The 72089-nt window shown below is 42.7% G+C and overlaps 4 protein-coding genes across 8 annotated transcripts in view; 3 read left to right on the top strand and 1 right to left on the bottom strand.

Annotated features, from left to right (window-relative positions):
- The window catches only part of itga1 (integrin, alpha 1), a 73317-nt gene extending 71363 nt beyond the window's left edge, over positions 1-1954 (bottom strand). For both annotated transcript variants that reach the window (XM_036977634.1, XM_036977635.1), the window contains exon 1: positions 1598-1954. In XM_036977634.1, the coding sequence (XP_036833529.1) occupies positions 1598-1640 (43 nt within the window). In that variant the 5' untranslated portion in view covers positions 1641-1954. The remainder of the gene's footprint in view (positions 1-1597) is intronic.
- Positions 1955-22778: 20824 nt separating this feature from the next.
- LOC110523917 (Golgi phosphoprotein 3) lies at positions 22779-36078 on the top strand. 2 transcript variants are annotated; one of them, XM_021603067.2, is made up of 5 exons: positions 22779-22912; positions 23058-23264; positions 23803-23934; positions 33650-33764; positions 34008-36078. In XM_021603067.2, the coding sequence occupies exons 2-5, from the start codon at positions 23061-23063 to the stop codon at positions 34430-34432; spliced, it is 876 nt and encodes a 291-aa protein (XP_021458742.1). In that variant the 5' UTR covers positions 22779-22912; positions 23058-23060; the 3' UTR covers positions 34433-36078. The 2 variants fall into 2 exon arrangements, 1 of the variants encoding a protein (XP_021458742.1); XR_005051744.1 differs by having other exon boundaries at positions 22848-23264; positions 34008-34674; positions 34783-36078.
- A 3532-nt stretch (positions 36079-39610) lies between these two features.
- tcp4 (Activated RNA polymerase II transcriptional coactivator p15) lies at positions 39611-55462 on the top strand. Of its 2 annotated transcripts, none has more exon segments than NM_001165234.2 (5): positions 39611-39805; positions 41710-41791; positions 43659-43787; positions 54583-54691; positions 55073-55459. In NM_001165234.2, coding segments are annotated over 4 exon segments (399 nt in total). In that variant the 5' UTR covers positions 39611-39805; position 41710; the 3' UTR covers positions 55153-55459.
- Positions 55463-56032: 570 nt separating this feature from the next.
- Positions 56033-71762, top strand: LOC110523916 (proline-serine-threonine phosphatase-interacting protein 2). Of its 2 annotated transcripts, none has more exons than XM_021603064.2 (15): positions 56033-56200; positions 57110-57210; positions 63080-63154; positions 64011-64045; positions 64184-64290; positions 64562-64624; positions 67730-67828; positions 69045-69090; positions 69222-69301; positions 70179-70277; positions 70463-70559; positions 70810-70894; positions 71066-71097; positions 71263-71331; positions 71437-71762. In XM_021603064.2, the coding sequence occupies exons 1-14, from the start codon at positions 56168-56170 to the stop codon at positions 71322-71324; spliced, it is 1014 nt and encodes a 337-aa protein (XP_021458739.2). In that variant the 5' UTR covers positions 56033-56167; the 3' UTR covers positions 71325-71331; positions 71437-71762. The 2 variants fall into 2 exon arrangements, with proteins under 2 accessions (XP_021458739.2, XP_021458740.2); XM_021603065.2 differs by having other exon boundaries at positions 56103-56200; positions 57115-57210.
- The last annotated feature ends 327 nt before the right edge of the window (positions 71763-72089 follow it).

The raw sequence follows: 72089 nt of genomic DNA, 5'->3' as shown, positions 1-72089 counted from the left end.
CAAACATGGTGGTGGCAGCATCATGGTTTGGGCCTGCTTTTCTTCAGCAGTGACAGGGAAGATGGTTAAAATTGATGGGAAGATGGATGGAGCCAAATACAGGACCATTCTGGAAGAAAACCTGATGGAGTCTGCAAAAGACCTGAGACAGGGACGGAGATTTGTCTTCCAACAAGACAATGATCCAAAACATAAAGCAACATCTACAATGGAATGGTTCAAAAATAAACATATCCAGGTGTTAGAATGGCCAAGTTAAAGTCCAGACCTGAATCCAATCGAGAATCTGTGGAAAGAACTGAAAACTGCTGTTCACAAATGCTCTCCATCCAACCTCACTGAGCTCGAGCTGTTTTGCAAGGAGGAATGGGAAAAAATGTCAGTCTCTCGATGTGCAAAACTGATAGAGACATACCCCAAGCGACTTACAGCTGTAATCGCAGCAAAAGGTGGCGCTACAAAGTATTAACTTAAGGGGGCTGAATAATTTTGCACGCCCAATTTTTCAGTTTTTGATTTGTTAAAAAAGTTTGAAATATCCAATAAATGTCGTTCCACTTCATGATTGTGTCCCACTTGTTGTTGATTCTTCACAAAAAATACAGTTTTATATCTTTATGTTTGAAGCCTGAAATGTGGCAAAAGGTCGCAAAGTTCAAGGGGGCCGAATACTTTCGCAAGGCACTGTATTGATGTAAAATATTACTAGGTCTTTAAGAGGTTATTCGGAAGATGACAGCTCCATAAATATTATTTCGTGGTGCCCCGACTCTCTAGTTAAATACATTTACATGATTAGCTCAATCAGGTAATATTAATTACGGATAAATTATTTTATAGCATAGCATGTCATATCACTTAATCCGGCATAGCCAAAGACACGACAACATATTACCTCAATTACCTAGACTAACCGGTGCCCCTTCACTTTACTGCTGCTCTTTAATATTTTATTACTTTTATTTCAGATTTTTTGTGGCAATTTTTTCTTAAAACTGCATTGTTGGTTAATGGCTTGTATGGAAGCATTTCGCTGTAAGGTCTACACCAGATGTATTCGGCGCATGTGACAAATACAATTTGATTTGACTTGATCTGATCTAATCATCACTCATGATGACTTAACTTCTGTGTCCAGATTTACTGGTGGCGTTGTTCTCTCTTAAAATGTCCCAACCAGAGCTGAAAGAATTAGGGTCTAATTGCAGTGGATTTCCATAGTTAGACATGGGAAGGAATAGCATATGGGTACATGTCCCACTATCCCATTCACCAGAGAAACATTTATACCGGCTGAAAAGGACAATTTCAAAACCGTTAGATTCTGAGGTCTATTCTAATAAACCATGGCAGTGCACGTGATGAACTTGCTTAACCTTCAGGTTAAAAAGGGGTCAATCCAATCCAAAAGTCACTTACACCTAATGGATGCTTTAATGGGTCACGATTACTCATAAATAATATAGAACACCCCTGATGATTTGTGCCCGTTGGATGCGCATAATATAACCTAGACCCAGTAAGGTAAACCATGCGCGCACGGCACGATGGACTGTTCGCTTGTAATAACATGCGTATTCGAGTAAAGCTCACTTACCGAGTGCTGTCGTTAATTTAATATACTGCATTCGCCCGAGCATCTTGGTATCATCGGTCTCCAGGGCGGCAGGAGCGGTATTCTTCGACCCTTCCCGTCTGACGCGCAATATTCAACTAAAGACAGATCTCTCTAGAGGCGTGAGGGGTGACTGAACTACTCTGAGAATTCGCCTGGCATTTCCTGTATTCTAGCATCTGCGTTTGAAGTACAAGAGGAACCCTGTAAGTGCCACTAAACTTAAACTTATTCCGTTTAAAAAAAATAGGTGTTATTCTTCTGTTCAGTGGCACGTCACCGCTCCATATCCTCTGCTGCTGCGTAGGCTACTGCGTGGAGTGGACCGGGCAGGGAGAACAAGTTTGTGGGAGTTGGCTTGCCAAGCCAACCCATGGGCAAATCTTATCCTGCAAAAAAAACAATGACAGCGAGGTCTGACTCTGTATATACGAGTAGTTACTTTGGAATGGGGAATCACCACCAATCCAAATCACCACCATTAGTGATATCTATAGCCAATATATAATTCAAAAGACATTTCCTTGCCAGGTCTTGTAAAGTGATGAGAAAAATAGCAGGTGATTTCAACCTTTCTATAAACTTTCCCTGAAATGTCATGTTTAAATATACAGCATTACTAAAATGATAATGTCAAAGAAAACGAATTGACAGTAAGAAAAGAAATGGAGCTCACTCAAAATATTTTGCCAGCTATAATCATCCTTCAGTCATGCTTTGCTTTGGTTTTGAGGAAATAGCTCTATCATTGTTGTCTAAAGAACATCACATTTACCACCACCTCATCGATAAACACAATCTGGACGAATAACCATTTCTGTACTTTCTGAGCTGCAATTACAGGATAACATTAGCTTTAGATTCAGGTGTTGGGGCGTGCTCCTGCCTTATGGAGTTATGACTAGCATGTACACAGTATGGTTGACTTTCACAACCCTACTGACAGTTAATTCACTACACCTGTTCTGGAGAAGAGAGTTTTTTTAAATAATATAATAATATATGCCATTTAGCAGACGCTTTTGTCCAAAGCAATTTACAGTCATGCGTGCACATATTTTACATGATAGACAGGGAACAACATCCATAAAGTAGTTGTATGAGGGGTTTGGGATTAGCCTGGAACCCAAACTGATATGTTCTGTTTTGGAGTATATCAGTTTGGATTCAAGGCGAGATTGTGATTACCTCCTGTTGTTAAAATCTCATAAGTAAGAGAACATGCAGCCACAGAAACAGTAGAAGTGGCAACCTTCAACTCACCACCGACCCATCGCCATTGTTGACATTCTTCTTGTTAGCCCTCTTTTTCCTGAAGGTTTCCATTTCAAATTGAGACAGATTGAGACTGTGTTTGGATACAGGTTACATGAGATGTGTTCCTATTTACCTTGACCCGTCATTTTCCATTTGGGAGGTAATGCCTTAGCAGATAGCTACCCGTCTCTGTTTCTACAATCACTCAGTGGCATGAACACTATGTGTCCATTTCAGTACCGTGTAATAAATATTTCTAGATGTTTCGTACACACAGGATGTCATTCGCTGGGGGTTCACTGCATCTGTTAGTTAACACGTTACAGATGACTGCTATTTACTGTTCATGGATTCTGTGACTCAAACACATGCACTCAAGCATACACACACACACACACACACAAAACACACACATGCATACACGTACAAGCAAGCACATGTGCTTGCACAACACACACACACACACACACACACACACACACAGACAAAAGTATTTCCTGTGTCTTCAGCCCGCCAGATATCTTCCATGACTACATTTTAAGAAAGACACTGATTAGTGTTCATGTTGTCCCCTTCCCTTCCCACTGTCACTGCCTGTTGATGACAGAATGGAGAATGTGGATCATGGTATAGGAGGTGTACATGCTACAGGCGGCTTATCGACGATGCATATCCTGAGCAAATCCTTTGAAATGAATTGAATTATTTTGGATTGTGTGACATAACAATATTGGTCATCGAATTAGCCAAAAGCCACAGAAACAATATGCTTAATATCTCTGAACAACTAGGACTCGGTTACATACAAGGAATCTGTCAAATACATAAGAATCTGGAATAAGTATGTCCTGTACATTATATACACTACATGACCAAAAGTATGTGGACACCTGCTCGTCAAACATCTCAATCCAAAAGTCACGGGCGTTAATATAGAGTTGGTCCCGCCTTTGCTGCTATGACAATCTCCACTCTTCAGGTTTTCCTCAAAGAATTTTGGACCACTGTTGCGGGGAATTGCTTCCATTTCAGCCGCAAGAGCGTTAGTGAGGTCGGGCATTGGTGTTGGGCGATTAGGCCTGGCTCGCAGTCGGCGTTCCAATTCATCCCAAAGGTGCACAGAGCAGGCCAGTCAAGTTGTTGTACACCGATCTCGATAAACCATTTCTGTATGGACCTCGCTTTATGCACAGGGGCATTGCCATACTAAAACAGGAAAGGGCCTTCCCCAAACTGTTGCCACAAAGTTGGTAGCACAGAATTGTCTAGAATGTCATTGTATGCTGTAGCGTTAAGATTTCCCTTCCCTGGAACTAAGGGGCCTGGCCCGAACCATGAAAAACAGAGGGTACCAGTACCGAGTCAATGTGCCGGGGTACAGGTTAGTTGAGGTTACGCCATCCAGCCGACACTTGGCATTGCACATGGTGATCTTAGGTAGTGTGCGCCTGCTTGGCCATGGAAACCCATTTCATGAAGCTTCCGACAAACAGTGTAGTTATTCCACTGCCAGTTTGGAACTCAGTAGTGAGTGTAGAAACCGAGGACAGACTGTTTTTTACGTTCTACGTGCTTCAGCTCTCGGCGGTCCCATTCTGTGATCTTGTGTGGCTTTACCACTTCGCGGCTGAGCCGTTGTTGCTCACCATTTAACTCACCACTTAACACTAAACTCGGTGGTGTTTTCATATTCTCAAAATATTCATTTTGGAACCAAGAACCAAATCTCATGGATATTTGGATAGAATACCAAATACACACACCTTAGCTGTATTATCTAAGTGATACAATTGGAATGTAAACTATATGAAATCATTTTCTTCATAATTGATGGTGGTATCTTTTTCTAAACTACTTTGACTTACCGACTTGCTCCAATGCTCCTCGTTGATTATTGTTTTGGAGCTATTTATGGTTATATGTTTACAATGTTCTCTTGACATATTCACCCCCCAAATTACAAATGTTCCCATCCATTCCCATGTTAGACTGTTAGAAACCAATGATCTGATTTTCAAAGAAAAGCTTTTAAGCTGCCATTTGGTGGTGAGTTAATAGCTGATTATACTAGCCTGTTACGGAAGAAGTCAATCAGAAGCTCACTCATAAAACAATAAACTCATAGTTAATGTGAATAACTAAAGACGGAAGATAGAGCAGAGGAAGTTCCCTTCTCTGAATCAAATGATCTAATTAGTCATGAGAAGAAAGAAGAAAAGACAGTAAGAAGTCTGCTTTCTCAGAGTCTATTCATTCATTTTAAAAAAAATGATTTACTGCTTTCATGTCTCTCTCTCTGACCGTTGTTGAAAACCCTCCATCCACTCCCTGTTACAGGCGAATAGCACAGCTAGCGAAACCCTGTTCAGCTCAAGGTGGATGTTGAGTCACTGACCTTTTTACTACACCAGGGGACATGGATGGTAAAGACTTCAAACTACGTTCTGACAACTCAGTATGAAATAAAGCAGAGAGATTCCTACTGAATGTGAGAGTATTTCCAGATCAGATTTGTTTTCACCTTTCTACTTCTCCCTTTGTCCTTTTAGGAACGGTATTTAGATAGTTTGTTTGAAACACACTTTTCAAACAAAAACAAACAGGAAACATCTTTTAGGGAATGAATCGCCAACATCACTCTACGAGACAAGCAATACCTACAGTATGGGAGAATACTGATAATCGACTACAGCTCAGTGTTCAAGACCAGAGTGCCCTCCAAGCTCGTCACCAAGCTCGGGACCCTGGGACTGGTCGTCTCCCTCTGCAACTGGATCTTGAAGGGCTGACCCCAGGTGGTGAGAGTAGGCAACCACACCTCCGCCAACGCTGACCCTCAACAAGGGACCCCTCCTGGGTTGTGTGCTTAGCCCCCTCCTGTACTCCCTGTTTACACATGACTGTGTTGCCATGCACGACTCCAACTACATCATCAAATTTGCTGGTGACACTACGGTGGTAGGCCTGATCACAAACGGCGACAAGACAGCCCACAGGGAGGAGGTCAGAGACCTGGCAGTGTGGTGCTAGAACAACAACCTCTCCCTCACCATCAGTAAGCCCAAGGAGCTGATCTTGGACTACAGGAAACGGAGGTGCACACCTCCATCCACATCAACGGGGCCGCAGTGGAGAGGGTCAATAGCTTCAGGTTCCTCAGTATCCACATCACTGAGGGCTTAACATGGTCCTCTCACACCAGCACATTCCTGAAGAAGACACAGCAGAGACTCTTCTCAGGAGGCTGAAAAGTTTTGATAAGTACCCTCAGTACCTCACGAACTGCTGCACCATCGAGAGAATCTTGACTAGTTGTATCACTGTCTGGTATGAGAACTCCACCGCCCTTTACCGGAAGGCCCTACAGAGGGAGGTGCGGACTGCCCAGCACATCCCGGGGGGCAACATCCAAGCCATCCAGGACATACATGTCAGGCGGTGTCAGAGAAGGCTCCAAAACATTGCCAAAGGCTCCACCCTACATGCTTATGTATAAACCTACACAAGGTGCTATCTAGAACCTAAAAGGGTTATTTGGCTGTCCCCGTAGGAGGACCCTTTGAATAACCCTTTTGGTTCAAGGTAAAAACATTTTGGTTTCAGGTAGAACCCTTTTTTTTACCTGGAACTAAAAAGGGTTCTCCTATGAGGACAGCCGAATAACCCTTTTGGAACCCTTTTTTCTAAGAGTGTACATCAACCACTCCAGTACCACTGCACATTGAATAAGGTACTGGCACTGACCTGTATATACAAAAACATTTTCATGTTTCTTTAACCTATATTGTACTTCCAGAGTTTTTTTCTATTATTATTGTTATTTTTTTATTCTATTTCCTATTATTATTATTATCACTGCATTGTTGGGAAAGAGCTGTTTTACACCTGTTGTATCCTGTGCACGTGGCAAATAAACTTTGAAACTTGAATCTTTTCTGGGTTTGATGAGACACAACCTTATCCTGGCCACTTAGGGCCATGTAACTCTGGTTCCCCCATGTACCTTCCTGAGGCCCCTGGATGCCCTATCTTCCCCTCTGTCCTAAATGGCCATGCTTAGGCCATCAGGGTGCCCTGGCCTTTTGGCTCTGTCAACAATGGCTCAAAGCTGGAGGTTACAGCAAGGTCATAACCTCTCTCCCATGGTCCAGTTACTTTTGGTGTTGTGAAACATATTTTCTCTGTGATCCGTTTACCGTTGACATATTTGATGGGGCAAAAACTGTATTGTTGGGAAGGGAGAGTTCAAAAGTTAGAAGCCATTATGTAATTCATGGTGAACTAAGATCTGAAAAGAAACACTGAAAAGCAGAGTCAAAAGTGAACTCTATGTTTTTATGAAAGCTACTTCTACCGGCGCCAGTAAATAAAAAATAAATAATAATAATCAGCTCCTGCAATAATTTGTTGTTCCCTCAGTAAGTGGCGTGAACCATTACAATTGTAATAAATGCCAAGCTACACCGCAGGGCTTTTCCCAGGTTACAGCATGCCAGCAGTGGTCCTGTGAGAATATCGTCTGAGGAACTCAGAGACTGTTTCTCTTTTCTTTTTACGACTCCCAGTCGACCACATGTGACATCCCATTCCGCACATTTCCGTCGCTCAGTGTGATTGGAGGATATCGGATTCTGCCCCTCTGCAGTTCTGAACAGGAGAAGTCCCAAGTGTGACATATGGCATGCCAGAGTGCTGCAGCGAAGTGGTCCGGGGATCAGACTTGCAAGGTCAATTCCAACAAATGTCAGGCTTCTAGGATCTACACCCCCTTCGGCGAGGCATTTCAATTATTAATGTGGACATGGGGCGGCCCTTTGTAAAGCACAGCGATAACAACAGAGCCGACAGCATCAACAACAACTAAAGGACCAATGATGCTGCTTGCTTTCATTTTGTGACACGTTTGATTGTCCAACAACATCTCTCATGCGGGACCAGTATGGCAGTCTGAACTGTACTTTCATCGTTTAGTTACTTCTAGTTTGACAGATTTCATTTGGCCCTGGTGAGTTCAATCTACCCAGGGCTATGTGACATTACAATTGAGACACTTCAGGGGAGTCAAATCTCCTCAAGTGTATGCAATGTTGCTCTCCGGTGATGGGGAGTTGACCCATGTTGTAGAGGCTGAGTTGACCCATGCTAAATTGCCTGTAATCAGCCTGCTATGCTCTCTTGTGGTGCTCACACTGAGATGACTTCAAACCCTCAAACACTTTCATTTCGGATTGAAACACAAGTTAGCCTTTGACGCTTGACAGACAGCCTATAGGCTGGAGGGCAGGTTCGCCGTGGATAAAAGGTTTTCACTGTTTTTTTTCTCTCTCCACTGGTTTTCATTCACTGTCTTTTTGGTTTAGCAAGCAGGTCTAGGTTGAGTGTAAGTTAGGTTCTTTATCTTCATCTCCTGTGGGATTGGGTGGGCGGATCGCATCCAACTCAAAGGTGTATACAGCGCCACCTACTGTACTAAAGTGTGAGGCCAGTCACAGCTGACCTACATTAAATCCTCTTCATTATTCCTCTTCCTGAAAGGGAAAAATTGCACCACCAACTAACCCTAAACCTATATACCACTATTTCATAAAAAAAAAAAAAAAAATGACCACCCCATTAACTCTTCTGCAGTAAAATCTTGTACACCCAGGTGCTTCTCTGCAGCTGCCACACCTACACTCATTAAAATCCACTACCGCATTCCACTACTTGGACCCTATCTGCTCCTGCACCATGCCAACGGCCTGGGAGGATGAGACACCACCCCTCAACACACCCTGTAACTCTTCTGACGTCAAATCTCTTATACCCAAATACTTGTCTGCAGCTGCCACCACAACATCTATTTACGTTCCATTTCTGCTGTACAGTTGATCACCATTGCCATGAATGCTAAGAAGCCAACCTTACTGAAGCATAACTCACTCGTTGCCCTATCGCTCTGTGCTGACACAAATCTACTACTCACTTGGATCCTCTCAGGAACCCTCACCCTTGACCCATCCTCCTCCACTTTCTTCACTGGACTCAGCATACGACACCTTCTGCACTACTCTGACTCTGGCCACATCAACCTGCCTCTCTCGCACACGATACTTCCATTTCCCCAACAACATGAGCACCCCTACAGTTGATACACATCCACCGAAGCGACACAATCTTCTGTCTCACGTCCTCCTGCACACTTACCCACAACTTGGAATCTCCCTCCTGCACACTGCTGCAACATGACTATAAACATTGCACCTAAAACAGCACAGTGGATTCTGCGCAAAAGCTTAAACAGGATAACTGATATATCCTAATGACTTTGTCTGGGAGAGACTCAAAACTAAAAAAGGACTGACAGTGACTCTGTTTTGTGAATTAGGGTGCGTTCCAGATTTTCTAGCCTTCTCCTGAAGTGTGCTCCCTCTCATGATTTCCCAGTGGTGGAAACTCCAGCCAATAATTACACCAATCCAATGGTGTTTACTGTAAATTAATGACAGGGAATCAGTTATACTTCAGCAGAACTGAGGAGAATGAGGAAGCAAACTTGCTGAAAGAAACAGCATAGACCAGCATAAATGTCAAGCCAGTCCATAATGGTCTATGATGTTCCATGCTTGTCAATGCTGGTTGGATGCTGGTCAAGATGATCTGACCAGCATGGTCTAGCTGGTCAAGTTAGTCTGACCAGCATGGTGTAGCTGGTTCTGCTGGCCAACTAGCATGGTCTATAGCTGGTTATGCTAGCAGAACAGCCTTCATTGTGTTTTTGCTAGTGACCAGCCTTCACTGTATTTTTAACACCGGTGACCAGCATTCACTGTATTTTTAACACCAGTGACCAGCATGCACTGTATTTTTAACACCGGTGACCAGCATGCACTGTATTTTTAACACCAGTGACCAGCATGCACTGTATTTTTAACACTGGTGACCAGCATAAGCAAAACCAGCACCATGTCACATTATGCTGGCTTGAAAAGTGACATGTAAATCCTAATGGAATCCAGCCAGAGTGGAGTAACACAATCTGCATTCAGAATGACTGCCAGGGTTTGAAATGTAAATTAACGAGACTATCTAAACCTTCTAAACTGGAACAACTATTTCAGTAATGGGTGCAATAAATCCAACTAACAGATTGGATTAGTGTAGAAAATGTTACGTAATTTATATTTGTGTAGATAAATGAATTGATGAATTCATCAATCGGTGAACATGCAAAAACACAGCTATTGAAACAAACAATTCTAAAGATCTAACTGCAATAGAGCATGCTGGGAGAAATGACAACAATGGGAGTGGTTTGCAGATCCCCCATTCCATTTGTTTTGTACACTGCTGCTACTCACTGTTTATTATCGGTGCATAGTCACTACGCAATCTCTGTCATGCCCACAGACATGTTGGCGTAAGAGGAATTTCCGGTTATTTCAGAAGTGAGTTCAGAATCTCAAGTGAGGCATGTTTCCAAGTAACCAGCATTCAGCAGCATGCTGTCCTTTTACAGCGATAACACCTTAATTTACCATACTTTCACTGCAACCACTAGCCTGTAGTGTCTCGCAAATTTACAGGAACTTGTTTGACAGTGTAGCATTTAATCGATAAAAGGAAAACATGGTGGAGAGAGAAAGAACAGGATGATTCTTCACAAGCATCACAGCAGTAAAGAACCCTTCCTGATACACATGCTGTATTGCCTTCACTCCTGACAACGAACCCCTTAAAAACTTTTTTTGTCTATACTGGTCCAGCATGACCTAGCTAGCCGGTCAAACTGATCTGCAAAACCACGCTCATCCTTATCATATTCCCAGCATGCTCTATTGCAGTTTATAAAGGGACTGAGTGCTAGCCTTCGCTCCCTCTGTGTTTGAGACACATTTGCACACTCACTGTCATGGATGTAGCATTGATGGAAACTCCCACCTCCCTCCAGCCGATGCTTACACTAAAATCTGGGAGAAGGATAGAAAGTCGGGAAGCAACCTAGGTAATAGAGAATGGAACACGTGACTTCCTATGAAGTGACTGGATGCTGGCCAGTCAGGGGCCTGTAATGTAGGTTTCTCTCCCTCTCTGTGTTTCTTCAAAGCGGAGTGGGAGGGGCTTCAGAAGGGTTTGGAGGCAGTGGGGTTCTATTGTTAAGTGTTTCCTGAGCAGATCCCCCTAGGGGGTGGAGGAAAGGGAGGATCATGTAGTTCACTGTTCAGTGTTTGGCAGCAAGCTGCAAGCCGCACAGTAGCCTACTTACGCGGAACAAAAAGACCAGATATTCTGGAGAAATTCCAAGGTGTAGCGTACATTTTCTTTTGCCTTGAGAATTTGTTCCAGTCTTGAGAATTTTTAAGAACTACATACCATTAAAGGCTTGAACGCTATGGAGAAAACCATGGTTGGGGTCAATTCCATTTAAAACTCCATTCAATTCAGGAAGTACACTGAAATTGAAATACCAATTCTCTTCAATGATTTTCAATGTGAAAAATGTGGAAATGAGATAAAGGAATTTGCTTTTGAAATGGAATTGACCCCAACCCTGGAGAAAATCATGCTCTAGCTAAGCATGGGAGAAGACGGAAATCATATTTTTGGGCAATCAGTATCGCCTTAATGAATGTAACACTTAACACCGATATGAAAAGTCACAATGACATAACATTCCAACAAACGTGACTTCCTCTTACTGAATGGCCATGAGTAGGGATTGCATCAGTGTTATTGTTGTCTCTCCCTCCCAATTCCCCATAATGTCATTGTTATGGTACAGTACACTCTACCGATGGGAAGTAACAGAACACCACTTCCTACCATTGTCAAGGCAAAGAGCAGATGTTGAAACGTGCCATCGCTTTCTTTTGTTCCTCGTTCTTCTCCTCTCTCTCTCTCTCTCTCTCTCTCTCTCTACATCTTTCTCATTCTCTCAATTCAAGTCAATCTACTCTCCCCCACCTCCCCATCTCTCTCATTCTCCGAGTTTTCTCCTTTGTCTAGCGTTTTTAGTGCCACGGTAGTGAAGCGATGGCAGGGCCTTATTACAGTAAGTCCATCCGGGAACGTGGACTCAGCAAAAGAACAATAATGCGTCCTCGACTCTTACATAATAGGACCACGACTGAGCCACAGCAGCAGAAAGCCATCAGGCTTCTGTTTCACTGTGCGCGTCAAGTTCACACCAGCAGACCAACGTTCTGCAAGATCAGCCAAGTAACGGAATCGTGTGGAGAGAAACTAACTCCTGCATATGGATAGATTGAGCACTAAATTCTCTCATCTCCGATCTCAGCTGTTTCCTCGCACCTTTACTAGAGAATAGCCCACATTTCTATTACTGTAACAGGGAGCAAGAAACCTATTTGAGAAGTCATTGGAGAGTTCCACAGACCATAAGACCATTGCCTCACTGGGCTTTTAAAATTGAGCAATGTATTTACCTGTTAAAGATGATGGCCTTTTTCTAACACCTATTAATTATATGTAAGACATATCCTGTGACCTCGGTGATCTGTGTGAACTATTCAGATATTTCCTTTCTGCAGTTGGGTTCTGCTCTTCTGTTCTGGAAAATGACTCCCCTGTTTCTCAGTGTGGGGGTGTTGACTTAAAAGAGGGGTGCACTGCGTGCCCTGAGCCCTGGGCTCAGGGTGTTGGGTCTGGGGGTCCAGGTCACCCCCTCTTGCCTACTCAAGAGACAGGAAATGGCTCAAATATGAGTGTGGCTCTCTTAAAACCCCAGGGAGTGATTTAAGGCTCTTGTCAGGCTATGGAACTCTGGTTCAGCAAGCAAAAATGTGCAGTGAAAAATTGTGCTTCGCTTTTATTGAGTCATACGTACAAGCCAAACAATCGTTTCGGAGAAGAACACCTATGACCTTGTTATTATCTAATTCAAAAATAGATTGTAAACGATCATATATATTTTCGGAGATAGTTTGTTTTGGGGAAGAGATCTCAAACTGAAAATATTGTAAATATTTGAAGGGAAGTCATTCATTAGGATTAGTTTAAGGGGAAATGTTGTGTCACAAACTATCCAATGTCATATCCATGTATCATTTTACGCTGCTGTCCTCCTATTACGTTAAGGTAATAGGAGGACAGGTTCATTGTATAGGAGGACAGGTTCATTGTATAGGAAGGCAGGTCCCATTGTATAGGAGGACAGGTTCATTGTATACGAGGACAGGTTCATTGTATAGGAGGACAGGTTCATTGTATAGGAGGGCAGGTCCATTGTATAGGAGGACAGGTTCATTGTATAGGAGGACAGGTTCATTGTATAGGAGGACAGGTTCATTGTATAGGAGGACAGGTTCATTGTATAGGAGGACAGGTTCATTGTATAGGAGGACAGGTTCATTGTATAGGAGGACAGGTTCATTGTATAGGAGGACAGGTTCATTGTATATGTGTTTGAAACAGTTCCATTAATTCCATTCAAGCCATTACAATGAGCCTGTCCTCCTACAGCTGCTCCCATCAGCCTCCTCTGATTAATACCAGCTGCAAATATAGAAAACTGTCAACAATTTCAGTTTACAACAGTTGGCTTTTTTTGTGTGTGAAGATAAAGCTAGGAGTCAGATTCGGTGTCTGTCTCAAATGTCACCCTATTCCCTATATAGTGCACTTCTTTTGAAAATAACCCTATGGGCCTTGGTCAAAATATAGGGAATAGCCTGCCCTTTGGGACATAGACAGCTACTCTTATTCTCTCCAGAGAGCATTGCTTGTGTATCTTGTCATCTTGGATAGTGTGCAAATATGTTACTTACATGGTCAGAGAGACGAGCTGCATTTCCTTGGCTGAGACTGTCTACAGGATGAGTTTTGTCTAAACTGGACATAGTTCAATACCTTTTGGGGATAATTTCTTTGAGAGCTTCTGAGGCTTCCCGCTGTACAACACAGCTGAGCTCTGCTTCAGCTTTGACTCTGACTGCAGACATGGGTGAAACAGTCTAGGAACTAAACTAAGGCGTGATGATAGGATTGTAGAAGTGGTTCCTAATGAGATTTTTTAATTAACAGAGAGGTACATCTCTGCTCCCGAGTGGCACAGCAGTCTAAGGCACTGCGTCTCAGTGCAAGAGGTGTCATTACAGCCCCTGGTTCAAATCCAGGCTCCATCACATCTGGCTGTGATTGGGAGTCCCATAGGGTGGTGCACAATTGGCCCAGTGTTGTCTGGGTTTGGCTGGGGTAGGCTGTCATTGTAAATAAGAATTTGTTCTTAACTGACTTGCCTAGTTAAAATAAACATCTGAATGTTTTAGCCAACTCTTTCTCACACAGCAAATTCCTCACGTTTAAATGAACACTGAAAATGTGGACCCGTATATACACTGAAGTGTTGAATTAAGACTCTGCTTAGTGTAAAGCTTTATTTGCATATTTCCCAGAGTGTGTTACCTTTCAAGTGAAATGTAGAGTTACCACCCATGACTGAATTTGTTAGTGACAGAGACATGGCTATTGCATTCATCCATTTTCAGTTCTTCTTTTACACTAAAAAATACTGGGTTGTTTGGATGACCCAAGGTCCCGGCGGCCACGGCCTGGCAGCGCTGGGGCGCCTAGGGCGATGCACTTAGGGGAGGGACCTCCTCTGGCACCTGAAGGACAGGACGGTTATTGATTCGGAAGAGCAGGAGGAGGCGAGTTTGATAAGGACTCACCCCGTTCCTGTACAAAGGACTGAAGACATCTTTTTAACAAAGTGACTTGTTTTCATGTCTTAATTATTTTTTGGGGGACTTTTGTTAAGTCATTCGTACACATTTTAAATAGCATGAGGAGGCTACTTTAATTCATGGTTGTTTCTATTGTTTTTTAACAACATGTACTTTTTAACAAATGTAAATGTAATATTGAAATGCCGCTTTATTGTGTATAAAATGTTGTACAAAAATATATGTGAGCTGTTTTTAAAGGAAATGCAATAAAAAAATACTTTTCCAAAAGAAAAAAAAACTGCCACCACAGGTGAGGCTGGCACTAATCCCCAATGAGGAGGCTGCTGAAGACGGAGCAGCAACAACAACCGTCAGACCTGAAACCATGACCCGCCTGAAGTTCAGCAGGGCAGTTCTCCAGAGAGATATGGGCTTTGTGCCATCTGACCTGAACTGCCTGGTGAAACCCCCAGGGGCACAGGAATCATTTGAAGCTAGTTTCAAGACCCCCCAGTTACAGAAAGTGCAAAGATACAGTCCTGTTAAACAAACTCCGAGCATACCCTCCAGAGTCCAAGATAGTTACAGTACAGTTTCACAACGAATGCATTCAGGACTACAACATACAAGTTTGGTTGAGCAGCTTCGCCACCTCAAGTCAGTGGCTAGGAGGGTCCTGGACGAAGACAACGTCTGGACTGGGGCAAGAAAATGTCTGGTACTGTTAAGACCAGATGCAACCGGAGTGGGCGGAATGAACACTTCCCTAGCACCATCACGCTGGGAAACAGAGGCTCCATGCCCAGACTGTCCAGGAACTGCGGCCAACTGGACCTTCCGGCCGCAGCCTGCACAGCCACCATCTGCTAGATCTGTAAAGACAACCACCCTACCTCAGACTGTACCTCCACATGCCCCTGCAACCTGTGAGGGAAAGGGGGCCATTTCATCAGAACCTTCCCCAGGTCCTATGCCGGCAGAGCAAGTGCCAACATCAACGTCATCAACCCAAATCCCAAACCCACCATTCCCCAACTCCCTCCATCAGACAACAACAACGAAGACCCATCCCTTTCCACAGGCAGCACCAAACCAACCACCCAAGATGTCTCAAAAACGGCTCTCATCCCTGTCACCACACTAGACGCCCCAGACACAGCCCCCACCTCTGCTGGCCCCTCCACCGTTACAGTCCCAACAAATACCTTCCTTGCCTCCTCCACCCCCTCCAAACCCCTGGTCAAAGAGGAGCTGGTTGAGAGAGAGGTCATACAACTGGAAGACCCCCTTGACCACTCAACTCCAGTTCTTAGATGACAACGATGACCCAAATTGGACAAAATGTACGAAACAGAAAAGACTAACAAGAGACCAGACCAGAAGACTACCCCAGAACCCAAACTGAGATGCCCTCTGATTTCTCCTCCCTATCCCTTACTGTCCTGAATCCTCACTCCCACCACCAATGGCTCCTGACCCTCCTACCATACCCCCTACTGCCCCTTACTCTTCCACCCTGCTCCTTAGCAAACCAGATCCACACTCCTTATGCCTCCTGGCCCATGAGCCTGCACAGCATCAAACCAGGCTGCCTCAGTCCAGACCTCTCGAACCCTCCAAACCACCTTCACCCCTCCCAGCATCCCCCAAACCATCACCAAGACAGTACAGGGTTTCACCAGGCAGTCAGTGGGAAGGCATGCCAAGACCAAGGAACAGCCAAGAACCACCTAACACAAACAACACACTAGATGCCCTCATCCAAATATGTAATGAAATGGCCAACACCAACCTCCCCCCAATAATCCATCATCATGACCATGACAATACACTCCAAACAGAAGAATTTTCCCTAGACGGCTCTTCATGGTTGCCTCCCCTCAAGGGAATCCATCTATAGATGGCTCATTGTACGTATAGAGAGCTGCCCCTACAGAGGCACTCCCACTGAACACACATACCAACTATTTGTGAGTGCTCCTTGGCCAGGTGAGTCTGGGCCCTGTTTGCTCCCACTGTCTTTCAGCTTCCAGCGTCCAGCCTTGTTGCCGTATCGCTGCTGCCCCAACACCAAACAGCCCGGGCCAATGGACAACTGCCAGCCCAGAACCCACCCATTCCCCTCCCCCATCACAAAGACACATTGTGGACTGACTGACTGATTGACTGACTGGATGGACTGACATTTCTTTCCGATAATTTTTTAATTAATTGATTGCTTTTGTTTTATTGGATGACCATTTGTCTTTGCCTAATTTGAATTGATTACTTAGTGTTTGAATTGTTTATTACTTGGCATTTTTAATGAATGATGGTTTCAATTTGAACTTGTAGAACATTTGACACTATTATACATTTTGGAATAGCCAAATAAAATGACCTTTTACAGAAGTGCATGTGTTCCTTAAAAGCCTATGCAAATTCCAATGTGATACTAACCACTTTATTGCAATATGTAAATATCTTATATGTAATGTGCAATCATATTCAAGTGAAATGTAACATTGCAGTGTACAAACTTAACAGGATTGACATTTCCTCTCACGGGTGGCCAAAGGTAACTATATAAAAGTCATGCCTCTAATACGCCACTCCATGGATTACATTTTTTTTAAACAGCTGCTTGGTCAACCGAGCATGAAAGTGAATAAAACCTCAATTGATGGTTACATTTACCCATGTTTGGGTAACCCAAACAACCAATATTTCAGGTTATTGACACAACCTGTGACATTAAGCTGGCTTGCAAAGTGATGTTAATTACAAGTGAAATCCAGCCAGAGTGGGGATATCTAACATATATTTTTAATCACGTGGATTCAGAATGACTGCCTGGTTTGGAAAGATTGAATTATTAGACTACCTAAAGCATCTAAACTTGAACAACCATTTCAGTAAAGGGAGCAATAAATTCAAGGATTAGTTTAGTGGATTAGTTTAGAAAATGTATATCATTTATATTTGAGAATCATAAGATTGATTAATTAATCAATGTACATGCAAAAACATAGATATTACAACAAACGGTTGTTAAAATTAACCAGCAATAGAGCATGATGGAAACACTGGGGTTATTTTAGACAAATGAGTGTTAATTCAACACTTACAGAGTGAATTGATATGTTTAGAGTGTAGGCCCTCAAAATAAGGCCTTATGACCTTCAAACTCAACTCTGGACCTCGAAGCCAGTTCTCCTGGGACACCAGGTGTGTACAATTAATTAGGTAGAACAGAATACCAACAGGTTCCATCCCTCGTAGGGTAAGAGTTGAATACCGCTGCCTTAAGAAATGCATATTGTATTGTGTTAAACAATTACATTTTAATTATGATTTCTTTCTTTTGGAAAAGTTGTATTTTTCCATTTCCTTTAAAAACAGCTCATATATATTTTTGTACATCATTTTATACACATAAAAACGGCATAAAAGCATAAAACACAGCACATGAATATTACAATTACATTTGTTAAAAAGTACATGTTAAAAACAATAGAAACAACCATGAATAAAAGTACTTTTCTTTGTAAAAACATCAATTCTGTAAAAGCCATTTAAAATGTGTACAAATTATTTAACAAAAGTAAAACATTTTTAAGAACATGAAGACATGTCAAAAATGTCACTTTGTTAAGAAGCTGTCTTCGGTCCTTTGCACAGGAGCGGTGTGAGTTCTTATCAAACTCGCCTCCTCTTGCTCTTCCGAATCAATTTCAGTGCCGTCCTTTGGGGCCCAGAGGAGATCCCTCCCCTAGGTGCATCGCCCTAGGCGCTGCAGTGCTGTCAGGCCGTGGCCGCCGGGACCTTGGGTGTTGTGGGGGACCCTTCACTTGTACCACCCCAGGGCTTCCGTGGCTACCATGGCCACTGCCTGGGGGGGGTGGTCTCTACCGTTTCGCTACCAGCAGGTTGCGGGAGGACCACAGTGCTTCCTTCAGACACGTGAGGCCTTTGGTGGGATAGGCCTTCGGCCAACCTCATACAGCACAAGCTGGGGCGGGGAGATCAGGGGGCCTGCTTCCTTACACAGGTCCCTGGCGGCTCTGCACTCCCAGAGAAAGTGCCTCACTGACTCCTCTTAGCCACAGCCTGGTCAGGGGCACGCGGATATCCTCGTCATGCCCCGGGAGTGCATAATGGCCCTGACCGGGAGGATCTCGTGCGTGACCATCCAGGACAGGTCCCGGTGCCGATTCAGGAGAGCAGGATGGGCCACGTTACGCCAAACCGTTATGGGCTCACACTGGTTCCCACTCCTGCACAAGCGAGAGAAGAGAGCGGTGTTTAGTTAAAACCGTGACTGCTTCTTTTTCCAGTTTAAAATGTCTTAAACATTTCCGGAGCTGGGCGTAGTGTTGTTACAAGGAGCAGGAAAGAGACTGGGGCTCGCAGGTCAATTGGGATCAGCTTCAGGGTTCTGAGGTAAGATCCCAGCCAGAACCGTGCAAGGACCTGGGTCTTGTTGTTGACCGGGGAGGTGGCAAGAGTGAGATGTAACGCTGTATAGGTCAGGCAAGCCTCCCCATTGGACCTGGGCCTCTTGACCACCTCCCTCCTTTAAATCCAGCGCCTTAGACCACTCGGCCACACTACCCTGCTATTTTTAATGATGATATATTAGCTCGGGGACTGAAAATAGATGAGTGCAATAACCATCTCTGTCACTAACAAATACAGTCATGGGTGGTAACTCTACAATTCACTCAAAAGGCAAGGCACTCTGGGAAATAGGGCTTTACACCAAGCAGTGTGTTAATTCAACACTGTTCCAACGTCTATATGGGCCATCATAGTCATCAGTTTTCATTTCCAGAAATTCTTTCTGAATCTGAATGCTGGGAATCGAGAGTGTATTTTAATACTGGGCCGAAGATTCTCCACTGTTTTCTCACAGGAGTGCTGAAGCTATCTCATTTCACTGTGAGCACGAGAGGGCAGTTTTTCTGCTCACAATGGGAATCAAGGGCCAATTATAAATGTTTTTACCTGTATTTAACTAGGCAAGTCAGTTAAGAACAAATTCTTATTTACATCGGCGGCCCTATACTGGCCAAACCCGGACGACGCTGGGCCAATTGTGCACCGCCCTATGGGACTCCCAATCACAGCCGGTTGTGATACAGCCTGAATTCAAACCAGGGTGTCTGTGGTGATGCCTCAAGATGCAGTGCCTTAGACCACTGTGCCACTCGAGGCCATGTGTCATATATGTTGCTACTTGTTGATTCCCTGAAGTTCCCAAACTGATGTGATTAAGACTAAGACTAGCACATTTCTATTTGCAGGGGAAATCAATGGGATTTATAAGGGAGACATTTCCAGGGTTGTTTTTTTTGTAATGAAAATCAAATACATGTCCTTTTTAGATTGGTATGTCAAAAGTTTAATTTCACATGTTCGTTTTTCTGGCTAGTAGAAGAAAAACCGGTGAAAAGATAAATGCTGTGACTACAACTACTAACAGCTTCTACAACAACAGTGCTACCAGTATCAGTACAGTGCAGCAAGTCATTGAAAAGGTATCATCTTTTTACTTGCTTTTAGTGTGCCATCTTGTGGTATGAATTGTGTATTACACACAGATGACACAGCGGGCAGACTGCGTGTGTATTTCGTCCTGTTATTACCCAAAGAAGAAAAACATGAACGCTCGTGTTCCCCAACAGGGATCAATGCTGTTCCAGATTTGCAGGCCACACACACACACACACATTGGTTGATGTCATTGGTTGATTGAGCCTGTTGTCTGATCAAAAAAGTTATGGAGTCATGTTTTGGAGCAATTATTGTGGCCTTTGTGTTTTGCCGAATGCGCAATCACGCTTCCTAGCAGCAAGTAGCTATAGTTGTCCTTGTTCAATATAGCCATTGCAGGACATTTAGGTTGACACATTTAACCTGGATTTGTATAGACTATAGCCTGACGGTGGACAGAAATGTTTTGGATGTTTTTTTCTTACATAGGGACATACTACCCTATTCATTTGAGCCGGGATACACTTAAGAGGAGTTGAAACAACAAGAATAAGAGTTGCAAGACCAGCAAGCAGCGATGGGGAGTGTCATGACGTTGGCCTGGGGGGTAGGTTTACGACAGTCATAAATACCTCTTCCCCCCTTTTTCCTCTCTCTACCCAATGGAGGTTACATTTGCAAAACCCTTGGTTAACATAGAGATTCTGGGAACATCAGTAGGTGGGGGGAAATGAACTATATTCTGGTAATCCGAACAATTGAACATATGCGGTGGTACTTAATGAATATGATGTCAGTTCGGTTGTCATCTGAGACATTCTCATCAATGATAAGATGACAAACTCTACAGTGGAAAGTCTACACATCAGAGCTATCGGATTCACATGGAATTGTTGTTCAATTTAAATGTTTGAAAATGAAATTATTTGTGATGGGATGAAATGTGATTTTAGCTTCTAAAATATGAGATTTGGGTTTTCATAAGATAGGGCTGCTCAATCAGTGGCCCGCCCCTGTGAAGGGACATGGGCTATAATACTTTTCAAACACGCCCTCCTCTCCCTTCCTATATAAGCCCTTGACGACAACATAACCCCCTGTTCTGAGGATGTAGGACGACGGTCCGATGTCAGAATGGTTCAGATAATAACTACAGAATGAAGCCAACATCAGCGTGAGCTTTGGTTGCGAATGGTATGAACTTTGAACTCTTATTCACTACAGAAGTGATACCTCCAGCCGTTGAGTTAGCAACAGCAGATGCAAACGAGGGTTAGGAAGGAACAGACAGAGTATCCCGTCTATCACCCAACGACATTATTACAATGTATCCAATTGACAACCAGAGACATTCTTCAAAGGACTCGGTTGGTCAACACGGCCTTCCATCTACCACCAACCTACCGAAGCGCAGCTCAGAGTAAATATTTATTGCATTTTCCTTTTCCAAATGGGCGGTAATTTAGAATGCATAAGATAATGTATTTACGATAGCACAGCTTCTCCCTGTGTCCCTCAGTCTTCCCGCTCTTTCACTCAAACCCAGCCCTTTTCCTATGTGTAACAAGCTGTCATATCTGTTCCACCCGCTAGGGACGTTTTCCTTTATGACGTAATTTGTAATCAAGTTATGATTTAATAATGTGTATGTGTAATTCTGTGTGATTAGTTAGGTATTTAGTAAATAAATGATTAAACCCAATTTTGTATTGCTGATTCAACTTGTTAGCCAGGGTTCGTGCAGATAACCAAGAATTTACAACTTTCAGATGAGACTGAATTAAGAGGACGATTAATATTGACTGCTATTGATGTAAAATATTACTAGGTCTTTAAGAGTTTATTCAGAAGATAACAGCTCTATAAATATTATTTAGTGGTGCCCGACTCTCTAGTTAATTACATTTACATGATTAGCTCAAGCAGGTGAAATTAATTACGGAGAAATTATTTTATAGAATAGTATGTCATATCACTTAATCCGGCATAGCCAAAGACACGACAGGAGCCACGGTCAGACTCAGACAATAAAGGACTGTTATCATCAAAGCTATCTGGCTTGAACTCTTCTCTCTGCTGTTCATATGGTAAACAGACACATGAACAAAGACACTGATCTTTGTCTTTGAGTAGAGTGGTTTGTCACAGAAGAAGTGGTTTGGGAAGAAGAAGAACATAGTCCCCCCCCCATCAGTTAAAACCTTGTAAGTGAACCCATCTAAAAGGTTTCGGTCATCTAATCTACATGCTTGGGTCAATTTAATCTTACTTTAAGTTGCCAATGTAGGCCAGAGGTGAAAGCATCATAAGAGCTGCCACGCATGGAGAAATAGCAAGGGTGAATATTCGTTACGGAAACCCGTTTACCGTTTCAGAACCAAATGGAAGTCAAATTCAGGTAGGTCCCTACCCATTTCGTTCTGTTTAAGAAACGTTTTGCAACAGAATCGGCTGAATTAATCTTGTTTACTGTGGAGGGATTATGACAAGTCTTCTCTCATCAGATGGTGCTTCTCAATTAGACTGCATGAATGGAACTAAAAGGAGAAAAAGACATGAGTGAATGCATCAGTATTACATGTTTTGCAGAATGTTGAGAGCTCAGAAGACAATGGAGTTTGCATCACAACATGAAAAACAAGGACCTACTGCCTGTACAAGCAACATAATGTACTACAACCTACAATAATCTATGGATTTAAGTATGCCTACTCAACCATGTTCATGCCTTGTGTGTGTGAGAGAGAGAGAGAGAGAGAGAGAGAGAGAGAGAGAGAGAGAGAGAGAGAGAGAGAGAGAGAGCCACATCCTCTTCTGACGTCATCACGTGTATCCATTCATCACGTGTCGCCATATTGGGTCAGGAAGTGGAAAGTATTGAAGTGGAAATCTGTTGCAGGTTTGCTGTTGTAGTTATTCGAATATTAATTCAATTTTCACCCAATTTTACGATCAACTGGGTTTTATTTATGCACCGGAAACACTAAAACCTTCAGGAGATATCAAATAATTTGTATTTACCTGTTGTTGGGACGTGCATCCAGAGTATGACTTCCCTAACACAGCGAAGTTCGGGCCTGGTGCAGAGGAGGACCGAGGCCTCTCGCAATGCAGTTGCCGATAAGGAGAGGGGGTCAGATGATGAGGACTACGAGCCACGTCAAGAGGAAGAGGATGAGAAAGGAGACTCCAAAGAAACTCGACTGACGTTGATGGAAGAAGTGTTGCTATTGGGATTGAAAGATCGAGAGGTATGGTGTTAGTTATCGTCGTTAGCATGTTGCTATATCGTCAGCTAGCTACAGTAACTCTAGCTGTTTGTTTACGTTCCAACCAGCTTACGTTATGTGCTAACATAGCTAGCTAAGCTAATGCGCTTTTCCTACGTTAGCTAGTTAGCTTTACCGTCATGTCATATGTCTATTCAACGTTACAAACAAATAGTGCTTTCAATACAATTGGGAACTTGGGGGCGGGAACGAGAAAATCATAACGTCTGTGATCTTCAGGTTGGGAAGTCGGACCTCTAGAAAAATGCCCGAATTTCCGAGTTGGAAGACCGTTAAACTATTTTTTCCCCCATTCTAAGCTCGTTTTTCCCGAGTTCCCAGTTGTCTTGAACTCTCCGAAGTTCGAGATTTCCGTGTTCCCATTTGTTCTGAAAGGTTTTCAAACGTGTCACTTTGTGCGTGTCACTTCTGTCACCAGTAGGATGTTTGCTTAATTTAACCAGGACGTGTCATCATGTGAAGCATTCACCAAATGCTTGACTTTTTTTTTCTCCAACAGGGCTACACTTCATTCTGGAATGACTGCATTTCTTCTGGTCTCCGAGGTTGTATGCTCATCGAACTGGCTTTGAGAGGGAGACTGCAGCTAGAGGCTTGTGGCATGAGGAGGAAAAGCCTGCTGGCCAGAAAGGTGAGGAAAACACACTGATTAACTTGGTAACCACACTTGTGTCAAATATATATTTTAACTAACCCAAGATAGACCACAGCCTGTCATCTTCCTCCATGGTATTATGGTGATTCGCAAACAAGTATTAGATGTGCATGCCGCCACCTACTGAATAGGTTGAAAACTGAGAAACTTTAAAACAGGAAAAAATAGGTGAAAATAAAACATGCTCCGAGTATTCTAAAAGGAAACAAAATGTACTCCTTCAGTCAGACTCAAATATGTACTCAGATCCCTACACAGGCTCGGGAGCCTGAGAGGGGGGGAACATCTTCATTCAATATTCCCTGCACCGTTTCAGTCCTGAGGTCCTGGAGATCCCAAAATATTTTTGCCACCTTAACAATAATACCTAGTTTCATATATTTTTTTATATATTAGTTTGTCCAGTGCAATTTATCAATTGCGCAAAAATGCAACAGTCCACTTTCTTCACTATTAGTATTTCAGGATCTCTGATGAACACCATCTCACTATAGGCTGTTGGGCATCCACTACCATTTAATCTCCACTCGCTCCTTCAGCTATTTGTACTGCATCCACAAAGGAGACCTGCTGGAGCAAGCCCTGATCCTAGATACTGCAACCTCCTTCACCCTTACTGGGCACTCCAGGAACTTGGGAATGTGGTTCCCACCACAATTGCAGCACCATGCGTTCTCAGACTCTTCACCAATGACATGCATTCCTTCTGCAAACCTTTTTACAATTGTAACGCTGCAGTGGTTTTTGTATACACGGTTTCACCGCATATCTCACATACCTAAGTTTTACTTTGAGTCAAACGACAGTAAAGCCGATAGACTTTCCACCTTCTTCCGGTGTATCATTTGGGTCAAGCGTTCGTGCGTCTACCACCCCTGGCATGTTCTCCCTAAATCATGAAGCCTCTGTCCAACGAGACACCAGAGATGACACCTTTTAATCGGTGCCCTACTCAGAAAATCCTAGCTTTCCACATCATAGGTCGATAGAGTGTTTGCTCTTTTGACACACACAAAATCACCATCATACCGCTCCTGGTCACTCTGACCAATTCCACTTTTCCCAATGTGTCCTTCGCCATCGTTGAGACCGCAAAACGGGTCACCCCCCCAAAAAAACATGCTGGTGAATCGAACGCCAACAAACTTCTGCTCCTGTCCAACTTGAGGCCTTTTTTATTCCACTCTTCACTGTCGTCCACACTCATTCTCACCAATTTTACTCGCGCCCACAGAATCACACAATGCTTCCGCCATTGCTCCCCACCACAGCCTGTTGTTTCCAATGGGAGCATGAATCATAAAAAGCAGAACAAGCAAGGAAGTGGGCATAGCAAAGCATGAGCTAGCGAGATCCTATTGGCACCTTCTACCCTGTATTTGCATATTTCTGTTAGGCAATGCCTACTCTGAAGTGCGCGAGGGCAATAACTCAATTCGCCCTTGCTCTCCTTTGAAACAACACCATTTATTTAAAAAAAACTTTGGCAAAGGCAATAGTCTACAAAACTTAGTACACTCTTTTCATAATAGTTTCTAGTTTTGTGAACAGAGAACTGTATTGAGATCCGATGTTTCGTCGATGAGAACATTTCCAGAATGTCGGCCAAAGTCCATCTCGCCACTGGGTTTCCTCTCGTCACCATATTTGGTGATGAGCGGTAATGCCAATCGGATGCTTCACATCCAGTGAAAGATCTGGCTCATTGTTCTAACTGTGCTTGCGTCTTTTTCGTATTATTTGAGTCTTATTGGCAGACCACAACCTATAAGGTGTATTGCCGCCACCTGCTGTACGGAGTAGTCATTAAAAAAATTCATTTTTAATCCATTGCGGAGAAAAGGGGGCGGTGGGCCATTTCTTCAAACAAAACCCATCCAACTCCTTCAGTCACATTCCAATCCAAAATGCACAAACCCTACACAGGCTCAGGGTCTTGTGAGGGTGGAACAGTTGTCAGCAGGATTCCTTCGAAGGCCTCGGCTCTGAAATCACAATGTCCAAAAACTTTCAGCCGCACTCACAATGATGCACATTTTCTCAGATTCCTTCTCCACTTGTGCTGTACAGTTTATGACCATTGCAATAAATTATACAAAGTCCACCTTTTTAACATGTAATACTTTTGTATATATAGTGTATGTAGACATCCCTTCAAATGATTGGATTCTGCTATTTCAGCCAAACCCGTTGCTGACAGGTGTATAAAATCGAGCACACGGCCATGCAATCTCCATAGACAAATATTGGCAGTAGAATGGCCCGTACTGAAGAGCTCAATGACTTTTCAACGTGGCACTGTCATTGGATGCCACCTTTCCAACAAGTCAGTTTGTTAAATGGCTGCCCTGGTCAACTGTAAATGCTGTTATTGTGAAGTGGAAACATCTAGGAGCAGCAAGCGATAGGCTGCACAAGCTCCCAGAACGGGACCGCCGAGTGCTGATCTGCACAGCGCGTAAAAATCATCTGTCTTGCAACACTTATTACCAAGTTCCAAACTGCTTCTGGAAGTAACGTCAGCACAATAACTGTTCATCGGGCGCTTCAAGAAATACGTTTCCATGGCCGAGCAGCTGCACACAAGCTTAAGATCACCATGCGCAATGCCAAACGTTGGCTGGAGTGGTCCACCATTGGACTCTGGAGCATTGGAATCGTGTTCTCTGGGGTGAGAACGCTACCTGCCCGAATGCATAGTGCCAACTGTAAAGTTTGGTGGAGGAGGAATAATGGTCTGGGGCTGTTTTTCATAGTTCGGCGAGGCCCCTTAGTTCCAGTGAAGGGAAATCTTAACACTACAGCATACAATGACATTGTAGAATCTAGACGATTCTGTGCTTCCTTTGTGGAAACAGTTTGGGGAAGGCCCCTGGCTTCAATGGAGGCATGTTCATCACCACATTTCACCTCTGGCATACAATACTCTTCCCATCTGCATACACTTGCCACATGACCAAATATTTTTAATTTATCATACTTGATGGGATTTGGCACAAAAGCTCTCATAAAGCCGAACTTTATATGTGAAGGGAGAGACTGTTCATCAAAGAACAATAGTATGGGTGGAGTAAACTTCTTCACTCCAGCCACTATACTGGTCAGTCGACATCTGCATTCACTTCCAGCACCACCCCTTGAGATAATCCCCGTTGATAGGCGCCTTGCATTGAAGAGCCACACGGCACATTAAATTCCAATATCTTTTTGAGGAACAAAGCATAATTTTTCGGCTCCACGTACACACAAACCCCCAAAATAAAACATAAACAATGTTTTCACAATTATTCCCACACAGTGACGTAATAGTAATTCATCCTACAGGATTTATTTTTATTACCCACCCACTTATACACTCACCCAATTTTCCATCTACCCTCTCCCCCACAACCCCACCAACCCATCTCTTGCCTATGGCTGGGAAAAGAGACAAAATCATAATAAAAAAACATAAATAATTATAAAAGCAACTGTAAAAAATTAGGTACAAACATTGGTATTAAATAGGTTGAAGTACACTGATTGGTCTACATTGATAATGGCGCTGGAAGGGATGGCTGCCGTTTTACGGGTTCCTACCCAACTGTGCTATTTTAAAAAATATATATATATAATAATTCCCTGCGTTGTTTAACATATTTTGTACATAAAGTTGCGTCAGGACAGAGCAGCTACGTCTGGTAAGACGGGGTGGAGTTGTGTGTGTGTTTGTCATTAACAGCAGATGCGCAATGTCTAATATTAAAGAAATCTCAACGTATTGCTCGTCTGAGGTAGAGTAGTTCATGATAAGCTGTAGACCACACTATTTATAAGATAATTATGTTCTCCAGGTACATAACCCAATTTAGTTATATTACTCAGTCTGCAAACCAGAATTTGTAAGATCCTGGTCGAATGAAACCGACGGAGGCCCAGCTAAAATAGTCAAAAAGGTTTATTCACGGGAACGTTCTAAAGTCAAGAATACAAAACAATTCATTTTATACTGACTTCTCACGCCCACACATTCACACAGCCATACGCCCACACATTCACACAGCCATACGCCCACACATTCACACAACCATACTCACACAACCATACGCCCACACATTCACACAACCATACTCACACAACCATACGCACACACATTCACGCAACCATACGCACACACATTCACGCAACCATACGCACACACATTCACGCAACCATACGCACACACATTCACGCAACCATACGCACACACATTCACGCAACCATACGCACGCACATTCACGCAACCATACGCACGCACATTCACGCAACCATACGCACGCACATTCACGCAACCATACGCCCGCACATTCACGCAACCATACGCCCGCACATTCACGCAACCATACGCACACGCACATACACGCAACCATACGCACACGCACATACACGCAACCATACGCACACACATTCACGCAACCATACGCACACACATTCACGCAACCATACGCACGCACATTCACGCAACCATACGCCCGCACATTCACGCAACCATACGCCCGCACATTCACGCAACCATACGCACACGCACATTCACGCAACCATACGCACACGCACATACACGCAACCATACGCACACGCACATACACGCAACCATACACACGCAACCATACGCACACACACATACACGCAACCATACACACATACACGCAACCATACGCACACACACATACACGCAACCATACGCACACACACATACACGCAACCATACGCACACACACATACATGCAACCATACGCACACACACATACACGCAACCATACGCACACACATACAGTGCCTTGCGAAAGTATTCGGCCCCCTTGAACTTTGCGACCTTTTGCCACATTTCAGGCATCAAACATAAAGATATAAAACTGTATTTTTTTGTGAAGAATCAACAACAAGTGGGACACAATCATGAAGTGGAACGACATTTATTGGATCTTTCAAACTTTTTTAATAAATCAAAAACTGAAAAATTGGGCGTGCAAAATTATTCAGCCCTTTTACTTTCAGTGCAGCAAACTCTCTCCAGAAGTTCAGTGAGGATCTCTGAATGATCCAATGTTGACCTAAATGACTAATGATGATAAATACAATCCACCTGTGTGTAATCAAGTCTCCGTATAAATGCACCTGCACTGTGATAGTCTCAGAGGTCCGTTAAAAGCGCAGAGAGCATCATGAAGAACAAGGAACACACCAGGCAGGTCCGAGATACTGTTGTGAAGAAGTTTGAAGCCTGAAATATGGCAAAAGGTCGCAAAGTTCAAGGGGGCCGAATACTTTCGCAAGGCACTGTACACGCAACCATACGCGCACGCATACACGCAACCATACGCGCACGCATACACGCAACCATACGCGCACGCATACACGCAACCATACGCGCACGCATACACGCAACCATACGCGCACGCATACACGCAGCCATACGCGCACGCATACACGCAGCCATACGCGCACGCATACACGCAGCCATACGCCCACACATACACGCAGCCATACGCCCACACATACACACAAACAGACGCACACAATGTTCTGCTACGCACACACTGTCTCACTACCCAGCCGACAGAGATAGTGACCTTGTCCTTGAGACGTACTCCCCGTTCTCTCCCAAATCTCTAGTCAGGTCGGCACCAAGCTCAGACAGTCTGTGTTTAAAATACCATAAAGACATATTGTTTTACCCTAATTCGGGACTAGGACTACACATTTACTGATTATGATTTTATACATTCTAATCAATTCCATACAATTATATGATTCAGGGCCGAATATTCTAATCATTCAATTAACAGATAACTCTTGGTAGATAGTTGAGAATTTTCGTCTATATTATTCATAGCCGTCTATTTACCACCACCAACCTGATGCTGGCATTAAGACCGCACTCAACGAGCTGTATAAGGCCATAAAGCATACAAGAAAATGCTCATCCAGAAGCGGCGCTCCTAGTGGCTGGGGACTTTAATGCATGGAAACTTAAACCCGGTTTACCTCATTTCTACCAGCATGTCACATGTGCAAACCGAAGGGGGGAAAACTGTAGACCACCTTTACTCCACACACAGAGATGTGTACAAAGATCACCCTCACCCCCCATTTGGCAAATTTGACCATAGTTCTATCCTCCAGATTCCTGCATACAAGCAACAACAAAAGCATGAATTACCAGTGACTCTCTCTATATGGACGTGGATGCTACGCTTTCAGGACTGTTTTGCTAGCACAGACTGGAATATGTTCTGGGATTCATCCAATGGCATTGAGGAGTATACCACCTCAATCACCAGCTTCATCAATAAGTGCATTGACGACATCGTCCTCACAGTGACCTTACGTACATATCCAAACTAGGAGCCATGGATTACAGGCCACATCCGCACCGAGGTAAAGGCTAGAGCTGCCGCTTTCAAGGAGCGGGACACTAATCCGGACTATGCCCTCAGACGAACCATTGAACAGGCAAAGCATCAATACAGGACAAAGATTGAATCCTACTACACTGGCTCTGACGCTCGTAGGGTGTGGCAGTGCTTGCAAACTATTACGGACTGTAATGAGAAACCCAGCTGTGAGCTGCCGAGTGGCGCGAGCCTACCAGACGAGCTAAATGCCTCTTTTTATGCTCGCTTCGAGGCAAGCAACACTGAAGCATGCATGAGATCACCAGCTGTTCCGGATAACTGTGTGACCACGAGCTCTGTAGCTGCTGTGAGCAAGACCTTTTTAAACAGGTCAACATTCACAAGGCCGTGGGGCCAGATGTATTACCAGTATGTGTACTCAGAGCATGCACGGACCAACTGGCGTGTCTTCACTGACATTTTCAATCTGTCCCTGACCGAGTCTGTAATACCCATGTTTCAAGAAGACCACTAATGGTCCCTGTGCCCAAGAAAGCGACGGTAACCTGCCTCAATGGCCTCCGCCCCGTAGCACTCACGTCGGTAGCCATGAAGTGCTTTTGAAAGGTTGGTCATGGCTCACATTAACACCATCATCCCGGAAACCCTAGACCCACTCTAATTTGCATACTGCCTCCACATGACACAATCTCAATCGCACTCCACACTGCCCTTTCCCACCTGGACAAAAGGAACACCTATGTGAGAATGCTGTTCATAGACTACAGCTCAGCGTTCAAACCCATAGTGCCCTCAAAGCTCATCACTACGCTAAGGACCCTGGGACTAAACAACTCTCTCTGCAAGTCGATGCTGGACTTCCTGACGGGCCTCCACCAGATGGTAAGGGTAGGCAACAACACATCTGCCACGCTGATCCTCAACAATGGGGCCCTCGGGTGTGCACTTAGTCCCCTCCTTTACTCCCCTCACCCACAACTGCGTGGCCAAGCACGACTCCAACGCCATCATTAAGTTTGCTTACGACACAAGTGGTCTGTCACCGACAACGATGAGACAGCCCATAGGGAGATCAGAGACCTGGCAGTGTGGTGCCAGGACAACAACTTCTCTCTCAATGTGAGCAAGACAAAGGAGATTATCGTGGACAGGTAAAGGCGTGCTGAACAGGCCCCCATTAACATCAACGGGGCTGTAGTGGAGCATGTTGAGAGTTTCAAGCTCCTTGGTGTCCACATCACCAACTAACTATCATGGTCCAAACACACCAAGACAGTTGTGAAGAGGGCACACCTTTTCCCAATCAGGAGACTGAAAAGATTTGGCATGGGTCCCCAGATCCTCAAAGTTCTACAGCTGCACCATCGAGAGCATCCTGACCGGTAGCATCACCGCCTGGAATGGCAACTGCTCGGCATCCGACCGTAAGGCGCTACAGAGGGTAGTGCGTACGGCCCAGTACATCACTGGGGCCAAGCTTCCTGTCATCCAGGACCTAAATACTAGGTTGTGTCAGAGAAAGGCACAAAAAATTGTCAGACTCCAGTCACACTGCTCTCTCTGCTACCGCACGCAAGCGGTACCGGAGCGCCAAGTCTAGATCCAAAATGCTCCTTAACAGCTTCTACCCCCAATCTAGAAGACTGCTGAACAATTAGTAAAATGGCCACCCAGACTATTTACATTGACCCACCCCACCCCTTGGTTTTTACACTGCAACTACACGCTGTTTGTTATCTATGCATAGTCACTTTACCCCAACCTACATGTACAAACTACCTTGACTAACCTGTGCACCCGCACATTGACTCAGTACTGGTACCCCCTGTACATAGCCTCATTAGTGTTATGTGCTTTTATTGTTACTTTTACTTTTAGTTTATTTAGTAAATATTTCCTTAACTCTATTTCTTGAACTGCATTGTTGGTTAAGGACTTGTAAGTAAGCAGACCGGCCACTCCCCATACCTATCCACTCTTACACCAGCACACCAGAAAGTGCAGGTCAAGGGTTTGTTAGTTAAGCAGCTACAGTACATTCAGAAAGTATTCATATCCCTTGGCCCTTGACTTATTCCACATTTTTGTTGTTACAGCCTGAACAACTTTACAGATCTTGAATAATTTTAACAATATTGGGCAAATATTGTACAATCCAGGTGTGCAAAGCTCTTAGAGACTTACCCAGAAAGACTCACAGCTGTAATCACTACCCAAAAGTGCTTAATTATTATTTACATTTTTTAAAAGTAAATCTACAAACAAAATTCCGAATGAAAATGTATGGGGTATTGTGTGTAGGTAGGTAAGTGACACAATTAGTTAAAAATCCATTTTAAATTCAGGCTGTATCACGACAACTTGTGGAAAAAGTCAAGGGGCGTGAATACTTTCTGAAGGCACCGTTTCTTCTTGTTACCCTAACTGATGTCACATTACACAATGCATCCATGATTTGTATTGATCAGATGTCCCGGGAAACTCCCGTCAGTCCAAAACCCTCACTCGGACTAAAAAAACGAGGCAGAACTATACTTGGTTTTACAAGATTCCACAGGAACCTTACTTCTCTTATTTCCTTTTTTCGCCACTCTTAACACACTCGTATCTTCTTCCAACGTGCCGTCACCACAGCTGTCGGTTTCACACAGAACATCCTCTTCCACCTCTCTCTCTCTCAAGTGTCAACAGCCTTCAAACCCACTTGCTTATACACTGAGTGTACGAAACATTAAGAACACCTGCTCTTTCCAAGACTGACCAGGTGAATCCAGGTGAACGCTATGATCCATTATTGAAATCGTATGTTAAATCCACTTCAGTCAGTGTAGATAAAGGGGAAGGAGACGAGTTAAAGAAGGATTTTTAAGCCTTGAGAAAATTGAGACATTGATTTTGTATGTGTGCCATTCAGAGGCTGAATGGGCAGGACAAAGGATTGAAGTGCCTTTTGTACGGGGTATGGGAGAAGGTACCAGGTTTGTGTCAAGAACTGCAATGCGGCTGGGTTTTTCATGCTCAACCGTTTCCCGTGTGTATCAAGAATGGTCCACCACCCAAAGGACATCCTGACACAACTGTGGGAAGCATTGGAGTCAACATAGGCCCGCATCCCAGTGGAACGCTTTCATCGTCCATGGCGTTAACCGCTAGGCAACCTGCCGTGTGTGTGGTATTGCAACGTGGTAGACCAGCAGAGTCTGCCAACTCTAGAAGTTTATGCTTATGTGTGTATATCCCAATGTTACAGTAAGGTTTTGTTGTGTGTGTGTGGTGTGAAATCAACCTTAAAAAAAAAATGGTATCTATTTTGTCAGGTTATCTGTAAGTCAGCCGCCCCTACAGGAGACATGTTGCTGGACGAGGCTCTGAAGCATGTCAAAGAAACCCAGCCCCCAGAGACAGTCCAGAGCTGGATAGAGCTGCTGAGCGGTGAGAAGCCATATACGACCACCCTCCATTACTCCCCCTATTTTAAACTACTGTATTTTTTTGTGCTATATCTGTCTGTCTTCCATTCTTAGTGTTTTGTTCTTTATTATCATCATGATTATTTGATATTACCACACTGTGCCACCTCCCCTTCCCATTATGTTTTTTTTAAACAATAGCTAGCCTATTAGGTTTCCAAGTAAAATTGTACAGAAATGACCCGTAATTTGTTTTGTTGTCCAGGTGAGACGTGGAACCCATTGAAGCTGCACTACCAGCTGAGGAATGTCCGTGAACGTCTGGCCAAGAACCTGGTCGAGAAAGGCGTTCTGACCACAGAGAAACAGAACTTCCTCCTCTTCGACATGACCACACACCCGCTGACCAACGACACCATCAAACAGCGGCTGGTCAAGAAGGTCCAGGAGTCCGTCCTGGACAAGTGGGTGAACGATCCGGGGCGCTTCGACAAGCGCGTGCTGGCCCTGATCTTCCTGGCCCACTCATCAGACGTGCTGGAGAACGCCTTCGCCCCGCTGCTGGACGAACAGTATGACTTGGCCATGAAGAGGGTACGTCTGCTGCTGGACCTGGAGCCAGAGGCGGAGAGCACCAAGGCCAATGCTAACGAGTTGCTGTGGGCCGTGGTGGCCGCCTTCACCAAATGAAGCCCTACCAGAAACCAACGTGAGACGGAACTTTAAAAAACACTACAGACCTCTGGGGCTCAGAGCTCTCAGATCTCCCCTGTTCTGATATGACGACGACAAGGATGATGATGGTGTTGGCAGTGAGGAAGATGCCGATAAAGATCACAAAGCACGGCTCTCCCTCTGTATTGACAGTGCTGTAACCCCTGACCTCTCGGAGTCACTGTCCTGTTATCTCCTGGCCAGTTGGTTGACATCAAGTACCCTGTGGGTTTATCCCAAATGGCACCCTGTTTCCTAATATAAGGCACTTTTTGAGCAGGGCCCTAATGGCTCTGATCAAAAGTAGGCACTACATAGGAAATGGGGTGCCATTTGGGTTGCGGCCTTTCTGTTCACTGTGAGACCTAGTGTAACTTTAAGCACTTGCGTCAGTAGCTGGCACCCACCCAGGTCTGTGTCCTTTCTTTTAGGAGGGACTTTTAAAACCGCCAGGTTTTGCGTGACCATCATGGCCCAGACCTACCATGATGACCTGATATGATCATACAGAACATAAGTCATTGTTTTTGTCTTTTGCGTTTAGTCACTTTGAGGAGTTTTTTTTTTAGACATGACCTATAGATCTCACGTCTGTTTGTTGTTAATAAATGTTAACCATCTCCAAACCATTTTGCACATTCAACACGGGATATAGAAGAGTTTACTATTTGTAAAAACAAGCAGAAAAAATCATGAAGTTGAATTCCGAAGCACCATTTATTTTGTTCAGGGTACCAACCAAGTGCATGCTTTATTCCTGTTCAATTTTACTTTGTGTCCCCCTCTCCATGTACTAAAGAATCGTAGCTTGTGCTTTCCATCCGTTTCAGATGGGAGACTATATTCTCTGCAACTCTATCATCCTATTCCAGACACTGCGCGTCTCCTCTTTGCAGGCAAACTGGTTTCGGGTGTACATGTGTGCAGTCATGTTTTGAAGAGGTACAGTTTCCAAGAAAGAAACTCTCTCAAATTGGCCAAATATCTATGTCATTTAGTTAGTGTATTGAGAGAAGAAGAAAAATATATTGTGGCATATGACTAGATAGAAGAAACATCTCCTAAAACGGGCTAATTGTATATTATACGTGTCCCGCTCTGGCAGTATAATCTTAACGCTTTTGATTTTATCCTTAAAATGTATATTTTATTTTCTACTTGAGACAATTTCTATTGCTTTAATATAATTCACATGATTACGTTCATATTTAGTTGGTCTTCATTCATGGTTTGGGCTTTTTTTTTTTTCTCTCTCTGTTTTATGCCTGCTAGTTGGTTGTACTATTCATCACTAGGAGTTGGCCCTAACTACTGATACAGGGTCAGATACTATTTGATCTGCCTAAAGGTTAGGACAGGGGGAAGGGTTATCTGATCATAGATCTGTGGTTGGGGTTAACTTCTACCTTGAGCATTTGTCTCATCTGGAGGGTGTACAGACAAAGTATGGTGGAGGGATTGGATGGGGATGATTTATATAGTATGGATTTCCTGAGAGGAACTGATTATAATATCAAATTTGATCAATTAATGTACAGCGTAATGAAAGGGATCTTCTGTATGCTTTTTTTTTTTTTTTTACCACACAATAAAGGATGGATCTTTTTAAGTGCCTGAATTTAGCACTGTGTAGTGCTCCTGTCTTTATCGGCCGCCTTCTGTATGATAATTCCTTGAATGAATTACCAGTACTCAAAACAAACGCCTCCAGATTGATTGCACTACAACAGAGTGTAAAAAAGGACTCGCCGTCTGACTGAAACATACATCATGTGTCCATGATCTCATGTAGTTGAATGTGATAGGACACTTGTCCCCAACGACAGATAATCATTTGTTTCATCACACTTTGTATGATAGTTTTTTATTTTGGCTCTGGACCCCCTTTTTGAGTTGGATTGTCCATATGACTGGCCACGGGTCTGCAAAATGCAGTGGTGTAAAAATACTGAAGTCTTTTTTGGGGGTATCTGTGCTTTACTAATGATATATTTGACAACTTTTACCTTACTACATTCCTAAAGAAAATGATGTTCTTTTTACTCCATACACCCAGAAGTACATTTTGCATGCTTAGCAGGACAGGAAAATGGTTCAATTCACACTCTTATCAAGAGAACATCCCTCGTGCCTCTGATCTGGCGGAATCAATAAACACAAATGCTTGGTTTGTAAAATATGTCTGAGTATTAGACTGGCTATCTGTAAATGTAAAAAACTACATCGGTTTGCTTAATATAATGAATTTGAAATGATTTACACTTTTACTTTTGATACTATTTTACATTTGAGCAATTCCATTGACTTTTGATACTTAACTATATTTTAAAACCAAATACTTTTTGAAGTTTTACTCAAGTAGTATTTTACTTGGTGACTTTTTCTTGAGTCATTTTCTTTTAAGGTATCTTTACTTTTACTCAAGTATGAAAATTGGGTACTTTTTTCCACCCCTGGCCAAATGTCAAACGACGCATGGTGGTGTACTGGTTTTGCCATTACAATGTCACAGGTTCACTGTTCACTCTCTCCATGACTACGTGGGGAGCACCAGCCACCTTGGCATTGATTGTGGGCCAGGTCCAGGCAAAGTATCCTCTTGACTTCACCTCACCCCACTGAATCACCGAGGGCGAACTGGAACCCTCCATCCCGCCCACTGCCTGGTTAACAAAACCGTTGCCCTCGGGCACTGAGGTAGTATTCCGTCTTCTTGTTTCAGTGATCTTCAGAGAGTGGGTTGAAGTTCCTCACTTCACTTTGATTATATTCTTGTAATGTGTTGTCAATATCTCCAACCATTTGGATCTCCAGTCCAGGACGTCACTAGCGAGGCCGTCTCCAACTTTACGCAGCTGATGCGCACAGTCCAGAACGGCAGATCTGGAGAGAAGAGAAAGTAACCGTTTAGTCGGTCAGTTTAACATAGGATAATGTCTCATTTGTGGTAAAATCGTAAGCACAAAACTAAATTGCAGAAATATGAATGACCTTTTCCGGTCATATTGATTGGGCTTGCGTTGTTTCTTTGTTGAGCTCTTCCAGAGCTATGTTGTGCTTGTGGTACAGAGTAGATTGAGTATCTGAATGCATGCAGCTCTGTAATTCTTATCAGTCAGCAGTGAGGTCTCTGCTGAAGTCGGAAGTTAGCTTCGTTATATTGCCTTGGTGAAGTAGATTGTGGATCCCCTGTGCAAGTCTCGCCTGTGCAAGTCCCCCTGTGCAAGTAAATTAGGGATATTCTCTTGGTCTCCACTTGAAAGTTGATTGGCACAGTACACTTTCCACTGCAGCAAGCGACAGTCCATTTAATCTGTCAAAAATAATCTGTTGAAAGTGATGCTGTGTATGTTAGGAACACCACACCTGCAATCAATAGCATGCTGGGTTAGGACACAACATGTTATTTGATTGATATCACCGGGAGAATGCTTGCACACTTACGTAAAACAGTCAAAATGAATTGGCTTGCTCAATGTACTCATTGGTAGACGGAATAACAACGCAGGACAGGAGCATCTGTCCATGCCTCATAAAACAGTTCAACTGTGATTGGAACATACCTCTATTGATAAAATGACAAACAACGATTGATAAGGCTAGATTGTGCAATATTGATTGGCAGGTTGTTTCTAATAGATGGTAAGGAATGTGTGTCCTTCATGAACATTACAGAGCACATTTGACCCTAGGCTAGTTCCCCAAATTTGTCTTTTTTTTTTAGGTTTATTTCAGGCCAGGGCACTCACTGCAAATGTTTATGGGTTTTCAAACAATACTACATATGTTTCAAAGGCCTGCACTGGCACCAGGTTCAGAACTGATGTGGACATAATTTCCCTCCTATCATGAGTGCTCTCATATCCCTGGTCACAACAGTAATAGCAGTGATTAACATGTTATGGCTTGTCCTGTATTGTGGGCGTGCCTATCAGATGTGGGGAAGTGCTGTACAGTTCTACAGTGTCTGCAATGAATGCACCTGTTGTCAGCTGACTCCTGTGTCATATTCATTTGATGCACACTGTAGCAAAATGTTTTGCAACAGAAAGGTTCATATTAGACAAGTTCAGGTAGTCCCACCCTGTTTGTCTGTTTTGTTTCCATTTGGTGCCTAAAGAATATGACCCTTGGTTGAACCCAGAGGCCCAATAAACCATTGCTCCAAGGCACTTAGCAGAATCATCTTATCTTTCCTTAAGGTCAACTACGTGTACTTTATGACACATCCTAAACAGTGTATCAAGGAAGATTATAGAAGATGTTTTCACATTAGAAGTGGAGCAAACATGCTTCTGTTTATGAATTATTTTTTAAATGCTATAATTTTTTTTACCTTTAGTTTTATAATGAACTGATGCAAAGGAAATGTGTTTTTAGTGAATATAAGAATACAGTATACTGTATCATATTATATACTGTACTTCACAGAACATGACAGGTAGCCTAGCCGTTAGAACTTTGGGTCACTACCGAAAGGTCGCTAGTTCAAACCCCAGCGCTGATAAGGTGAAAAATCTGTTGATGTTCCCTTGAGCAAGGCACTTAACCCTAATTACTCCAGGGTCGCCATTGATAATGGCTGACCCTGGCTGTGACCTCACTCTCTGAATGTGTTTTAGGAGTGAGTTGGAATACGCAAAAAAAAAAAACATTTCCAATTCACACATGTATATTATACACGTGTGTGAAATTTGACAAATATAAGCACCCACCAAATAATTATTTATTATGTGCTGCTACTACAACTCTATTACAAGGTTATTGATAGAATAATTCAGGCCCTATTACTTTCAGTGATTGCCGAAATGTATGCATTTTTATTGTTTTGAACTGTTACCAAATGTAGAGCTGGACCAGTAACCGAAAGGTTGCTAGATCGAATCCCTGAGCTGACAAGGTAAAAAATCTGTCGTTCTGCCCCTGAACAAGGCAGTTAACCCACTGTTCCTAGGCCGTCATTGTAAGTAAGAATTTGTTCTTAACTGACTTGCCTAGTTAAATCAAGGTCAAATAAAAACATAGAATTGACCATGCAGCGCCTTTAACTGTAAGCAGGAGCACAATCAGAGAACACCATTTCCCACAACTCCCATTTCCCACAAATATACCGTTTACCTCCGGATGCATCGATGCTGCAGCAAAACTTGCGCCGCTGATTTCTAGATCACATGAACGGGATGAAAGCCGTGTGCTGTTTTTACTTCGTCCAGTTCATTTGAAAGGAAGATTTGGTAAACCGCGCAGGTTCTGACAAGACAAGAAATTATTGATTTGTAGGCCTTTATCTCGCGCCTTCACAGTATCCGCGTACACGACCCTCGAGCCTGATACAGTGAAATATTGCACGTAAGTACTGTATTGTTGTTACTATGTAGATTTTCTACCTGGAGCAAACAATGGTGCAAACCCAAATGCAACATTGTAGCCGTGCTGCAAGAGCTTTACAAACTCGATTGATCGTGATACATTGTTGGATTCTTGGTTAATTCAGGCCTACCTATCCAGAGTATGCGCGTGCTATTTTGTACAGCAACTCGACGAGCTGTGCAATAATTCGAGCGAATCAGTCCTAGATTGCAAATGGAAATAATAACCATAACATTTACTTGAACGTACACATTCAGTGGTCACGTGGACTACATCTGGGTCAGCGTGAGGGAACCCGTGTAGCATTTCTTTTTTTTTTTTTAGGTTGGAAAATGTCCAGTGGAAATGTGGTTGATTTCTGTATATATCGACATCAGTTGTTATACATCATAGGAAACGGTTTTACTTGTAGTAAACGGTTCTTTGCGGAGGGATAGGGTTCTACCAATAACAATTGTTGATCAGAACCCCTTTTGGAAGACAAGGATCCTTTGTTAGGCAAAGTGTTCCATCTGAAACATTTAACATCATAAGAACCGTTTTTGGAAGAAAGGGTTCATGGACGTTTTTTGGAAGGCATGGAGGGTGCTGCATAGAACCATCTATAATGTTTCCCAGCATGTAAGGGAGATTTTCAGAATTGTTTGTTTTACTGTAAAATGTGTTTTTGCATGTACATTGATTGGCTAATTCATTTTGTGCTACACAAAGATAAAGAACATACTGTTTTCTAAACTGATCCAATCTGTTGGATTTATTGCACCCGTTAGTTACTGAGATGGTTGTTCCAGTTTAGATGACTGAGGAAGTCTCAGTATTCAGACTTCCCTAACCTGGCAGTCATTCTGAATGCAGGTTGGGGCTGATTAATAATTCCACTTGTTGGCTATCCTAACTCTGGCTGGATTACAATAGGAATTACACATCACTTTGCAAACCAGCATAATTTGACTTGCAGGCCTGATGTGGCATGTAAACCAGGAGATTCCTAACACCATTGTCTTCTGGTATAACTAGGCCACGGATAGAACAATGAGACAGATATTTCACTGGATGTATAGATGTGAAGCACCCGGTTGGCGTTTCCACTCACTATCAAATATGGTAGCAAGAGAAAGCCGGGGGCCGGCAGTGATGGAAAGAGATGGATTTAGGCCGACAATCTGTTAATTTACCCATCAATTAAGCATTTGATCTCAATACAGTTCTCTTTTCCCAAAACTACAATATGTTACGAACAGAGTGGACAAAGTTTTGTAGACTCTGTCCTTTGCCAATGTTGGGTTGTTTAGGCAAATTGAGTTATTGCACACATGCACGTTACAGAGTAGGCTTTCCCCAACGGAAATATGGAAATGCATGCTAGAATGCGCCACTAGGATTTCGCTAGCTCGTGCTTGACTCTGCCAACCTCCTTGCTTGTTCTGCCCACTATGGCTCATTTGTTCCCATTTGAAACGACAGGCTGTGGTTTATCTTGGTTTAGTTAAACAAATCTTTGACTAGTTCCTCAATGAAAGGCCTGATGATAAATGTAATGTTTTGTCCTAAATAATACAATTTTTAAAGGCGAGTAAAGCTGGTGGAACCGTTTATAGAGGGTTCTAGGAAGAACCTTTAGATGACAAAATGGTTATTGTTCTAGGATGAACCATATACAGGGTGCTCTTTGAGGAACCGTACATAGAGGGTTCTACCCAGAACTAAAAAGGGTTCCCTTATGGGGACAAACCGAAGAACCCTGTATGGTTCTACTTAGCACCTTTTTTCTAAGAGTGCATTATAGGCTAGGTCACTGATTATCATTTTTGATAACATTGTGCATTGACGTCTTACGAAAGGATGGTATTTATTCAGCCATTGCATCATCTTTTTTTCCCCAGGATGCCCAAGTCAAAGGAAGTTCTGTCATCTACTTCTGGCAGTGCCAGTGCCAGTGACTCAGACAGTGAGGCTGAGACCAAGGTAAAAATCGAATCAAATTTTATTTGTCACATACACGTGGTTAGCAGATGTTAATGCGAGTGTAGCGACATGCTTGTGCTTCTAGTTCCGACAATGCAGATTACAGGCTCAAAATGGCCAGAAACAAAGACCTTTCTTCTGAAATTCGTCAGTCTATTCTTTTTCTGAGAAATTAAGGCTATTCCACGCGAGAAATTGCCACGAAACTGAAGCTCTGGTACAACGCTGTCTACTACTCTCTTCACAGAACAGAGCAAACCGGCTCTAACCAGAATAGAAAGAGGTGTGGGAGGCCCTCCGGTGCACAACTGAGCAAGAGGACAAGTACATTAGTGTCTAGTTTGAGAAACAGACACCTCATAGGTCCTCAACTGGCAGCTTCATTAAATAGTACCCGCAAAACACTAGTCTCAATTTCAACAGTGAAGAGGCGACTCCAGGATGCTGGCCTTCTAGGCAGAGTTGCAAAGTAAAATATATATCTCAGACTGGCCAATAAAAGATTAAGATGGGCAAAAGAAAACAGACACTGGACAGAGGATCTCTGCCTAGAAGGCCAGCATCCTGGAGTCGCCTCTTCACTGTTGATGTTGACTAGTGTTTTGTGGGTACTATTTAATGAAGCTGTTAGTTGAGGACTTGTGAGGCATCTGTTTCTCAAACTAGACAATCTAATATACTTGTCCTCTTGCTCAGTTGTGCACCGGTGCCTCTTGTAATCCTCTCTTCTGGTTAGGCCAGTTTGTGCTGTTTAGTGAAGGGAGTAGTACACAGCATTGTACGAGATCTTCAGTTTTGTGGCAATTTCTCACATGGAATAGCCTTCATTTCTCAGAACAAGAATAGACTGAAGAGTTTCAGAAGAAAGGTCTTTGTTTCTGGCCATTTTGAGCCTGTAATCGAACCCACAAATGTCGATACTCAACTAGTCTAAAGAATGCCAGTTTTATTGCTTCTTTAATGAGAACAACAGTTTTCAGCTGTGCTAACATAATAGCAAAAGGGTTTCTAATGATCAATTAGCTTCTTAAAATGATAAACTTGGATTAGCTAACACAACGTGCCATTGGAACACAGGAGTGATGGTGGTTGATAATAGGCCTCTGTACGCCTATGTAGAATTCCATTAATTTGACAATTTGATGTTATTTTAATAGCAGAAAATGTGCTTTTCTTTCAAGAACAAGGACATTTCTAAGTCACCCCAAACTTTCAAACGGTAGTGTACCTAGATTCAAAGCCGGGTATTTATATAGCTGCATATATTAGATTTTTTTTATTTAACTAGGCAAGTCAGTTAAGAACATTCTTATTTACACTGCCAGCCAAACACAGACGACGCTGGGCCAATTGTGCGACGCCCTATGCGACTCCCAATCACAGCATGTTATAGCCTGGATTTGAACTAGGGTATCTGTAATGACGCCTCTCACACTGAGATGCAGTGCCTTAGCCTGCTGCGCCACTCGGGAGTCCAAAGCAGGTTGACGTTTACTGGGATGAGTCATGTCCTTGAGGCAGAACTGAGTGATTTCTGCTAGATGGACCTTCTGCAAAGTAAAAAAAGGGGCTATATTGTAAAAATTTATGAAAACAAAAATGTGCTTTTTGGTCATAATTTTAAGGTTATGGTTAGGTGTTAGGGTTAGCAGTGTGGTTAGGGTTAAGGCTAGGGTCAAGTTTAAATTCTGATTTTATGACTTTGTGGCCTTGCCAGCTAGTGACCACTGCAGAGCTGCCTCCAGAACAAGATTCATGATGAAAAACGCTAACCTGCTACAGTTCATATTATAATCAGAGGTTGCCTTTTGTACTTTCAGAAGAGAAAGTCCATTTTTATATGTGTGGAAATGAACCCCTGTTGTAGGCCAAGAAGAGAAAGCAAGCAGCGCCAGAGAAACCAGCAGCTAAGAAACCGAAAGGAGGGGAGAGTTCCAAACCTGGTGGAACCTCCAAGGGAAGTGGCAACAAGGACAAGGATGACAACAAGTTCCAGGTAGGGAGATCCGAGCTCTGTGTTGCTGCTCGACCAGACTCCAGCACAGGAGAACACAGTGTCAGTCCATCCCCAGTACAAAAGATGCGACGTTCGTTGCATGTCGATATCAGACCTTTTGCATGACATTTGAGGTCAAAGCATGCTGGTATGAAAAACTACCCTCAAATACGCAAAAATAGGCTTCTAGTTTGCACGTTGTGGTTTTTGACTCAACTGTCTGCAGTTGGAGCTGAGACATTTGGAGGACGGGCAAGGAGAGAAATCTCTAGCTCTCCGCTCCGTCCGCCCCGTAGTCGCAGTACTATTTGTTAAGTTCATGTTTGAAGTATTCCTATATTTCTGTTATTACGGGGCCTTCACTCTTGTCAAGAGTGCGCCTGCGCGGGAAGGCTTGCTGTTGATGGACCTAGCCTGGTTGTGCGATGGCTACCTTGTAGTGTGTTCATACGCCATAGTAAACTTTGTTGAACTGGAACCTTGTCGTTGTGTCATTTCGAGTTAACATTGGTAGCAGAGGATGGTTAATAACTACAATGTGCCACCTCGCTTCGACAAGGAGAGGTTGTACGACAGTTGGAAAAATGAACTTGGAATCTGGACACGGGTTACTAATCTGGACGCGAAAAAGCAAGCACTCGCTCGAGCGAAGAGCGAGAGACACAGAGCTGGAAATATCTGTTGAGGATTTGAACAAGGATGAGGGTATGGGAACTTTGATCAGAGCCCTGGATTCTGTATTTCTTAAAGAAGAGAAAGACCATGCCTACGAGGCATATTCAAACTTTGACAGTGTTACGAGAGATATTTCGGTTGCAATGACGGACTACAAAATTGATTTCGAACAGAGGTACAATAGGAATGCGCAAGTACGACATGGTTCAGTTGGCTTTGACTGCGCTGACTTTTGCATCAATGAGGTCGGCACTAAATAATAATGTTATTGACGTCTGTCGCGCCAATAACAGATGGACTGCAAGTGAGTGACGCAGCATATTACACTGAGCAGCAGAGAAAAGGCGCAAACAAGTCACGTTCTCAAGACAACCAGAAGGGGGCGCCCGGCACAAATCAACTGGGCAAATATGGAAGGAGATCAAAATGTGCTATTTGTCGAAGCACTTACCAATGGGTTAAAGACTGTCCTCATAAAAATTAAAAGTTAAGCTAACATGAAAATGTGAAAACATAGATAGAGCAGTGTAACATTACACTGTTTTCAAACTAATCTGCTTCCGATACTGAGATTTTTATAGTTGAATCCATAGGCTCTGCTGTGATTGATACTGCATGTACACGGACAGTGTGTGGTGCAAAATGGCTTGATAGCTATGTCCGTGAACTAAATATGAAAGGGGTACAAAATATGATTGAGACACCAAGCAACAGAGCTTTCAAATTTGGAGGTGGGAGAATCGTCCATTCTACCAAGGGAGTTAAGATACCAGCAAAAATTGGTCAGACTTAAGTGTCACATTGAAACAGAGGTGGTCCCTACAGATACCCCCTTACAATTAAGCAAAGCTTCCCTCAAGAAGGGACTAGACATAAAAAATGACACGGCAGTGATGTTTAAACAACCAGTGACGCTTGAACTTACTACCTCAGGCCACTATTGTGTCAACATTTTAAACAAAGACATCACACAGAGTCCATGCAAAGATAAGATTCTAATGGACACAGAGCACATGGAGATTCTGACAGTCACAGACAACTTGAACACAGAAAAACACAAACTATTGTTATAGCTTCACAAACAGTTTGTCAACTGTAGCATATCCAGACTTCAGGAAGTACTCAGCAGTTCAGGGAATAATGATGATGAGAGTATTTCCATTCTGCAGCAGATATTTAACAGCTGTGAGACATGTCAAAAATACAGTAAACCTAAGCCCAGACCAGCTGTTGGTTTGCCACTGGCTTCCAAGTACAATGAAACAGTGGCTGTATATCTACATGAGCTAGGTAAATCTACATGAGCTTCGCACGCTTCAGTGCTGGAAGCATTGTGAATAAAAGAAACACAGTGAAATGATCAAGCACTTCATTCATTCCTGGATAAGTGTGCTTGCTTGGCCCGCCCCAGAAATTATACAGTGACAATGGAGGAGAATTCAATAATAATGAAATAAGAGAAATGGCAGAGAACTTCAACATGGAAGTAAAGACAACTGCTGCATACAGACCATGGAGCAATGGACTTATGGAGAGACACAATCAAACACTCACCGAGATCATGCTATAGTGAAGTGAAGCAAGGCAATGGATGTGACTGTAAAACAGCCCTAGATTGGGCTTTGAATGCAAGAAAACTCACTGCACAATCTTCATGGTTACAGCCCATAGCAACTAGTGTTCGGGCAGAACCCTATCTTCCCTCTGTACTGGTTGACAAGCCACCAGCACTAGAGGGGACCAGTGTGGGTGCATGGGGGTGGGACAGCACCTTTCAGCACTACGTGCAGCGAGAAAAGCGTCCACCGAAGCAGTGCTCAGAGCGAATTCGCAGGGCTCTGCGGAAACCGCTACGACCCACCGATGAGAAGTACGAGACTGGAAACAAAGTGTACTACAAACAAGTTGACTGTCAAGAGTGAAATGGACTGGGAGTAGTCATTGGCCAAGATGGTGTGGGGATATTTGTGAGGCACGGAGGCACCATAGTCAGGGTGCACCATAGTCAGGGTGCATCACTCAAGATTGCGGAAAGTAAATTATCAAGATTGATTCTCAGCAACAGCCCCTCTGTCTCCTAATGAAAAAATGACAAAAAGGACACAGTAACAAACACAAACCTACCAGATGTCGCATCCAATGATATGGACACTGAAACTAACACAAGAAATGGAGCAGAGACCTTCAGCCATGCCACAGATAATACTGTTGAGCGTTCAAATGAGGAAAACATTCAACAACAGCCACACGTGTTAAGAGAACATGGTTGTTCCAATCTGAAAACTGGACAGAGAAAGTGGTATTCCACATACAGCAACCGTCATTGGACGAGCAGGAAAAGCCAAAGGAAAACACCAGAACTGGTACAACTTGCAGTACTCTGAACCAGCTACACTTTCTGGTATAACAGGGTCAGCTGACCTGTCACTTGTAGATAATCTCAGAATTGAACGAATGGAAAATTGAGAAAAACAGAATGACATTCAAAATGATGATGTACTTGAAACAAAGGATGTGTCATTTGACTCAGTTAAGCTAGATGAGCTCATTAATTGGAGGAAAAATTGAGTATATGAGGAACTCAAAGACATTAGTCAAAAGTGTCTCAACAAGGTGGGTGTGTACCCTTTAAAGAATCCTTAACTGGAATAGTGCCTAAAGCACGTCTAGTGGCTAGAGGTTTAGAGGAGCTGGCTGCTAAACAACTCCCAAAAGACTCACCGACATGCGCCTCAGAGTCACTCAGATTGCTGATGATGGTGATCTGCCAGAAGAAATGGAAACTGAATTCCATAGACATCAAATCTGCATTTTTGCAGGGAACAAAGCTGTCAAGGGACATTCACATCCGACCTCCGCCTGAAGCTAAGACCGAAAGGAACACTGTGGAAACTAAAAAAAAAGTGTGTGTATGGACTGGCAGATGCATCACTCTACTGGTACAACAAAGTCAAGGCAAGAATGCTGAATACAGGTGGAAAAATGTCACAAGTGGATCCTGCAGTCTTCTATTGGCTTGATCAAGACTGCAATGTGACTGGAGTACTTGCCTGTCATGTTGATGACTTTATCTGGGGTGGCTCACAGACCTTTGCTACAACTGTGATTCCACACCTCAAAGCTGTTTTCCAGGTTGGCCGTGAGGAGCATGATAATGTTTATGTTGGCATAGAGTTGATTACAGTTGATGGAACAATACTGATGCAACAGGAGAGCTATATCAAGAATCTTCAACCCATCCACATGGATCCTTCAAGAGCCGCACAAAGGAATTCCCCTCTGTGGAATTGAAGCTGATCAATTGAGGTCAAAGATAGGGCAAATTCTATGGGTTGCTAGACAGAGTAGACCTGATGTAATGTTTGATGGTTGCAACTTGGCATCTAACACAAAACACGCCACTGTACAAACCATTCATGAGGCAAACAAAGTTGTTCGTCAACTGAACTCACAACAAGTTACTTTTTTAAAAGTTTCAGCATGTTGGAAAATATGACTTTTTGAAACTAGTTGTCTTCAGTGATGCTTCGCTAGGGAACCTTACAGATGGAGGCACACACGGTGGACATCTAATCGTGTTAATGGGTGAAGGAGGAAGATTCTCACCTATCTGTTGGCGATCAGAAGGGTTGTCCGAAGCACACCTGCTGGAGAAACACTTACTCTTGCGGATGGAATTGACAATGCGATCTTTCTTGCAACTCTGTTCTCAGAGCTTTCCACTGGCGAGACAAAACGGCACATTCTACCTGTAGTTTGTGTCACTGACAACTACTCATTAGTTGATGCTGTGACGTCAACCAAGTCTGTCACAGAGAATAGACTTTGTCTTGAGTTTAGCAGCATCAAGGAACTTATTCAAGCACAGAGAATCCAGCGGATTCTGTGGTCGACCACAAAGGAACAGCTTGCTGACTGTCTGGCTAAAAAAAGGAGCATCTGGTTTTGTGCTCCTATAGGCACTCAGTAAATGCAAAGTGGCAGCTTGAGTAATATAAATATATTTTTCACACAATCGATTTGTAATGGGGAACTTGAATAATACTTGGACATTTAATTATGTTGTTGATGTTTTATTTGTCTTTAAAGAAAAGTGGGAGACTGTTAAGTTCATGTTTTAAGTATCCCCATATTTCTGTTATTACGGGGCTATCACTCTGTCAAGAGTGCGCGTGCGTGGGAAGGCTTGCTGTTGATGGACCTAGCCTGGTGTGCGATGGCTACCTTGTAGTGTGTTCATACGGTATAGTATACTTTGTTCAACTGGCACCTTGTCATTTTGAGTTAACACTATTTTCCTCCCTCGAGCTGGATGGCAGCTCTCCACTTTGTCCGTTGATACCAGTGACGTGTGAGGAGAAAAGGGTAGGCAAAATGGAGAACTAACTGTTTGTCAAATACATTTTCCAAAATGTTTATGTGCTAGGTAAGCACATAACCACGATTGTTTAGTCTTTAGCTCCTTAGCTAAGGCATCATTACAACAAAGGTAGTTAGCTACAGCGTTTAGTCAACTATGCGAGCACACTTACTTGCTTTGATCTCCGCAACGGTAGTAGGCGCGAGTGCATTGACGAGCAAGGAAATGTGCGGTGTCTGCAGCAGACTTGGCAGAGAGAGCTGTTCTGCTAATACCGTCCTTCACAGAAAGTTACAGTTGAAGGCGGAAGTCTATTTAATTTATTTAATTTTTACCCCTTTTTCCTCCCCAATTTCGTGGTATCCAATTGTTGTAGTAGCTACTATCTTGTCTCATCGCTACAACTCCCGCACGGGCTCGGGAGAGACAAAGGTTGAAAGTCATGCGTCCTCCGATACACAACCCAACCAGCCGCACTGCTTCTTAACACAGCGCGCATCCAACCCGGAAGCCAGCCGCACCAATGTGTCGGAGGCTACACCGTGCACCTGGCAACCTTGGTTAGCGCGCACTGCGCCCGGCCCGCCACAGGAGTCGCTGGTGCGTGATGAGACAAGGACATCCCTACCGACCAAGCCCTCCCTAACCCGGACGATGCTAGGCCAATTGTGCGTCGCCCCACAGACCTCCCGGTCGCGGCCGGTTACGACAGAGCCTGGGCGCGAACCCATGGACTCTGATGGCACAGCTGGCGCTGCAGTACAGCGCCCTTAACCACTGCGCCACCCGGGAGGCCAAAACTCGATTTTCAACCACTCCACAAATGTCTTGTTAACAAACTATAGTTTTGGCAAGTCAGTTAGGACATCTACTTTGTGCATGACACAAGTAATTTTTTACAACAATGGTTTACAGACAGATTATTTCACTTACAATTCACTGTATCACAATTCCAGTGGGTCAGAAGTTTTCATACACTATGTTGACTGTGCCTTTAAACAGCTTGGAAAATTCCAGAAAATGATGTCATGGCTTTAGAAGCTTCTGATAGGCTAATTGATGTAATTTGAGTCAATTGGAGGTGTACCTGTGGATGTATTTCAAGGCCTACCTTCAAACTCCGTGCCTTTTGCTTGACACCATGGAAATCAGCCAAGACTTCAGAAAAAAATTATAAACCTCCACAAGTCTGGTTCATCCTTGGGAGCATTTTCCAAACGCCTGAAGGTACCACGTTCATCTGTACAAACAATAGTGCGCAAGTATAAACACCGTGGGGGACCACGCAGCTGCCATACCGCTCAGAAAGGAGACTCGTTCTGTCTCCTAGAGATGAACGTATTTGGTACAAAAAGTGCAAATCAATCCCAGAACAATAGCAAAGGACCTTGTGAAGATGCTGGAGGAAACCGGTACAAAAGTATCGATATCCACAGTAAAATGAGACCTATATCGACATAACCTGAACGGCCGCTCAGCAAGGAAGAAGCCACTGCTCCAAAACCGCCATCAAAAAGCCAGACTATGGTTTGCAACTGCAGATGGGGACAAAGATCATACTTTTTGGAGAAATATCCTCTGGTCTGATGAAACAAAAATAGAACTGTTTGGCCATAATGACCATTGTTATGTTTGGAGGAAAAAGGGGAGGCTTGCAAGCCTAAGAACACCATCCCAACCGTGAAGCACGAGGGTGTGTGGGTGCTTTGCTGCAGGAGGGTCAAGTGCACAAAATAGATGGCATCATGAGGCAGAAAAATTATGTGGATATATTGACTCAACATCAAGACATCAGTCAGGAAGTTACAGCTTGGTCGCAAATGGGTCTTCCAAATGGACAATGATCCCAAGCATACTTCCGAAGTTGTGGCAAAATGGCTTAAGAACAACAAAGTCAAGGTATTGGAGTGGCCATCACAAAGCCCTGACCTCAACCCTATAGAAAATGTGTGGGCAGAACTGAAATGGCGTGTGTGTGCAAGGAGGCCTACAAACATGACTCAGTTACACCAGCTCTGTCAGGAGGAATGGGACAAAATTCACCCAACTTATTGTGGAAGGCTACTCGAAACGTTTGACCCAAGTTAAACAATATAAAGGCAATGCTACCAAATACTAATTGAGTGTATGTAAACTTCTGACCCACTGGGAATGTGATGAAATAAATAAAAGCTGAAACAAATCCTTCTCTTTACTATTATTCTGACATTTCACATTCTTAAAATAAAGTGGTGATCCTTACTGACATAAGACTAGGCATTTTGACTAGGATTAAATGTCAGGAATTGTGATAAACTGAGTGTAAAAGTGTATGTAAACTTCCGACTTCGACTGTATGTTGCTGTTAAAGGTTAGTAGGCCTATGTTATTTCATCAGTTCTTGATCTGGTGTCGTCGTTATATACTGTAGCTGTATGTCAACAGTAGGCTTCTAATGATGTGATCCTATTCAGTTCACCGATGACAATAAGGCATGTTGAATGAATGGTAACCTAGAAGTCAAACCTAACTTGATGGATTAGGTCCGGGATGGAGATCCTGAAACAATACAGTAGGTCTAGTTCAGTTGTTTCATATTCCAAATAGCCTACAGTAAGTTAGACTACTGCATTGTGTCCAGTAATTGAATTATTCAGATTTTCTCCCCAAACAAAATTAGGATGACAGTTTCCATTGTCACTTCACTATCCCCATAAAGGCATCTATTAATTTGAAATTATTACACCAAGATTTGACATAGAAAAGTGTAATTGAGACCAACTCAATTTCTTTTAGGATCATACACAAGACTTAAGTGCTGTCTGCATTGTTGGATATCATTTTAGATTCTAGTTTTCAGGAAGTGTCAGTTAATGGTTTTTCAAAAATGCTAAATGCGCCAACTACCTGAGGGGGAAGTTGGCGGACACCCTCCGGACCTCCCCCTAACTAACTGTAGTCTTAAATCAGAGGGAGAACCCTGATTTGTACATTTTAAACATGTTTCTAGTTAGCTACTGAAGGTCAACCAATTACCAAGTACCCATAAGTCTATATACATTCTTAGAAAAAAAGGTGCTCTCTAGAACATAAAAGGGTTCTTCAGCTGTCCCCATTGGAGAAAGTTTTTTTTTCTTCCAGGTAGAACCCTTCTGGTTCCAGGTACATGGAACCAAAAAGGCTTCTACCTGGAACCAAAAAGCTTTCTCCTTATGGGGACAGCTGAAAAACCCTTTTGGAGCCTTTTTTTCTAAGAGTGTAGCCCAGGTCTGTGGCAGTCATGAAATTTTGTCAACCAGTGATCGTCTTTAAAATAAGCGCTGTCTCACGGTAATTGACCGTTAACTAACATAAACATGTTTAGCTTCCACGCATAGCCTACAAGCCACTGATGCGGACCTCTGGAACATCAGGCCTACATCAATTTAAAAAATAAGTAGGCTTTCGTTTAATATAGCCTACACCATCACAGTAAATCCAATATTTATTTTAGGCAGGGATAAAGAAACCTTATGATATGACAAAATTTCAGAAGAACAGAATAGCATATTCTGAGTTGTCATTATGTTAAGAACAGTCATTGTGTCATTGTTAGGCACTGGCTATGCCATATGGCTGTGGGCTACACAAGTTCATTTAGCAGACACGATTTGCTTAGAGTTCCTGTGGCATTACTTTATATTTTTTAATAAGAAAAATACAATGAACATAGCTGAATAAAATAGAGGCTATTTTCCCCCCCCAAATGATTTCTGAGGGAGTGTGCGCGCATGTGGCTATTCTGTGTTGAGCGGTTAACAAACAGGTCCTCCTATATGCTTAATTATTATTATTTTTTTAAGCTTTTGTTATGATACAAACGTTGGGCAAAATGTTTTGATTTCTAATACATTCTAAGGCTGCATGATGCGACAAATTACGATAAAAAAATGTTTTTTTAAAGTTTAATGAAAGGGAACTGCTCTGCTCTGTTTCTTGTGCAGGCTGCACACACTTCATCAGTCCCATTCACAATTTGACAAGCACTTGATCATATTCACATGCGATATTCTCCGTTGAATCTGGTCTTTACGTAATAATCTGGTCTTTACAAGTTGCTCCCGAGTTGCACTGCATCTCAGTGCTTGGGATGTCACTACAGACACCCTGGTTCAAATCCTGGCTGTAATTGGGAGTCCCATAGGTCGGTGTACAATTGGGCCAGCTTCGTCCGGGTATGGCCGGTGTAGGCCGTCATTGTAAATAAGAATTTGTTCTTAACTGACTTGCCTAGTTAAATAAAGGTTAAATAAAAAATTTACAAAAATAATAATATATGGAACAAATGTGTGCAGCTCTATGGGATTCCCAATCACGGCCGGATGTGATGCAGCCTGGATTTGAACCAGGTACGGCAGTGACACCTCTTGTACTGAGATGTAGTGTCTTAGACCACTGCGACACTCGGGAGCCCGATACACAGCATGTGTGGAATTCTTTTTGAGTTAGAATTGCCCACACACAAAAAAATATGTCCATAGACTGCACTCGCATAGCGAAATGTAGGTTACATGCAGTAACTTTTGTTTTTATATGCCTAATAGGCTACACTGTTTGTAAAGCAGATTAATGTGCTTAATTTGTAAGAATTTCGCAATAGAGAAAGCTGGGATATGATTTTATTAAATAGTGGCCTGTCAGAACTCTGTTTTCAAATGGGATTGCTCAATGACGTGGCTTTTAAGAACTGTGGGCTCTGTGCTCTCCAACCATGCTCCAGGGGTCCTAGGCCTCTAGAATACGTATGGAGTTATTTGGCCACTTCAGTTGTGATACAAAACATTTAGGCCTATGGGCCAGGCTACATAATGATTTTTTTTTTTTTAAGTCGTCCCCAAAAATGTGTGCATCGATCACAAGTGATCATGTTCTCGCCATTCAAAACAAATTCTCTATTTAATCTTGTCTTTACATATACTAAATAATATCTGTGAGGTTAGTTTTGATTTCGAGTGGACCATTGGTCATGCACTTGTTGGGGAAGGGGACAAAAAAAAATACATGTCACCCTTATGCACTTAAATAACAAATGGATGATGCTTTTCTCAGCCAGGTAGGCTACTCCGGGTTGTAAAAAGCAACGCAATGTGCTTAGCATATGGAAAGTTGAGAAATAAATATTGTCCTAGCCTATCGAAAGCTGATGGGACCCTCTTTTTAGTAGAGGCCAGCAAAACTCTTTCTCACTCAATTGCATAGCCTATAGATATGTTGCGCAACAGGAACATTTTATGCTGTGCATCAACCACCTATGAGGAGCTGGCTCTCCCTGCGCAACAGGTGATCCTATTCCGCTCCAACTTTGAAAGCCTGGGCTCTCATGAAGAGTTTGATATGATTTTCAATCGCATTTGCATTGATGCCAGAGCGATTAGAGGGACAATGGAGTGCTGAGTACCGGCCATTAGCAACTGGCCGTTAGCACGTCTGGTAAGGCTACTAATGACCATTGGAGGCATCCGAGCTGAACGGTCACATGGAATTTGACTGAGGTCGTGACTCCTGACTGCCGATGTGGTGGTAATACGGTCGGTCACCTTGTAGGCTACCGTTCCTGCTGAGACAGTCTTCTGCCTATATCATTATTAGGTCAATAAAAAGAGTGCATATGCCTATGATTTTAGCAGTGTGGGTAATGCACGCATGGGGGCTGGGGCGCTGATGTGGTACTCATAAAAATTATTAAAAGTTGGAAGGTCTGCGATATGGTTGTCTTCACATGCATCTTTTTTTTTGTTTCAGATTGGGAAGATGAGGTATGTGAGTGTTCGTGAATTCAAAGGAAAGTGTCTGATTGACATCCGTGAGTACTGGATGGACCAGGAGGGAGAGATGAAGCCGGGCAGGAAAGGTAAGACTTGTCACAGCAGAACCCTGGCCTCCTGAGCCCACTGTTATGCCGTCACTCTACAAACACACAAATGGATTTGGAATGACGAATCATTGGTTGAAATAGTTTTATCGTCGTTTCGGTGCTTCAAACAATGAGTTAAAACGGTTTATTGATGATATATCAAATCCATATGTCCTTTACAAACATTTTTTAAAGGATAACAAATGTTAAGTGTTATCACAATTTCTATGTGTATTTTTCCACCTCTGTTCTGAGATACAGTGGTACCCAGATGTCATATTTGACATCAAGCCCAGTGATGCTACTTTTCTGGATTCATTAACTGAACCGAGATCAGTTTACTTTCCTCTGTCTAACTTTCCTCTGTTCCGTGCCCAGGTATCTCACTAAACCCAGAGCAGTGGAACCAGCTGAAGGATCAAATCTCTGAGATCGACGACGCTGTGAAGGCGATATAAGAGGGAGGCCTCTGGCTGCCTGGGATTTACCATCCACAACCATACATTCTGTTTTTGTTCTTAACTTTGCCACCATTTTTTATATTGTTATTGAAACATTTTTAAAGGAAGAGACCCACATTTTTTAAGTGACCGACCAAGACAACATTGTGTATATTTTAAAGTTTAAAGTTTCTGTTTACTTCTTGTGCTGTGTTTGAAAACCCAATGTATGTTATGCTTGTTGAGTGCTTCAGATGTAGCTGTATGTGTGTTTGTGTCTTATTGGGTTTGCTATAATAAGTAATCAATAAAAGCCATTTAAAGGGACTACATTTTGTTGAAATGTTTTTATTTTATTTAACCAGGTAGGCTAGTTGAGAACAAGTTATCGTTTGCAACCGCGACCTGGCCAAGATATAGCATTGCAATTCGACACATACAACAACACAGAGTTACACATGGAATAAACAAAACATACAGTCAATAATACAGTAGAAAAAAAGAAAACAAAGTCTATAATGGCGACCAAAGGAGGAACTGGCTTTGGGGGTGGCCAGTGAGCTAAACCCACTGGAGTGCGTGCTATGAGTGGGTGCTGCTATGGTGCTATTATTACAGTAGTTTGTATCACTTCTGTATGTCAGCTTGTAAATGAGGATGTTTAACTGTTCTCCAGATATATCCCAATTTCATCATATCTATTAAAAGCATATTTACAAGAGAATGGTATAAATACAGATAAAAGAGGAACCAAGAGGCAATATAATATATGAATTGGCAGACTCAGAGGTCTTTCCTTCTCCTGCTCATCTGCTTGTGACCACCAAGTGGCACCAAATCCAACAGAATCTATCTTGCTCGTAGGTCGGTGGGAGTCTCTCCTCGGTCGTTAGGACCCAGAGAAGGAGTTTAGTGCTCCGTTGCGGTATGAGTGGAGTCGTGAACGCACCCTCCATTGAGAAGTTCGTCAGTCACTCACACGGTAGCAAGCTGCGGAATTTGAAGAGTTCTACTGCCGTTATTCTTGTCTACAATGAGAGAACTTCACTTTAAGGATTGCTTTTGGGTGAGTACAAATGTGATTGCAGAGCTATTTGTTTTTAGAGATCTTAATATGATTTTCAAGTTATGCAAATGTGTTCTTTCATTTATAAGGGTGTAAACACAACACAAGCCTACACAATAATAGAACAGTCTATGTCTATTTGTTAAGTAATTTGACTTTTTTTAGAATATTACATACAGCATGGATTTGGTTCTGGTCCTTTTGAAAACCTTGTAATGTCTAGATGCAAATCAGAATGGCAGGGTTTAGGATTATACCCCATACAGTGTAGGCTATATCAATGCAGGAAATGTAAAACTTGTAATGTATTTGAGGTTTAAAAAGTCTTCTGTAGTTGGTCATTTCATCTCATTTGATTTTACCATACGTAAACTGTAAACTGACAAAAACATCCATTAATTGCAATCCACATAATAATTCACATTTACTGTTGCTGCAGGATTATTTTCCTGCTGTAGCGAACTGGCTCAAATTGAATCCTTCTACATCTGTAGGACTACTGTACCTCTCAAATCACATGTGGTTAAAATGATTATGCCATTCTCTCATGCAGACGTACATTACAGGTAACTTCAACTGCAGTTTAGCACACAAAAAAACACCAATTTATTCATGCCCACAAAATACCTCTTCATTACTGTTTTCTTTATTGTTTCCATTGTTTGATGTATCGTGTGCTGTATGTAGCCCATTGGGAATCTTTTACATTATGGATCATTTCGGTTGGAGCACTTGGGGGGTCTTCTCTCTGAATTTTTGGAATGTAGTTGTTTCCTTTTTGATAGACTGTTAAATGGCAATGCAGTGAGGTGTATAGGGGTACGAATGACCACTACTGGGAGGGTGTGAGAGGCACTCCATGGTGTGCCGTGATTACGTATTGCTTTTCCACATTCCCAAAATTGCCAGAACAGGGATTTCACCGGCACTGGGGGTTATGACAGTATCATCCAGCACCTCAACGATGGCAAGAAGACATGCAAGGAGATAGAAGACTTCATGAAAGCCAGGTGAGAAGCCATGTAAGATATAGATATAGAAACCATGCATTGAATCCTCAGATTACACTGTTAAAAATGAAGTGCTTTGCAACACTAACTAGTGCCCAACTGAACTGGCACCACCTTAAAGAAAATCTTAACTTTGTTGCTATTGAAACATATGGTTGTGAGGGTACTGAAACATTCATCCTTAGGGGTTATGGAATATGACGTGGCGTGTTGTAGCACCACATAATCAAGAGTTGTGCAACACCTTGCCATAGCCTGGGAGCACTAACCCGGAAAAGTTTGAAACTATGGCATTTCGAGTCCTATGTGGTGAAGAATTAGATTACTTCTCTTTTGGTGTCGTTTCCTCTCTCTAAATCTTCTAAAACACTATTGTGGTGTTTCAAATCCTGTCTAGTAGGGTTGTGCGGTATCCAGATATTCATAACGTTATACAGTCCTTCGCTCATTCTGGGATTTAGAGTATTACTGGCTTAGTAAGTGGAGTCAGAAATGCAAAAAAGCTCATTGAGCGTCTAGTACCAGAATGCTAACAAAATTAGCACAAGTAATTGCGATTTTCCTTGGAGGCTGATAGCTAAATATGCTAACAAGCGCAAACGAAAATAAATCAATTGCAAAGATAGTCAATCCAACTCATATAGTTATCAATATATAGGTAAGAGCTACCGAATGTTATTTTTTGGTGAGTTTGGACATTTACAAGCGAATGTGAACGAGAGACATTGTGCAAATGAACAAACTTTTGACACATGCTTGTCTGAAGGAAGAACAGTACTGACTCTGAAGCAGCATGTGTACACACTGTACCCTGCTCAGAGCAGACAGGCCAAGAACGGAGAGGAGAAAAAACGCAAGGAAATCGAGCAGTGGCAGCTGTACAGATAACTCACCCAAAGGGCTTTGACTTCTCAAACAAGGAAGAAAGCAAACACTATAAATTAGGGGTCGTGTTAATGCAGAATTCTGCATATTTCACGCAGGATTTTCTTTTGTTACTCATAAGAAATATCTTGCTGCGTTTTATAAACGAAGATCTAGAATGCTTCTTGTCATTTCTGCTCGGCATCAGACTAATTTTGTGCTTCAGTTGCACTTTCCACTCGGATGAGGCTCTGACTAGGGTGACCACATTTAAAATACCCTAATGCGGGACAACGGGATAATTTAGTGGGACATTTGCAGTATAGTGTAGCCTACACCTGAATATGTTTTTCACACACACAAAAATCTCCCTCCCGCTGCAACAAGCAAGCCTCCCACAAAATGTTGTGATCCAGAAATGAGAGACTGTGGCTGTTTTATGACAATCTGGGAATATGTGGCCAAGGAAACATTTCTGGTTAGTCTTAGTTAGGGAGACTTTTAAAACGGGCTTGAGTAAAGTAGCAGCAAATATGTTGAATTAGCATTGAGAGTTTGACGAAATTATCTTATTCTTCAGTCTAATACGGCTTTTTACTTACTTTTGTAGCTTTTCGTTAGACGCCCACTTTTTGTAAGTACCGGTAGTTAACTGTCCTCTCGAAGTTTAGCTGGAATTTAGCCTAAAAGGATTTGACAAATGTGATTTGTTGACGATAAGACACTGGCCTATGTAAATATCAGATCTCATCAATGATTGGAGAAGTATTTGTCACCAGCACCACATCCTCATGATGTAATATCATGTCATAAGCGCAAAGTGACCACAAAAGAGAGGTTGGAATGTCAATTCTCATCGAATTGGTAGGAAGTCTGAATGAAATACGGAACAAATCTATCTAATTTAGATTAGTGGTATTTTCATTTGTTGATCAAATGTGGCACATCATTGTTTGGTTGCAGGACAAAGGGACAACATGCAGGACTGTCCCGCACAATCCGGAACATGTGGTCACCCTAGCTCTGACTGATGTGTAGCTACTTTTCTCCAATAGTTTTCTCGGTGTAGCTAGCCTACTTTTCTCCGGTAAAAACTTTAAAATATACAAATGTATTGAAAAACTTCAAATAAATAGTTTCAATGGTATTGAAAAACAATCCAATGGCTATTTCCAAATACCTCAGTATACGGTATATACGATATATACTGCCTAAGCCTACTGTCTAGTGCAGAAATAGTTTCCAAATGCTGTAAATGGGTATCCCTTTTCTTAGTGTATATTCACTGCTCTTATATGGCATGTTGACAAACTCTACAGTAATCCCAAAAGTTCAAATGCACATGACGCTTTAACATAGGACACAAGATTGTTTTGTGAAAGAACAAATTAATACGTTTGTCCAGAACGATAATTCATTTGTACAAAATTGCTTTTTCAACACATGATTCTGAAGCTTCAAAGGCGTTATTTTTCTTTGCAAGTGATCAAATGACAACTTGAACAGGTCTTTCATATTTTTATATTCATAAAGAAAGTTCAAAGATCTCTAAGCTATTTATCGTATTAATATTCTTCAAAAGTAACAGAAATGTAGAATTATATTGAATATCAATGGGGGGAAAAGACATGCAAGGACTGCTTATGTGAGCATTAGCACTTAAACAAACCTTGTACAAAACTTCAGGCCAGGGCTCAAGTCATCCATTACGTTAATGTCTCAGACCTGAGTCTTTATGTTCAGTGGATTGAATGACAGTAGAGTTTAGATGATGATATGATTGACAGCTGACAATTCAGTTGGCATGAGTTTGTGAGTCTTGTCTTCGCTGGCTTTGGTAAGGATCGTCAATAGGCGCTAAAGCAGTTAGCATCCATGAATGGGGTAGGCCAATGCTAGAGCAGGCTACATTTGCAGTGGCTATTTACTGTAGCGTATAACATGTGAGTCATACATCAAATAATAGATAAAGCTCATAAAGTTACCAGGCAAACAAGCCAGCAGTATTAACTGAAAAGCCTGCCGTAATTTAAAACAAGTGCACGAAAGGTGCAAAACTGCAAACAATGACATGTGGCATCATGAAAACTCATCAAAATTGCTGTTCGACTTTGACTATTAAGCATTAGTGGCTGATATTCTACACAAAAACCATGTTCTCCTTGAGTGAATTCCTTTTATGTTTCCTTCCTTAACGTGAAAACATTTTGTACTCACATTTTCATTGACACATACTTCCTTGGATTGTTTTGGAGAGTTTAATCTGAGCGTCTGGTGTGCTTTCACCTGAGTTCGTGAAGGACCAACAAACGTGGCAGTTTTTTTTACTCGACCATAGAGTTCTCTGGAGGGCGCACCTTCCACGAATGCCCCCTCTCCAACTCCATGCCTCAGACTTGGGGGATTTCTGAACAGTACGGCAGCACAATGTTTGTATCAGGTCTCAGGATAAGACCCATATGCAGAGAGTTCGAATCACAGATGTTTAATAACAAAACAGGGGGCAGGCAAGCTACAGGTCAAGGGCAGGCTGAGGTCAGTAAATCCAGGGCAGAGTCAGTAAGGTACAGAACAGCAGGCAGGCTCAGGGTAGGCAGAGGTCAGTAAACCAGGGCAGAGTCAGTAAGGTACAGAACGGCAGGCAGGGTCAGGGCAGGCAGAATGATCAAAACCGGAAGAACTAGAAAACAGGGAATAGAGAGAACAGGAGTACGTGACAAAACACGCTGGTAGGCTGGACGAGACAAGACGAACTGGCAACAGACAAACAGAAAGCACAGGGGAAAATGGGCGACACCCGGTGGGGGGGTGAAGACAAGCACACGACAGGTGAAACAGATCATGGTTGTGACCGTTTGAAGTTCACATTTTGCCTTTAATCTAAACCTTTGCCTTTAAATAGGGGTTCCAAATTCATCATACGGTACGTGACTGTGTGGTTGAGTGGGTAAAATTCCAAAGAAATTGGAGGTTCGGGGGTTCAATTCCTTCTTCTACCTTTCCAACTTTCACTCCATAATGACGATGGAATTTCGCCTCCTCAAAAATCTCCCTAGGCCCTATTCAGACTTGAGATAAGTTGATTTAACATTACTTGAATCCATGTTTTATTGAGTCCATGCTAGGTCTACTTATCTCAAGTCTGAATCGGACCACATGTGCTCAGTATAACAAGGGTGGTTCAGCACAACCGTTTAGTCCTGAAGATTGGCTGAGAGCATTAAGGCAGTGTTTTGACAAGCAGGACCCGGGTTCACATCCACCTCACATGAATACCAGTGATGAAGGACCATTTTACACTTTACCTCATGGTACCTCTGCTATAACTTAGATTGCCCTAAACATTTTGATTGTAACAATATTTATCATCATCTTACAATGGGTCCTAGAAAATGTAGCCAATGTCAGCCCATCATCAATCCATATTTATGCTATAAACCATTTGCAATTTAAAACCATCAGATTGGATGCGAGACAGTCTGCCAAAACATACTTTTGATGTGTTGATGCTGCCTTTTACATGCACTGAAACATCAAAAAGTGTTTTTTCAACACTCACTTAAAGCACAATTACTCAGGTTAAAGAACCACTTCAGAGTACTTCCGTTTTTAAACACAATCAGTGTATCATAACACTTGGGTCTACGTTCAAACACCCTCCAAACACCAGATATCAGCATAGGTGCACTACTTTTCATGTTTTTTTTTTTGTTTGTTTTTTATTGTGTTTTTGAGTCTCTCTATTTTGTTAACAGTGTACTACAGAGAATATGCTCTGGAAAAGAGACTTTGAATGCTATAGTTCTGTTATAGGTGACAGCGCCCACAGGCTCTGCTGCCATGTCGTTCTTGTTGTTGTCTGTTTGTTTTCACCGAATATCAGCAATGTGTTGTTGTGGGCTGACCTTTTCAAAGGGCATTGAGGATTCGTTCCACGACACAGAAGTAAGATAAGGAAGTCATTTAAGGGATGATGCCCAAGAAGCCGGCGTTTGGAGGATATAATGGCACGGGTGTTGTTAGGCCCGAGACGAAGTGGTTCCAAGTAGAACTGTTTGGGGTTCCAGGTGGAACCCTCCGTAGAGAAGGGTTCTACCTGCAACCACAAAGGGTTCTTCAAGGGGTTCTCCTATGGGGATAGCCAAAGAACCCTTTAAGGTTCCAGATAGCACCTAGTTACTGTGTAATACACCACACGATTTGAAGGGGGAGAATTTCCCCCTAATCTAAATAGACACCTTTCCTGGCCAACTGATACAGCATAGTTCACCAAAGTTCATATTATGAATCATTTCTATGTTTGATTTGATTGTCTCTGTAACGAATGCGCTGAGAGTCGGGAAGCAAGTACAGGGAGTGAGTGTTTTAATAAATAAACAAGCAAAACAATTAACACGAAACACAAACAACACATGAAACAGAGTCAATAACACCTGAGGAAAGAACCAAAGGGTTGTGACAGATATAGGGAAGATAATCAAAGAGGTGATGGAGTCTAGGTGAGTGTCACGCTGGTGCGCTTGACGATGTTGACAGGTGTGCGGGATAATCAGCAGCCTGACGACCTAGAGGCCGGAGAGGGAGTATAGTTGAGCCGGCTGGGGCGCGGGAACCTGCCAGACCGGCTGAGGCAGGGGAGCCTGGCGATCCGGCTGAGGCATGAAAGCCCGAGGAGCCGGCTGAGGCAGGGGAGCCGGTAGCGGCTCCCGGACCCGCCGTCATTTACACTGACACAAAAATATATATATATTGAAAGATAGAAAGTGTGGTTTTGCAAATATATTGCAGTCATATGTAGAATTTGTTTTGAAAAAAGTGAAAGCAGTTATGGTCAAAGTTGCCTATATTTGAATTTTCTTTATCTCATGGACACTAGGACCCTTCGGTGGTGCAAATCTTCACACTATAGCCAAATCTTCTCTCATGCACATGTTGTAGATAACATTTGTGAACTGTTTACCTTGTTGAATGCACCTCTGAAGAGATGTGTTTGGTCATCTTTCAGAGCATCCATAGAGGAGAAGTATGCCAAAGAGCTACTGGGTCTCTCCAAGAAGGTGTGTGGGTGCAATGAGATGAAGTAAGTCCGTCTGTTGTTGCCGATGTTATCCATGCTGTAGGTGATATTGCTTGCCATCAGTCAGACACTGTGAAAATGTATACAGAAATCATTTGAAAGGCCTGCTATTGAAGGTAGAGATGCCCTTGTAATGGGCTTTGTTGAAAGCCCTTAAAAGCCATCACATAACATGTTTAATAGCCTTCTTATTACCCTGGTGCCAATCTGTCTCAAACAAGACAAGTAAATGCAAACTTGCAGTGAATTCAGAAAGGTTTTCAGACGCCTTTTTCCACATTAAAGCCTTATTCTAAAAATGGATGAAATAGTTTTTTTCCTCGTTAGGCTATAGACAATACCTGATAATGACGACGCAAAAACTTTTTTTGTTTTGTTGTTGTTATATTTGGGTTGTTGATATTGCCTGGCATGCAGCCTTCAGATGACACACTAGAAGGCTGTGGATCTGCCCATTGATAGCACTGTCTGAAGTTGACCAAACCCATTTTTTTTGGCGCGTTGTATGATGGTTTGCACGCTTCAACGGCTCATTGACCACGCAGCACTACACGCATGAGCGTTATTAGTGCATTTGTGTTACACAATTGAATTACTGTTGGGGCCTTTTTCTGTCGAGAAGGATTCTGTCAGTGGTTTGAGTGTCCATCCTGTTTCAGCTTGGTCACATGCTTCAAATGGTTTTGTGGTTAAGGCCTTTTCCGGTAAGGTGGGGGGGGGGGGGGGGGGGCAGGGATGGGGTGGTTAATTAATCATACAGCTCATTCTCTTCATTCTTAATTATTCTTTGTTATGTGAGGTCAGGTTGTTTAGCATAAATTCCATTTCATCATTTTACATCATTTGTGTGTTTGTTTAGCACACTGAAGAGATCGCTGGATGTGTTCAAACTGCGTAAGTGTTGCAGTCACAACAATGTGCCTGATGATATATGATGATGACTGTGCTATGAGTTGGTATTTCCACGTGATGTGTGTTGTGTCGTCATCCACATAATTTACTCATTCACTCAAACCCTCTTTTACAATATAGAGACTGAACATGTGAGTTTGTCACACCTACAACTGGCACAAACAATGAGGGATGAGGCAAAAAAACTTGAGGACTTCAGGGAGAGACAGAAAGAGGCAAGGAAAAAGGTACCATTGCATTCTATCAACTACGTAAACCCCTGAAATAAATGTAGGAAATTTAAAACATCTTTAGTTACTTATAGACCTAATAATGCATTGCTAATACAGTGCACTCTGCTTAATAGTGAATGCGTTTATAGTGATCAACCACTTATAACTGCTAACATCAAATCGTCCTGCATGGATGTGACAATGCGCACTGTAATTGCAAATCAGGGATTTATCATCTCTATCGTCTTAGGTACAATATAATATCTTTGACACTTCTTCTTCGCAGGTTGAACAACAGATGGATGCCCTACACAAACAGAGGGCCACTCAGTTCAAGAAAACCATGGAGGTAAGCTGGAGAACTTTCCTATATTATTAGTCATGTCTAGTTTCAGTCATCATGTTACCAAAATGTGAAACAGACTATTGTAATATAAGTCATCCTTCCTCAACAGCCATGAGAAGTGAATAAGGGGGGGAACCTCTCAAATAAATAGGAAGTTACATTATATGTACTGAGGCACCTCGAATGAAGGGGAAGTTATTATAAGTTAGTATATTTTGGCCTCCCGGGTGGCGCAGTGGTTAAGGGCGCTGTACCTCAGCGCCAGCTGTGCCACCAGAGACTCTGGGTTCGCGCCCAGGCTCTGTCGTAACCGACTGCGACCGGGAGGTCTGTGGGGCGACGCACAATTGGTCTAGCGTCGTCCGGGTTAGGGAGGGTTTGGCCGGTAGGGAAATCATTGCGCACCAGTGACTCCTGTGGCGGGCCGGGCGCAGTGCACGCTAACCAAGGTTGCCAGGTGCACAGTGTTTCCTCCGACACATTTGTGCGGCTGGTTTCCGGGTTGGATGGCGCTGTGTTAAGAAGCAGTGCGGCTTGGTTGGGTTGTGTATCGGAGGACGCATGACTTTCAACCTTCGTCTCTCCCGAGCCCGTACGGGAGTTGAAGCGATGAGACAAGATAGTAGCTACGAAAACAATTGGATACCACGAAATTGGGGAGAAAAAGGGGTTAAAAAAAAAAAAGTTTGTACATTTTATTATTACATACAGTGTCTTCTGTCACACCCCTCGACTTGTTCCACATGTTGTTGTGTTACAGCCTGAATTCTCTTTGTGCCTGTCGCCATCTCTGCTTTTGAGAAAGGCATGACGGATCTGGTTTCTGTTGTTGCTGCATACACAGCGGAGACTGCCATTGACCAGGATATTTGAGTCTTGTTGTGCATCGCAGTTGCTCCTAATGAGACCGATTTCAACTCCTCTGAACATTCTGTCATCAGTGTTTCAATGTCTATTTGGCATTCTGGACAAACGATCAGCGTCAATGTTCTCTTTGCCTGGACGATATCTGATAGTGAAATGGAAATTGGCGAGTTCTGCAACCCATCCGCACTCCGTTGCGTTCCAGCTTGGCGGTCGACAAGACGTAGGTAAGGGGATTGTTGTCACTGTAGGCTGTGAAGGTCGGTGCACAGTATAAGTAATCGCGGAACTTTACTGTGATTGACCAGTACAGGGCTAGAAACTCACATTTTCCTGAGTGGAAATGGTAGTTTTTCTCAGGTGCAGTCAAGGTCCGAGATGCATAGGCTATCATACACAGTTTTTTTGTGTCTTGTTTCGGATACAACACAGCTCCTAAACCTTTGTCTGATGCATCTGTGTGAATGATAAACGGCTTTGAGAAGTCTGGGAAACCGAGCACAAGCGGTCTATCAGCTGCTCCATTATCTGTTGATGCGTATCAGTCCACGTCATTGATTTGTGAGAGGGCAATCCTCTTGTTTCCCCCTTTGCCTGCCATTTCTTTGCTTTGTTGTGTGTACCTGTAACTTCTTCAGGAGACATTGTGAGCAGGTTGTAGAGGGGGCTAGCAATGCGTGAGAAGTCTTTGATGCATTGCCTATAGTAGCTCAGCAACCCCATGGTTCCTCTGAGCTCTTCTCGTGTACTTGGTGTTTTGTCCTTCAGAGCTCTGACTGCTGCAGTATCAGCTGAATCGATTTTGCTTCCCTCGGGCAGACACTATTCTCCCTAAAGAGCGATCCCTCCGCTGCGAATATCTCACACTTTCTGGGCTTCAGCTTTATCCCATAAACTCTTAGTCTCTGTAGTACTTTTCTAAGGATGTCGATATGGTTCTTAAAAGTCTTGCTGAAGACGAGGTTGTCGTCCAGATACAGGATACAGATCTCATCTGTCAAGCCATCCAAACATTCCTCCATACAGCGCTGGAAGGCTGCGGGTGCATTCATGAGTCCAAACGGAATCCGAACCCACTCATACAGTCCCCAGGGGCTCACAAAGGCTGTCATGGGCTTGCTTTCCTTTGCAATGAACCCTTGGTGATATGCTTTTCCCTGATCCAAGAGTGAAAATCAGGAATGTCCTCCAAGGCTGTCCATGATATCCTGTACTCTGGGTATTGGCTGGCGGTCAGGGTGAGTCTTCCTGTTCAGCTCCCTGTAGTCTATGCACAGTTGTAAGCTACCGTCCTTTTTCCTTACACATACGACTGGGGAAGAGTAAGGAGAGTTGGACTTCTCCACCCAACCCTGTGCTATCAGGTCATGCACGTAGTCTTTCACCATTCGTCTCTGTGTGCAGTATTTCCGGTGTTCAGCCCAGAGTTCATTTTGCCATTCTCTCGAACAGTAGAGTGTTTTCTTACAGGATGGGCACTGTTGCAGTGCATGGCCCTTTTCTCTCATGCCACAGGTTGTACAGTGTTGGGACGTGTCTGTGTGACTGATTACTCCCTGTTCCACAGGGGCAACCTGTCTTCATTTTAAAGGAACCTCTTTGGTTGGCCTTGTTTCTTCTAAACCGACAGCCTGCCAGGAAGTGGTCGCTGCTCCCACATCTGTAGCAGTGCTGGCAGTACTACTCTGATCTGCTCTGATGGCATTGGAAGCACCTTCTCATACGGGCACGGTTTGGGGTTGCATTGTATCGCTGTGGTGCATATCTCTGCTGGAACTGTGCTGTTTCTCTCACCCTTGGTCGGTGTCTCGGCTGGAACCGGGATACTTTACCTCTGGTTCAAATCGCTGTTGATGTAACTGGACAGTTTCTCCCATCCGTCCTAGACCACGAGCTGGCCAGTGCTGCTGCGGGGGGGGGGGGGGGGGGGGGGGGGGGGGCCTTGTGCTTTATAATGCGCTGTCATGCGCTGTCACAGGTTGTTTAATGGGTTCTATGGTTTGTGAGACTTCAGCACTCAAGGTCTTTTTATCATATCAGACCTCAGTTATTTTTTTGTCCTATGGTAGCAGCAATTGACAGAACCAACACTGTGGTAGTTGTCTTCAAACAAATGGCAATGTTTTAGAGACTTTCCTGTTTCCTGTCAGTCATTCAGTGAAGAATAGCATAGTCAGTAAAGCGTTTTCACACATTCAGACGTGTAACCCCACTTCCCCTGTTATTCCATGTCGTTAATCAAAGTCAAAGAAGACATATGAGCAAAAGTGTCGAGACAAAGAGGAAGCAGAACAGAACATGAACCGAAATGCAAGCACCAGTAACGCCAAGCAGCAGGAAAAGGTAAGCTTCAGAGAAACGGACCACACATTGTCCCGGAGGCAAAGTTTCAAACCCTGACTGCACCACTTTCCATTCTATGTCCTTCTCCTCTCTCTCCCCCATCTCCATAACTTATTCACTGAATAAAAAAAATATAAAAAAACACGAACGTGACAGTGCAGTCAAAATTGTGGTTTTCCTGTTTTTTTTATAAACAATATTTCAACACAATGGGGTCGAAACACTCTGAATTTGTGAAAATAATGATAATGCTCTTTTAGTGCTTTTTGAAAGAAAAAAAAACACTTGAAATTTCAGCCTGTTCAAGTGGGATGGTATTTTTGTCCCACAGCATGTCATCCCAATCTGATCTGATTATTCTGACCAATGAGCAGTCATCTTTCATTTGCATTTACACCAATGCATTGTTGAATACTCGTTTGTGATTGGCTTGAAGGGCATTCTAGACCGTGCATTATTTCCCTTCTAATGCACGGTATATCAACACGGTAGAATTCAATGGCTATATTTCATTCTTACATGTTCTATGTTTGGACTGCTTTTGAAAGCAAAAGTCAAATTTAAAAGAAAACGTATTGGCATTGTTTAATGGGATTCGTCATTCATTATTTTCCATAGAACGAATAGCCCCACATTAATTATCCCTTACATGTATCCTGCTACTTTGAAGGGATAAGTGGGGTAGGCTCTAGTCTAGAGTCCTCCAAACAGGGCTGTGTATGTCAATATACTGTGTTCACATTTGTATCGACACGCCCACACAATCAGACTGAGCATTTCAATGGCAAAATGAGGCTCAGGGAAATAAATGATTAAAAAAAAGCATATTTTTTGTTTATTTTCGTGAAATAAACACACACAGTGATTTATTAGACATGCAGTGATGATTTAAACATGTCATTAAAAAGACTGCTTTAAAAATGCTGGCGACACTAAATGAGCTGAGTGAGCCATGAGAATCTGTTGAGCTAAGGAAACAGCAGGCCTATTTTGACCACAGGAATTCGACCGCAAGAATTAGGCCTACACTGACCACAGGAAGAACACGGCTATCTAGCTTGTACACCGTTTATGAAGTGGACATTTTCCAATATGACGACATATTTTTACTGTATACTTAAAACAAAAAAAATAACTAAAGTAACAACCTGAACACAAGGAAGGGTTACACAAAGTACCGAATATGTCCTCAGTGTTTTTCTTTGTCATCTTTCAGCTATTTGCAAGAACAAATCAAGCAAAAATGAATGCAGAGGTAGCTGGTAAGAATGAGAACCTATTATCCCTTTTGACTCTTGTCCACCATAAACAGGGGAAACCACAAATCATCATCTAGGGTTATGTGCTGATAGTATGGTCTCCAAATATGTATGTTCTCTGATTGGAATCCCAGACAGGCTATACATGCAGAATGTGACTGCGCTGGGAAGAATCAGGGAGGACTGGCAGAAGGAGCATGTCAAAGCATGCGAGGTAAGGGCCAGAAAGCATCAGAGTATTTTTGTTGGTTTTTTAGTTGAATACTGTATTACTTTTACATTATTTGTAATATTTGTACTGTGCCGGACAAGAAGGAAACCGCTCAGGGATTTCGCCATGAGGCCAATGGCAACCGTTACAGAGTTTATTGACTGTAATAGGAAAAAAACAGAGGATGGATCAACAACATTGTAGTTACTCCACAATACTAACCTAATTGACTGAGGGAAAAGAAGGAAGCCTGTACAGCAGTGTTTCCTAAACTCGGTCCTCGGGACCTCAAGGGGTGCACATTTTGTTTTTTTTTGCCCTAACTCTACACAGCTGATTCAAATTATCAACGCTTAATGATTAGTTGATTATTTGAATCAGCTGTATAGTGCTAGGACAAAAATCAAAACGTACAACCCCTTGGAGTCCCGAGGACCGAGTTTAGGAAACCCTGCTGTACAGTATAAAAAGTTTCCAAAACATGTATCCTCTTTATAACAGGGCACCTAAAGTAATACTGCAAAAAAGAAATGTGGCAATGCAATTCACTTTTTTGGGCAAATGTCAAACAATCCTGGTGTGGAAAGCTCTTAGAGACTCACACTGCTGTAATCGCTGCCAAAGGTGCTTCTACCAAGTATTGTCTCAGGATTGTAAATACTGATGTAAGCGCGTTTTTTATGTATTTTATTTTCATTAAATTTGCTGACATTTGTAAAAACATGTTTACACTTTGTCGTTAGTGGTGTTGTGTGTAGATTGGTGAGAAGAAAAAAAACAGATATTTAATCCATCTTGAATTCAAGCTGTAACAACAAAACAACAAAAATGAATACTTTTTGAAGGCACCGTATACCATTTAGTGCTCTGTTACATCCAGGTATTTGAGAAGCAGGAAGTTGAGAGGATTAACACTCTAAGGAACATGGTGTGGACTCATCTCAACCAGCTCTCCCAGCAGTGTGTCACCAGCGATGAGGTAAAGTCACACTTCAAATGCTTTATTTCCTAGGGACTCATCAAGGTGCAATCTGCAGTAGTTACTTACTGGTAGTCAATGTTCATTTGTTTTGTTGTAAATAATACGCAAAGAATAGCGTGAAGGATTGTGGCTGTAAGGGACCTTCCATATTGCTTGTTTCTAACTTGTTTGTCTGTGTTCAGCTATATGAGGAAGTGAGGAAGTCTCTTGAACATTGCGACATACAGAAGGACATTGAACACTTTGTGAACCTCAGACGGACTGGGGATAAACCACCAGGTACAGTTCCTCACTCTTCACGGGTCCGCTTTGTCATCCAAAGAAAACAACAGGCACATTACAATACATAATAGGTCATCTTAAGGGCTACAATGAAAATCAGACTTTTTTTGTGTGTGTCATCCTTGATACTTTTATGTAGGCATTAGCCTTGTTATTCGTGTCCGGGCCCCCCTCCTTGACAGTCTAGTTGTTTATTGTAGTTGTACTCACTACTCACCCCCTGACCTGCTCGGTCCTCACTTCTCAGCTCCTATTCTGTATGATAACTTCTACGGCAGTCAGAGGGTCCCCGTAGCACCATCAGTCACCCAAATGACTCCATCTATCACCAGGTGAGTGTGATTTTATCAATAAATGTTTTGGTATATTGTATAATATATTGAAAGGGGAACAACACGCACAACAGATGATGATTTTCCCCTTACCAAAAAAATATTTTTTTTTTTATCGTAATTCTCATCATGTCATGTCGATTTCTATTTTGTCTGTTTTGTGAACATCAGGAGACCACTGCCTAATCCAACCAACACCGGAGGTGAGGTATATGTTAAAAAACGACTGAGATATTTCAATATTATGACAAAGTTGTCAGATGTAATCCGTCCTTGAAAATATGAATAAACTGTTCTTTGTTTTCCATTGAATGACCTGCCGCTGCCTGTTTGTTTATTTACTTGTGTTTTGACTTCCTCTGCTGTAGGTGATTTGATCAACTCAACTGCATTAGATCCAGATCGAGCCTACAGCGTTATACAATACTAGCACACGGGTAAGTCGTGTATTCTTCAGTATTACAGCTTCAGTCAAATGACCATTGTCATCACAATAAGTTTGAGCCCACCTAAATCCATGGTTTTATTCGTTTTATTTCCAGTTATCTATGGGTATTGATATCGACTGCCTGGTGGAATGCTGAGTGTGGATCCCTTCAGTGATGGATGTAAAGAGTGGACTTTGTGCTTTGTGCATTCAACAGTGACACCTTGACAAGCTAATTCAGAAACACCACCAACGCTGACGTTAGTACAGCATGTTTTGATTATGTCATCATCATTGTGGTTTTATAGCTGTGTTATAAACAGTAAGGTTAAGTGTCATAGCTCATATACAATATATGTCAATTGGTAATATATTTCGTTTTTGTACAGTCTAAACCAGGAAATATTGTTAAAGCAAAAATAAAAGTAATCACCACAACTATTTGTTATTATTATTATTATTATTTTATTGGCCCATCCACCACCTCCCCTCTTTGGAGGACCAAAATAATTGGACCAGAATAAAGCTTAGATGTACATCTACTGTACACACATCTTTCAGACATGGCACATCTCTCTTTCTTTTCTTTACAGTAGTTACATAGTTGACATACATCACATTCAGATAGAAGGTACCCAAACGCATACGCTATACATTATGTATTGTGTTTTTAGTCAACTATTATAGAACATGAGCTTTTAAACATGAGCTTTTAAACCCACCCCTCAGCTACTCTCAGTCCATCTCACCTATTTCCTTAAATTCCCC

This window comes from Oncorhynchus mykiss, chromosome 5, assembly GCF_013265735.2.
Source record: "Oncorhynchus mykiss isolate Arlee chromosome 5, USDA_OmykA_1.1, whole genome shotgun sequence".
Taxonomy (NCBI): Eukaryota; Metazoa; Chordata; class Actinopteri; order Salmoniformes; family Salmonidae; genus Oncorhynchus; species Oncorhynchus mykiss.
Note: the sequence above shows the minus strand (reverse complement) of the source record. Positions and strands in the feature narration are given on the sequence as shown.

Coding starts and splice junctions, on each gene's coding strand:
- LOC110523917 (XM_021603067.2), top strand. CDS start 23,061: ATGACTTCCCTAACACAGCGAAGTTCGGGCCTGGTGCAGAGGAGGACC. Junction 23,935..33,649: donor AAAGCCTGCTGGCCAGAAAG/GTGAGGAAAACA, acceptor CTATTTTGTCAG/GTTATCTGTAAGTCAGCCGC. Junction 33,765..34,007: donor CTGGATAGAGCTGCTGAGCG/GTGAGAAGCCAT, acceptor TTTGTTGTCCAG/GTGAGACGTGGAACCCATTG.
- tcp4 (XM_021601271.2), top strand. Junction 43,788..54,582: donor AGGATGACAACAAGTTCCAG/GTAGGGAGATCC, acceptor TTTTTGTTTCAG/ATTGGGAAGATGAGGTATGT. Junction 54,692..55,072: donor GATGAAGCCGGGCAGGAAAG/GTAAGACTTGTC, acceptor TTCCGTGCCCAG/GTATCTCACTAAACCCAGAG.
- LOC110523916 (XM_021603064.2), top strand. CDS start 56,168: ATGAGAGAACTTCACTTTAAGGATTGCTTTTGG. Junction 57,211..63,079: donor GAAGACTTCATGAAAGCCAG/GTGAGAAGCCAT, acceptor GTCATCTTTCAG/AGCATCCATAGAGGAGAAGT. Junction 69,302..70,178: donor AGCATGTCAAAGCATGCGAG/GTAAGGGCCAGA, acceptor TGTTACATCCAG/GTATTTGAGAAGCAGGAAGT.